This window comes from Silene latifolia, chromosome 6 (assembly GCF_048544455.1).
Source record: "Silene latifolia isolate original U9 population chromosome 6, ASM4854445v1, whole genome shotgun sequence".
NCBI classification, from domain to species: Eukaryota; Viridiplantae; Streptophyta; class Magnoliopsida; order Caryophyllales; family Caryophyllaceae; genus Silene; species Silene latifolia.
In genome coordinates, this window is record NC_133531.1 from 66,488,868 (window position 1) to 66,560,525 (window position 71,658).

Consider the following 71,658-nt stretch of genomic DNA (forward strand, 5'->3'; position numbering starts at 1 on the left):
GAACCATCGCTGAAAGCCTCAAGAAATTCAGGAACATGTGAAAGCGGGAAAGTTCGAGTTTAAGATGAAGCAGCCCCCAAATCCAATCCTCTCGTACAACGGCTCGTTGGGCAATGTTAAGCTTACCAATAAGCTTGTGAAGCCGGTTGGGGCGACACTTAACGGAAATGATGAGGGGTAACTTGTGGTTGTTCTTCACTTCCGTGTACTTCTCCATCGATACCATCGAATCAGGAACAAAAAGTACATAAGAAATGCACAATATCAGTCAACCTATAACAGTCTACACATTTACATTTACACTTACTCTATCCTCACATTTACACTTCCAGTATCTTCACATTTACACTTCCAATTTAGTCAGATTTACCCTTTATTTGTTCACATTTACACTTACTCTATCCTCACATTTACACTTCCAGTATCTTCACATTTACACTTCCAATTTAGTCAGATTTACCCTTTATTTGTTCACATTTACACTTCTCCTACACTCACATTTACACTTTCATTATCTTCACATTTACACTTCCAATTTAGTCAGATTTACCCTTTATTTGTTCACATTTACACTTCTCCTACACTCACATTTACACTTCCAGTATCTTCACATTTACACTTCCACTTTAGTCAGATTTACACTTTATTTGTTCACATTTACACTTCTCCTATCCTCACATTTACACATCCAGTATCTTCACATTTACACTTCCAATTTAGTCAGATTTACCCTTTATTTGTTCACATTTACAATTCTCCTACCCTCACATTTACACTTCCATTATCTTCACATTTGCACTAACAGTTTAGACAGATTTACACTTTATTTGATCACATTTACACTTCTCCTATTCTCACATTTACACTTTCATTATCTTCACATTTACCCTTTATTTGTTCACATTTACACTTCTCCTAAACTCACATTTACACTTCCATTATCTTCACATCTACAGTTCCATTTTAGTCAGATTTAGAGTTTTAGTGTTCACGTTTACACTTACTCTATCCTCACATTTACACTTTGAATATCTTCACATTTAGAGTTCCAATTGAGTCAGATTTACACTTTATTTGATAACATTTACACTTCTCCTATCCTCACATTTACACTTTCTATTTGATCACATTTACACTTCTTTTAGTTCACATTTACACTTAGGATGTCCTCACATTCACAGTCCCAATTACATCACATTTACAATCCCCAAAAACAGGCTCGATTAAAACCCTAACAAATACATTGACACTACCCATCAATTCAGATTTACACTATGAATTTAATTAAAAATTCAAACACACAATAAAATCACATAAATTGAAACACGCAATATAACAATTACGACTCAAGCATAATTTGCAAAATTAAAAAATTTAAACAAAGAAAAGAATAAAGGATGATCAATGAATTACCTTCAAAGTGAGGTAAAGAAACAAAGATAGGAACTACAAGGGTTTGAATGCGATAAAATATAGAAAAGAAATGGAATTGTTGTATTTGGTAAGCAAGAGAAATGGAACAGTAAGGAATTGAAAAGAAATGAAGAAATGTGAGATGAAAGACAGGAATAAGGAAGGACGGTTTTTTGAAATTATGAGGAGGTTGTATGAGATAGTGGAGGGAAGTTGAATAACGTGCAAGTGACTGATGAGGAACATACATGCAGAATGAACAGTAAATCTAATAGCCTAATAAGAGAGGTAATTAGTCTACATATTATTATAATGTTATAAGTTGCTTTTTGGTGTAATCTTAGCCATTCATCCTCACAATCTAAAGGCTCTAAATGGGACTTATGGACTTAATGACTTAAGGTGGACTCACTTGATCCTTCTTCTCTCTCTCTCTCTCTCTCTCTATATATATATATATGTATATATATATATATATATATATATGTATATATATATATATATATATATAGAGGCAAGATCCGGTGAGTCCACCTATATATTTGAGTCCATGAGTCCATAAAACAATATCACGCACTATACAAAACAATATCACGAATTTTTTTTTTCAAAATTTTTTTTTCCGAAAAAGTTTCTTTTTTTTTTCTTTTTTTTTTTTTCTAAAAAAAATTTTTTTTCGAAAATTTTTTCTTCAAATTTTTTTTTCCGATTTTTTTTTTTTCCGAAAAAGTTTTTTTTTTTTTTTTTTTTTTTTTTTTTTTTTTTTTTTTTTTTTTAAGCTGTGATATTGTTTAGTATAACGTGTGATATTGTATTACAAAATAATATCACGATTTTTTTTTCAAATTTTTCTTTTCGAAAAAGATTTTTTTTTTTTTTTTTTTTTTTAAAAAAAAAATTTAATGTATGCTGTGATATTGTTTAGTATAACGTGTGATATTGTATTACAAAACAATATCACGATTTTTTTTTCGAATTTTTTTTTCTAAAACTTTTTTTTTCTGTTGTGATATTGTTTAGTATAACGTGAGAAACTGTGATTTGTGATATTGTGTAGTATAACGTGTGATATTGTATCATGGACTCACGGACTCAAAAAGATAGGGTGGACTCATGTGATCCTAATTTATATATATATATATATATATATATATATATATATATATATATATATATATATATATATATATATATATAGAAGAGATCAACTAAGGCCAACATATGTATTTGAGTCCATAAGTCCTTCTAAGGGCCATTGGATCAAGGCAATGGAAGGCTAGGATTTGATGTCAATATGTGGCTACAAATTAATCCCTCCACCTTTTCTCTAATTAACTCATCAATTCAATAAAACAACCTCACTAATCATTCTTCATCTCATTATCACAACTCCTCCTCCTCTCTCTACATCTCACTTTTCTCTCCTCTCTAAAAAAACCCAAAAATCCCAATAAACCAAAACCCAAATAAATCACCCACTCCTCTCATCTTCATTCACCACCACCCACCACCACCCCACCCGACACCAACTCACCACCCACCACCCCCGCCGCCGCAACCTCGGTTTTTTTTTTTCTTTTCCGTTTGGTGTTAATTTTTATGTTTTGAGTTGTTTTTTCCATTCATTTTTTTTGTTGTCTTTTATTTTATTTTTATTGTTGTTAGTTCTCATTTTTTTTATTCATTTTCTCAAATCTCTTCTTGTTATACGTTTATTTTCTTTTAAGATTTCGGGTTTTAAATCTCGTTTTTTTTTGTGAGATACTTTTTTTTCCATCTAAGATCTACTAAAATATTTTTCATAAAATTTGTTGTTTTAATCTTAGCTATATAAAAATTCTTATAATTTGTTGATTTTAATCTTATATTTGACATTTTTATATAAAAATGATATAAAATGACTAAAGTTACACTGTTATGGGCAAAAGTTATACTGTTATAGACTAAAGTTATACAAAAATTGACTAAAGTTTTACAAAAATTGACTAAAGTTTTACAAAAATGGACTAAAGTTATACAGAAAAGGACTAAAGTTATACAAAACTTGACTAAAATTATGCAAACATGGACTAAAGTTATACAAATAAGGACTAAAGTTATACAAATAAGGACTAAAGTTATACCAAAATGGACTAAAGTTATACAAATATGGACTAAAGTTATACGAAAATAGACTAAAGTTATACAAATATGGACTAAAATTATACAAATATGGACTAAAGTTATACAAAAATAGACTAAAGTTATACAAATATGGACTAAAGTTATACAAAAATAGACTAAAGTTATACAAATATGGACTAAAGTTATACAAAAATTGGACTAAAGTTATACAAATAATTGACTAAAGTTATACAAAAACTTTAGTCTTTATTTGTATAATTTTAGTCAGTTTTTTTATGACTTTAGTCCTTATTTGTATAACTTTAGTCCTTATTTGTATAACTTTAGTCAGTTTTTGTATATATTTAGTCCTTGTTTGTATAACTTTAATCCTTATTTGTATAACTTCAGTCATTTTTTGTATAACTTTAGTCCAAATTTGTGTAATTTTAGTCCAAAATTGTATAACTTTATTACATAAGAGTATAACTTCAATCATTTTTTGTATAATTGTAGTCCAAATTTGTATAATTTTAGTCCAAAATTGTATAACTTTAGTCCTTATTTGTATAACTTTAGTCCTTATTTGTATAACTTCAGTCCAAATTTGTGTAATTTTAGTCCAAAATTGTATAACTTTATTCCATAAGAGTATAACTTCAGTCGTTTTTTGTATAACTTTAGTCCTTATTTGTATAACTTCAGTCCTTATTTGTATAACTTCAGTCCAAATTTGTGTAATTTTAGTGCAAAATTGTATAACTTTATTCCATAAGAGTATAACTTCAGTCGTTTTTTGTATAACTTTAGTCCAAATTTGTATAACTTTAGTTCAAAATTGTATAACTTTAGAACTATAAATTCAGATTTGAAACAACACATAAGAAGATGATATTAAAAAAAACCAATAAGTCAAAAAAGTACAATAAAAAAACTTCAATAACAATAATAAAAAATTAACCAATAAGTAAAAAAAAAACAAATAACAACAAAAAAATAACAACAAAAAAACCAAAACCAAACCAAACAAAAAAACCAACAAAACAAACTTGTATGGTTGTATAACTTCAATTTATACAATGTATAACTTTAGATGTTAATAGTGTAACTTTAATGTAAAAAGTGTATAACTTTAGTCGTAAATAGTATAACTTTAATGTTTTAAGGGTATAACTTTAGTCGTAAATAGTATAACTTTAATGTTTTAAGTGTATAACTTTAGTCGTAAATAGTATAACTTTTATAAAAACCAAATAAATATGAAAAATCGTAATTAATCAACAAATATTAAATCTGAAAAAAAACTAAATAATAACAAAAACCGAAAAAACCAATAATAACAAAAACAAAAAACCAAATAACAATAATAAAACCAAATAACCAAATAACAATAACAATAACAATAACAATAACAAAAAACCAAATAACAATAATAAAACCAAATACCAAATAACAATAATTAAAAACAATAAACAAAACAAAAACAATAAAAAATCAAAAAAACAAACACTGATTGAAGGAAAGGAACGAAAAAAAAAGGACGAAAAAAAAGTGACGAAAAAAAAGAATGAAAAAAAGGAAAAAGGGAGAGCAGGGAGGGAGAAAGGAAAACGGAGAAAGGGAGAAAGGGAGAAAGGAAGAGCAGGGAGGGAACGCAGCCCAGATCTGGGAAGAAAAAAGAAAAAAAAATGAAAGGAGGAGAAGGAGGTGTCGGCGGCGAAGGGAGACGGCGGCAAGGCTGGTGTTGTTGTTGCGGTTGCAGTGGTGTTGTGGTGGGGCGAGAAAGAGAGGAGAGAGGGTGACGGCGTGAGGAGGTCGCAGGTGGTGGTTGGCGTGGGATGCGTGGTGGTGGAGTCGGGATTGGTTGTTGGTGGTCCCGGTGGTGTGGCCTGAAAATGTGGGTATTTTTTGTTTTGGTTGGAGGACAGCCGGTGGCGGAAGACGGGGGTGGTTGTCGCACGGTATGGTGGTGGTGAATGGTGGTGGTGAATGGTGGTGGAGTAAAGGAGGGAGGACGGTATGGTGGTGGTGAATGGTGGTGGAAAGGTGGTTTGTTATGGTGGTGTTGTCGATGAAGTTGTTATTGTTTATTTTTTTTTGGGTTTTTTTTTGTTGGTTTTTTTTTTGTTGATTTGGTTTTTTTTTTGAGAGAATGAGTGTATGAGAGAAGTGTGAAAGAATGAAGAATGAGGAAGTGGGTAGGGAGATTAGAATGGTGGAAGAGTTGTACAAAATTAGGAGGAGTTATACACAATTAGGGAAGGAGATTAGGGAGGTTCATTTGTGACCCTTGAATGAGATGTAATCTCATCCCTCCATTCCTTCCATCCTAAGGTCCTTATAAGGACTTAGGGACTCATAAGATGTAAGGGCCTTATGAGAACCCTTCTCTCTCTCTCTCTCTCTCTCTCTCTCTCTATATATATATATATATATATATATATATATATATATATATATATATATATATATATATATATATATATATATGAGAAAGGATCATGTAAGTCCACCTTTTTTGGTTGAGTCCATAAGTCCTAATCTAGACCATTAAATGTAGTAGATAAGTGGTGTAGATTAAATTAAAGTGGATGGCCAAGATTAAAACAAACCAAACCCTAATTCTCTCACATTTCCCTCACTTCTCATTCTCTCACATCTCATTCTCTCACATCTCACTCACTTCTCTCTCTCTCACATTTCTCCCATAAATCCGCCGCCCCCGAACCAGGCCACCACCAGTCAACCAGCGCCGCCCTCGCCACCACCAAGTTGACACCACTATCACGCCATCTTCCCTTTCTCCCTCTTCTCCTGCCGCCGCCAGCCTCCTCGGCCGCCTACGCACCAGGCCATCACCGTTCTTCCCTTCTCCTTTTTTTTTCAGATCCGTATTTTCAGGTTTGTTGGGTGTTTTTTGAGGGTGTCGGGCGGTGGTGGTGGAGTGTTTATGTCGTGGGTCAGGTTGGGGTTTGGGTGGTGATGTCGTAGGGTGGTAGTGGGATAAGGTTTTTTTTTTCAGTTTTTTTTTTCAGTTTTTTTTTTCTACTGCCGTGTGGGTGGGTGGGTGGGTTGGGATGGGAAACATGTTTGTGGTGGTGTAGTGCGTGATGGGTCTGTCGTCTTTTTTTTTTTTTCGTTTTTTTTTTTTCAGATTTAAAATAATAAGTTGTTGGTGATGGTGTTGGTTTTTACGATTTGGAGGTGGTGATGCCGTGGTTGTGGGGTAGGATGGTGGTGGTGGTATAAAGTTACACTTTTGAGTACTAAAGTTACAAATTCAATGACTGAAGTTACCGTTGTAAGACAATAAAATTACAATTCTATTGACTAAACTTACACCTCTGCACTAAAGTTACATTTTTGAAGGACAAAAGTTACACATAAAAGGACTAAAGTTACAATAGCAATGAATATTAATTCAAATTTTTACATACAACCCACTATACGACTAAAGTTACGATTCCAACGACTAAAGTTACACTTGAAAGGGGTAAAGTTACACTCGTAAAAGTATATAAATTCAAATTTATGCATAGAAACCACCATACGACTAAAGTTACACTTAAAACGACTAAAGTTACACCTAAAACGACTAAAGTTATACTTGTAAAACAAAAAAGTTACATATATTTTTGTTAAAATTACATAAATTCAAATTTATAAACTCAAAATTTCATATACACAATGACCTTAAAAGCTAAAAATTCCACTCATAAATCAATAAATGACTAAAGTTACGCTCATAAAGAAGAAAAGTTACACTCAGAAAATGATTGGCTAAGAATAGGACTTAGGGACTCAACTGAACCTATCTATCTATCTATCTATCTATCTATATATATATTAACTTGGTGTTTAAGTGAACGAGTTTAAAAACTTTATAGTAAAACTCATAATCTTTAAAACAAAACTCGAAAACTTTATTATAAAACTCAGAAATTACACAAGTTGTATTACCTCTAATGTAGAATCTATGAACTTTGCACAATAGTGGTCTTTAGATTTGTTGAAGGTCTATGAGTTTACGTCTAGAAGGTTACAAGGCTACAACTTTTAACTTATTCTAATATTGTTGTGTGGAGTAATTTAAAAGGCGAAATTATGGAGATTATAAGAGCAACTCCAATGTTAAGTTAGGATTCTACTAACTTGGAGTTCAGATTTACAAACTACTGTTTTCTTCATTCTTTTTTATCTTCCCATTTTTGTGTTATTTAGTAATTTCACTAGTTATATCTTTAGTTACACAAAAATTCTACCGTACTCCTGGAGAACGGTACTCCTCACACACAAACACAATCCACCCAAATGAAATATTATAATGGCTTGTGTGTGAGGAGTACCATCCTCCGGGAGGACGATAGAATTACTCTTAGTTACATGTGAGCATTAATATATGATTTTTTCAGAGATACTTTAACTCATTATCTCCAATATGCATATCTATATCTAATGATGAGGATGAAGAGATACAAGAGAATTAAGAAAATAATGACTTCGGTATGTATATATTCTTAACTTACTCTAATGTTATATTGTAATGAGTATCACTAAATACTAATTCTTATATTTTTTTTAATAAAGGTTTATTGGCTTTATACTATATTCGACAATGTAGGACGACTTTAAAATCGAAACTTCGAAAGCCCTTATTTTCTTATTTTATTACTGTTTTTTCATTGATAATGTGACTATATTGTTGGATTCATTTGACTGGAATATTGTTGTTGTATTTAGTAGGCAGTTTTGTTTAAAATTGCATTATAAAGACATTGTTGTTTGATTAAGATGTTATTAGTGATTTTATTTAACGTAATTATATTGTATTTTACTACATTGTTGTTCTCTAAAAACATGATCACATGATCACCAATTTTTGTTATTATTCATTATTTTTTGTAGGAGATCCGTACCTTTTCTCTAAAAAATTCTCTACCGTCTCTCTAAATAAGAGAAAAAACACCCCAAATTAATTTATTTTGTTACCACCATCTCCTCCCTTCCTGCCAACCTTCCTCTTCTCCGCCTGCTCGTTCACCGATGATATGCCCTGTTTGTGGCCTATCTTCGGCGATCCTTACTATGACTCGGATTTTTTCAAATTTGACCCGGTTTTCTACCCAGTATTTCTGAAATTGGGTTGAAATTCTGGAACCATAATCCTCCCCCATTTCCTTTTATAGATCTTGTGTGATTGTTTGTTTAGCTTTTGTCAAGCTCTGTGTGTTGTTAATACGTCTTGCATGTTTCTTCCGTCCCCTATTTTAGTCAAATTGGTTCCTCATTGTTTCGTCGGTGTCTGTTCCAGCCATTTTTGGCTTTGCATGTACCCAGAGGGGGTGTTCCCCCCACCCCTCGCCCTCTCCCCCACTTGCCTGGGTATGACCTTATCTCTCCGGTTTCGAGTTGGGTTGTATTTTGGCATCGATGATGGGTCTTGTCCTTGTCATTGGTCATGTATGGCGATGTTTGAGTTCTCCTGGTGTTCCTCTCCCCCTCGCCCCTCTCCCTACCTTTTGGGCTTAGTATGCTTGTATTTGGTTGATGTCTCTTTAGAATCTCTTTGTTGCGTTAGTTGCATGCTTGGCTTAGTTTGGTTGGTTTCGGCCTTATGTTTTTCTATTGTTGGGGACGATAGGAGCCCTTTTTATTGTGAGCTTGTCAATGCTGTTATGGGTTTCTTTGGATATGTCGGTTTCTTGGGCGGCGTCTTATGGTTTCAGAATGGTCTTTGGTTTGTACTGGGTTGATTTTGATCTTAATCTGTAGTTGAGTGTCTGGGCAGGTTCGAGTTAGGTGGGATGGTGGCTTTGGTTGGGTTGGATGTGGTGGTTTTCCATCTATCTTTTCATGATGCTTCTTTTATTTCTTTTAATATCTTTTCTTTTCCTCCAAATAATCTCCTGCTGTGGGAGACTCACCTCTAGCGGTGGGTGGTTAAGGGTGTCATGTCCCTCTATCACTTGGATTATGCTTCCTTTTGGATTCCGTTTGGAGCTCTTTGTTCTAGTATTTAAGTTACAAGTCAAGTAAATAAGGACTTCTACGAGCATGGGTGTCCTGTCCCCGTGAGTTCGTGTTTGTGTTGGACGTTGCATGTCAAATTTCTTGGTTTGTTGGTCCTACGATTAAAGGGTTCGATCTCTAAGGTGTAGGAGATTTATCTCCGTCGATGACAGACTTCGTCGTCTTGCTTATCATCTTGTCTTTCTACGCTCTTTTCGCAAGAGCGTAAGTACACCTTGCTATTCTCACTTTGCGGTTCGTATGCATCGACGGTGCTTGGAGGTCTTCCGTGTGTATGAAGCTCGTACTAATGCCCTCGATGCTTTAGTTTGTCTTGATGTAGTTTTAATTTTAATAATGGTTATGTAATCTTTAGGCTTGGCTTTGTAGCACTAGATTTGGTAGTCAAGTATCTGGTACTACTTAGTCGAATAACTTACTCTGTAACACTTGGTATATTGTAAGTTATTCATTGCTTGTTGTCAAAAAAAAAAAGGTGCATAAATTATGGAAGCAATTAGATGGCTAGAGTACATAAAAGATATATGTATATACGAAAAAAAAGTATTACAATTGGATCGGATTCGAATATGAAATGGGTATGGCTCGAGTTTGAAATGGGTATGGGTTGGGTTTGAAACAAGCATGGATCAAGTTCTGGGTCGGGTTTTGGGTTGGACTTTGGAGATGGATAAATATACAAAGTGATGGGGGGTAAATATAGATCATCAAATTTTGGTTAGATAGTGAAACAATTTTATTAATGATTTGAAATAAACTACAAATGACTACTCAAACACCTATTCCAATAAATTAGCACCACTTACTGAAAATAGTTTGGTTAATTTATATTCTATAAGATTGGATTGTACTAATAATTAGTTTCGTGTACCCAAAAAAAGTCTTCCTAGGGTTCTATGGAAGGTGTGTCCTAGGTCATCTATGCTGTCTCCTTCTTGCTCAAGGATTCTATCTACATCGTGTATGTAGGTTGTTCTCCGTCTTTCTTTGTCTTTGATACGTTTTTTTGCTGCGTTTTCCCTGTGTTTTCTAATTAAGGAAAGTTTAGGGTTTTACTGCTTTGGCGCATTTTCTTGGTGATCTGCTCGAAATTTTGTGCTGTTTTTTGGCTGTTTCTTTCGCACTACAGTTGGGAAAGTTTTCCTATGGAGCGTGGGAGGAGTAGCAAGGGGAAAGGGGTGATGGGGGAGAGCTCAGAAGGTGGGAGAAAGACTTTAGTTTGGGATGCTAACGAAGATGAGGGCCACGATGAACAAGCGGAGAAGATCCTCGTTGGGAAAATTTGGGCTACGAAGACGATAAACAGTAAAGCAGACATCGATACGATGCTAAGGCTATGGAATCCAACGGGGAAGGTGATGGGTAATGTACTCGATGCCAGGGAGAGAACTTTCATATTCCGGTTTGAGGATGACCGGGATAAGGCTAAGGTGATTGAGGGCCAACCATGGCACTTCGACAAGTTTGTATGGTGTTTCAATGAGCCTAGTGGGGAGGGGAAGTTTTCTGACACGCCTCCTGATCGGTTACCAGTTTGGGCTCGTATATATGATCTCCCGATTAAAGGACGAACTAACGGGGTAAATTTGAGGAGGCTGGGGGAGCAACTGGGTACATACGTAGTGCGAGACGACACTCCTTACCCGGAGATGGAAAGGGCGGTTCGAATTCGAATACTGCATAATATCCGTAAGTCGCTTCAACCGTCGGTTGAAATAAGGCTGTCTGATGGGAAGGTTACTTTCGATGTCAAGTACGAGAGGTTGCCTTTGTATTGTTATGGGTGTGGCGTATTGGGTCATGGTCTAAAAGATTGTGAGGGTGACCCGTATGATGAAGATAATCTGCAATATGGGGAGAAGTTGCGTGCTTCGCCATGGAAAGGTGGTAAGGCGGGTGTGGCTGAGGGGCGTAAGACTAGCAGGGATTTGAGACCGGAGTTTGAAGAGGAGTACCGCCGTAGTGAAGAAGAGATGATTGAGAAACTGAAACAAATAGCCCTATCTAGCAAGTTAAAAGTTCAGAAGGTTACAAAACGCGTGGAGCTGCGGAGTGCGATGGAGGAGAGTGAGCAGGGAGTGATGGAGAATGGTGGGTTAGGTGGTATGGGGTCTTTGAGGTGGGATGTTGATAGAAGTAAGGTAGGGTAGCCCGTGCTAGATAAGGCTGCTGGTGATAGGGGTGGTAGTATGGGGGGAACTGAGAAGGGAAGTTCATTGGTAGTAGGGCACCCGTGTGGGTCTTCGTCGGAGGTGATTAATGTAGAGGCAGGAATGGTGGAGGGGGCCGTGCTGGGGAGAGATAGTGTGAGAAAATGGCAGCGGGGTGAGCGTGTGGGACGAGGGGAAGACTCGATTTCTACTGAGCTAGCTGATAGCATGGTTATTAACGCGAATAAAAAACGGATGAGGACTGATGATGAGGGGGAGGATGTTATTGTTTCGAAGAAGATTTCTTGCCACAGGGATGTGTATATATCTGAGGCGGAGGTTGACCCGAGTCAACCCCGCCGGGCCCAATGAATCTTTTGAGCCTTAACTGCAGGGGGCTAGGCAACCCCGATGCAGTAGGCGGGCTCCGGAATCTTATCCGGAGGGAGGCCCCAGCTTTGGTCTTTTTGTGTGAGGAGATGAGGTCGGTTATGTTACGTTTTGAAGATTATTATAGTATGGCGGTGGACAGTGTAGGGCGGTCTGGGGGTCTTGCTTTCTTGTGGACAAAGGATATTCATGTTGTGTTTCGCTCTGCTTCTATTCATTTTATGGATTTCGATATTCGGATAGATGAGCTTGGATGGAGGTGTACAGGGTTCTATGGGTGGCCGGCAGTGCAAGATTGTCACTTGTCTTGGGAGCTACTCCGGTCTCTTGCAGCTGAGTCACGGGCTCCATGGTTGTGTGTGGGGGATTTCAATGAGATACTTTTTGCAAATGAGATGAAGGGGGGGAGTCGGGCATAGTGGAAAATGAACAATTTTCGAGATGTTGTTGATATGTGTGAGCTGAGTGACTTAGGTTTTGAAGGGTATGAGTTTACTTTCGATAACGGACAGGCTGGAGTGGACAATAGATAGTGTAGGTTGGACCGCGCGATGAATAATGAAGGCTGGCGGGAACTTTTCCCTTATGCGAAAGTGATTAATATGAGTCGAGAGTGGTCGGACCATTCGCCCATTAAGGTTGTTTTGGATGGTCGTGAGAGGCTTGATGGGCCCAGAAAGAGAAGCTTCCGTTTTGAACAGATATGGGTCGGTGAAGCCGGGTGTGAAGAGACCATAAAGAAGACATGGGAGGAAGAGGACTGGAATGTTGTGGATACGATTGCTAGGTGTGCACGGGAATTGCCAAATTGGAAGGGGGTGAGTATTGGAAAGATAATGAGAGATTTGAATCGTAAGAGGAAGCGGTTGGAGTGGTTGAATACGAATGAGAGGACAGCGAGAAGTGTGCGGGAGAAAAAGGAAGTTATGAAAGGCATTAATAGTTTACTTAGACAGGAAGAAGTATTTTGGAGGCAGAGATCGAGGGCCTTATGGTTAAAGGAAGGTGATAGTAATACCAAATATTTTCATAGAAAGGCGGGTCAGCGGAAGAAGAAGAATCGAATTGGGAAGATTGTAGTTAATGGTGGGAGGATTATGACCGGGGATGAGGAGATCAAGGGCGCATCAGTAAACTTTTTTAGCTCTTTATTTACATCTTCGCAGTCGAGTGGATTTGACGAGCTGCTGAGTGGCGTAAAGGATAGAGTGACAATGGCGATGAATGAGAGTTTTAAAGCTGAATGTAAGGGTGACGAGGTCTTTGAAGCGTTATAACAAATGCACCCCCTGAAGGCGCCTGGACCAGATGGTATAAATGCTCTGTTTTATCAAACTTATTGGCATATCGTGGGTCCCTCTGTTACGCGTCTGGTACTTCGTATCTTGAATGGTAGTGAGAACCCAGCTGTTATAAATAGCAATCATATTGTTTTAATCCCTAAGAAGAAGGCACCAAATAAATTTACTGACTATCGGCCGATAAGCTTATGCAATGTCTTGTACAAACTAGTGGCTAAAGTGCTCGCAAATCGACTGAAACAATTTCTGGGAAGTTTGGTCTCGAAGAACCAAAGTGCTTTTACTCCTGGAAGGTTGATTTCTGATAATATCTTGATTGCCTTTGAGATGTTTCATTACATGAAGAATGCTCGTAGTAGGGGAGGTCATATGGCGCTGAAGCTGGATATGGCAAAGGCGTGCGATAGAATAGAGTGGGTGTTTTTGGAGAAGGTGATTCTAGCCATGGGATTTGATGGGAACTGGGTGGGTAATGTGATGATGGCCTTTGTACCGAGTAGAGGATTGCGACAAGATGATCCGTTATCTCCATATTTATTTATTGTTTGTGCAGAGGTACTGTCAAGTATGATTAGGCGTAAAGTGGAAGAGGGAGTGCTACATGGTATCCGGGTGGCGCCAGTGTCACCGGTTGTTTCTCATCTTTTCTTCGCTGATGACAGCATAATATTTGTTAAAGCTAATGAGGCCCAGGCTCGTGTTGTCATGGAGTTATTGAGTCAGTATGAAAGTGCATCTGGGCAGCTGGTTAGTAAGGAGAAGACCACGGTGTCATTTAGCAAGGGTACAGTTGCTTGGCGGAGGGATAAGGTGTCATCAGTCTTAGGCGTACAGGTTGTGCAGAAGCAAGGAAAATACTTAGGCTTACCGACAGTTATAGGTCACTCCAAGCAGGTTGTCACTAAGATTGTCCGGGACAAATTGAATAATAAAATGCAAGGTTGGCGAGGTAAATTATTTAGCAGAGCAGGTAGGAAAACTTTGATAAAGGCAGTTGCCCAATCTATACCTACATATGCAATGAGTGTTTTTAAGTTACCAGCTAATTTTTGTGATGAACTCCGTTCTATTGTCTCAAGATTTTGGTGGGGATCAGAAAATGGTAAAAGGAAAATTTCATGGGTAGCATGGGAGGTTTTGTGATGGTCGAAGGCTAGATGGGGGGTGGGTTTTCGAAATTTTGGAAAGTTTAATTTAGCCCTATTAGCGAAGCAAGCATGGCGATTAATATGCGACGAGGGAAGCTTGATGGTCCGAGTGTTGAAGGTTAAGTATTTTCCGAACTGTTCTTTTATGGATGCTGTGGTTGGGAATAACTCGAGTTATACTTGGAGGAGTATTTGTGATGTCAAGCAAGTAATGGGGTTGGGGGTGCGGAAAAGGGTGGGTGACGGGAAGGAGACAAAGGTTTGGTTGGACCCATGGATTCCGGGGACTGCATCATGGTGTGTGATTTCGCCGCGAGGAGGGTTCGACTTGGAGATGAAGGTCGAAGAGTTAATGGTGGCGGGGGAGTCTAGGTGGGATAGAGAGAAGGTTGAGGCTATGTTCCTACCTTTTAAAGCGGAGAGGATCATGAACATACGATTGAGTGAATTAGTACGGGAGGATAGTTGGTGCTGGGATGGTGCGCGTGATGGGGAGTACTCGTTTAGGGAGGGATACCGGCTGCTAGCAGCGGAGGAGTGTGAGGAGGGGGAGCAGTCCGACACTTCTATGGTCAGCTGGCTTTGGAAAATGATTTGGAGCATATCGGTGTTACCACGTATTAAGGTGTTCATGTGGCAGCTGTGTAGAGATGCGCTTCCGGTTAAAGACAACATAGCAACTCGCTTTCGGGATTTTGATGGGTCTTGCCCTCGGTGTCACGTTGTTGCGGAGTCATGTATCCATGTTGTTCGAGATTGCGGTTGGAATGAGGAGATATGGGAGATGGTCGGGTTGGAGGTCTTTAGGAATCATAACAGTATGTGTATACGGGAATGGGTGGAGGCTGAGTTCCGTGTTATGGGGGACGAGGAACGGGTTCTTTTTATGACTTCGTGCTGGGTGATTTGGGAGCAGAGGAACAAGTTATTATTCGACAATGGGAAGTGGACAAGTGAGGAAGTTGCAAGGAGAGTCACAGACGTAGTTTGGGAGATGGCGAGTATAAAGATGGATAAGGCTGATGAGGAAAGGGGGAGGGGAGAGTCAACATGCGCTGGTAGATGGGGTAGGCCGAGTGATGGTACGTGGAAGATAAATGTCGATGCGGGTGTTAAGGAGGGGCTGGGTGTTGGGTTGTGATGAGTCATTTTTGTATACACTTTTATGCCTCCCCTTTATATTATTTGAGACGTTTTGCGTGCTATTTTATGCCATTTACATGCTTATTAAGTCAGAATCTAGTTACTACCGCATTTTGGTATTTAAATGCAGGAATCATGCATTTGTGAAGCAAACGAGCACACCGGAGCACCGCGGAGCTGGCATATAGGACACACGCTGCATGGCACGAATTTATAGGAGATAAAGACAAGATTTGACATGGATTTGTTCGAAGAACCGAAGACCATAAGCCAAACTCGACTGAGTTTCACCAAACTCGATCTAGTTTCGGCCTGAATCGGCTGACGTGTCTTTTATTTCCGGATATTCTATTTTACCTAATTTCTATAATATGTACTCGGACGAATGAATTTGGGTTACGCTTTTCATACCTAGAGAAGGCTTAGAAGAACTTTTTAGCAGTAAGAAAACTTTCTTAGCATTCAGATCTAGAATTCTTTGCATCCGAATTTACGGTACTTTGTTTATCTTTATTTACTATTAATCAATTTAGTTTCTGTTCAATTATTAGTATCTCTTATTTTCTTTTATGCTTTCAATCATGTCTTCTATAATTATTATTGTTATTATTTTAATTAGTATGCGTGGCTAAATCGTTCATCTAAGGAGAAGGGGGATCTAGGTCGATTAAAAGGGGATTAATGAACTAATTATTAGTAAGACCGCTTAAGTTATCGTTTGATTATTGTTTTCTTCTAATTATTTGATTTAGGCCTGAATCTCTAATTAGTATAGCGAATTGATATTTCACCGACCGGGTTATATTCAATATAGACTACGGTAATCAGATAGGTAAATGTTAATTATAGCGATCGCATGTTAATCTGAATCTAAAGGGCATAATTGAATCGATAGATCTTGTGACCTTAGATAACTTGGTTGACCTTCTAATCACTAAATTGCATCTTCGGATAATCAACTTAGCGAACCCGATTCCCTAGACTTTTAATCTTTATTGTTTACAAACTTTATTTATTTGCTTAATTAGTCGCTTAGATACCCTTTTTTGTTTTTTGACAACTGTAAAGAAAGTTATCCTACCTATTCATAGCCTTTTTTGCAAGGCTATGAGCATACATATTACATGACCTCGGAATATAACTAAATGATAGACAATGAAAAGAAGCGGAAAGAGAATGGATATCATCCAGGATTCCCGAAGCCAGATGGTGTGCTCGTTCAATCTCTGTAAAGTGACAAATAAGAGGAAGACAGACCGAAGAAATCTCCAAATGCCAATATCCAGAACTCATCGCCCATAGTAGCACGTCTTTAACAGCAATGGCCTCAGCTTGTGTTGCAGATTCAGCCACAATTGCCTTACCATACTCATAGAATCTATTTCCCGTACCCGTTAGTGCCACCCACCCTATGCCCGCTATACAAGTAGATTTCCATCCCGCATCAACCATAACTCGAATCTGCTCACAAGAGTGTGCCACTCCAATGAAATGAACAGGATTACTATTTCTGATCCTCACAAAATCATTCTCAAAAGGATCCTGCTCATTCAAAGGCTCTACATCCTTAATTTTGAGTGCCTTTTCAATTGATATGTCAGCCGTCTTCACCACTTGACTCCACCAATTGAAAAACATATTAGGATGAAAAGGCTCCCCCTTGAAAAGCATCCTATTTCTAATACCCCCACAGACGCCACAACGTAGCCAAAACCCGGACCATACGAAACTCAGCATCATTCATCTTTTCGAGATAGGCCATCCAATTTATAATCCAATTTGCTAGACTAATAGAGGTGCAACCGATCTTCTTGATTCCCAGATCCGAGCACATCCATAATCTCTTAGCCATCTCGCAATCCCTGAAAAGATGCTCCATCGTTTCCATGACCCCACCATCATTACTACAGAGCTTGCAGCAATGATCAAGATCTATATTTCGTCTTGCAAAGTTAACACCTATTGAAAGCGTGTTCGTTAAAATTCGCCACACAAGAATTTTCCATACCGCCGGTCCTGGTAAACGCCATAGTCTAGTCCTGCAAAAGACTCGACTCTCTTGACTTAAGCGAGTCATGTCTTTAGGGCTCCCTTTTCGCTCCATATACCTTATATGTAAGATACCATATCCACTTTTAACACTATACTCAACCTTACTAGTATATGTCCATGCGATTTCATCAACAGTCCTCGAATTTCAAATAGGCATTGCAATAATTCTATTTGCACAATCCTCCAAGAAAATCTGTCTAACCAACTCTTCATTCCAACAGGGCACACCCTCAGTGCCGTCAAAGTGCCTGAGATCTCGAATCTCAGTGTTATGTAGGCCTACAGAATCTAATGACAACAGATTATCCTTAGGTTCCGGATACTCTCCATCAACCCATCTTGTTGTCCAGACATTCTTGGTAGAGTTAAGGCCAGGTTTCTAAGCCATATGTTGTTGAATAAATTCCAAACCATAAAGAATACTCCTAGCTCCCCAAGACAGATTACTAGCATTCTGTGCTCCCAACTTCAAAGACCAATCTTCCATATTAATAGATTTTTGTTGGAAAACATGACAAATCAAGGAGTCATTCCCATCAACAATTTTCCAAGCATGTTTAGCTAGCATAGCTTGATTTAGACATTCAATATTACGTAAACCAAGACCCCCTCACTCTTTGGAATACTTAAGAACCTGTTACTACACCAGTGTATAGCTTTCCCTTCTTTACATCCCGCACACCAAAAATGTGATAAGATAGCATTAAGCTTCCTAGTCACACTTACCGGTATTTTAAATACCGATAGAAAATAGTTGGAGAGGTTTGATAGAACGGATGCAATAAGGTTCAATCTTCCAGCCGGAGATAGAAAAATTCCATTCCAAGAGAAGATACGCTTCATGACCAGATCAATAAGTCCTTTAAAAAGGTCCCTTTTCGATCCTTGTACCTACGTTGGTAGTCCACGATATTTTCCCAAACCTTTATTTCCTTTAATTTTAAGACTCTTAAGACAGTTACGAGCTCTAGACAACCTCATGTTTGGACTGAACAGAATCCCTGATTTTTCCTCATTAATGACTTGTCCGGAAGCTCGACAGTAGCGATCAAGAATAACCCTCAAATGACCCACCGTGTCTTTATAGTCTTGGATGAAGAAAACCGCATCATCCGCAAAGAACAAGTGGGATATATTAACCCCTCCCTGCCTCAGACTAATACCCTTCACCATACCCAAATTATGAGATCACGCCATAGCACAAGACAAAACCTCCATACATAGAACAAATAAGAAGGGAGAGAGAGGGTCTCCCTGTCTAAGGCCACACTGTGGTCGAAAAAGGGTCTGAGGCACCCCATTGAATAGGACTTGGTAGGAAACACTAGTAACGCAATTCATAATCAATGTTACCAATTTATCAGGGAATCCCACTTTATGCAACACAGCTCGAAGAAAGTCCCACTTCACACGGTCATACGCCTTGCTCATATCAGCCTTAAAAGCAAATCGACCCACCTTACCTTTCTTGTGAGAGTTGATTCTATGAATAGCCTCATTGGCAAGCAGAATATTATCAGAAACATGCCTTCCCGGAATGAAGGCATTCTGGTACTCACCCACTAACTAACCCATTACCTTTGATAAGCGATTCGAGATACACTTCGAGACAATCCGCATAAAGACATTACAGAGACTAATAGGCCGGTAGTCTCCGACCTTCTCCGGATTATCCGACTTAGGAAGCAACGTAATAAAAGTTCGATTTAATTCTGACAAGACCATACCCGAGTTAAGAACAGAGAGGACAGCTTTGGTAACATCCTTTTTGATAAAGTACCAACATTTTTGAAAAAATACACCTGGCACGCCATCCGGTCCCGGAGATTTAAGTGCTCCCATCTGGAAAACGGCTTTTCGGACCTCTTTAACAGTAAAAGCACGGTTCAAGCCATCGACATCGTCATTTTTAACTTTAGTTGTCATATGTTGCAATAAATCCTCCATGCCCCGCGAGTCCTCTATATTCGACCCATTCGCACTCTCCGAGAACAACGCAACAAAAGTATCATGAAATATCCGACTGACTCTTTCTGGTTCATAAATCAACCTTCCATCACTATTTTTGATACTAAGAATAATGTTCCTACCCGCCCGGCCTTTAACCCAGTTGAAGAAATACTTAGTACAAGTATCCCCATCAACCATCCATTTTAATTTCGCAAACAATCAAAATCTTCAAGAAACTGTTACTTTTCAAACGGACTTAATTAGTAAGCAAACTAGACTTTATAGCCTCCCTGTGGATTCGATACCTTTCTTGCCACTAGCTATTGTTAGTAGTATCATAGGTTTTACTTTGATTTAGGGAAGACGACTTTGCCCTTATCAAATTTGGCGTCGTTGCCGGGGAGACAACAATTTCCTGTTTGTTTTATTATTTAGTTTGTCTTTTGTCTCAGGGAACTTCAGTTCCTTGAGACCGTTTCTCACACTTTTCTTGTTAGTTTCGTTTATGCCCAGGTCTTACAGGTCTGAACTTGTTTCTCCAGATCCAGAACCTGAGAGGACTTTTCGCTACAGATGGAAATTTAATCAAGAAGTGGGTCAAGTAGAAGACTTGAGTATACTTGACGTCGAGACGGCGAGCTCAGCACAGTCAGCCGATCAGTCCTACAAAGAGGACGACATTCCTATTCCCGAAATCTCAGTCGAAACCCCTATTCCCAAGACTACCATCATGCCTACTCTAGCCAGTCACTCCGAGCCGACCTTAGCTTCTATACCTCAAGGATTTAAGCTGCCCACTACTGCCAATGGAACTTTTGAGATTCGGCCATCTTACATCAATTTAGTGGAACGAAATTTGTTTGGAGGGGCAGCTGCTGAGGATCCTGCGACACATATGGAGAAATTTGTCACCTACTGCTGTTCTATTCCTTTAACAGCTGGAGTGACACAAGACCAGGTAAAGGAGGTGCCCTTTCCTTTCTCTCTGAAAGATGGAGCTGCTGAGTGGTTAAGAGATCTGGATATGGAGAATGAAGGAATTACAGACTGGAATTCCTTAGCCCTTGCTTTCTACAAGAGGTACTTCCCACCTCAAAAGACTAATGCTCTACGAAATAAAATTACCAGTTTCAAGCAAGGAGCTACTGAAGATTTGAATGAAGCTTGGATTCGCTTCAAACGTTTGGTCCGATCAGTTCCACATCATGGTTTCCCTAAGTGGTTTCTTTGCAACCAGTTTTATAACGGGTTGTACGACGATCATCGTGCCCTTTTGGATTCTTCTGTTAATGGGAGGTTTCAGGACAACACCAATGATGATAACGCGTAGAAGTTAATTGATCAGATTGCCACCCATACTGCTAGGTATGGAAATCCTAGGGGAAGCACGCGAGGAATTGGTGTTGATAGTACAGTTGCTGTAAAGTTAGACGCTATAACTACTGCAATTGCTGAGTTACAGATGACCCAATCTTTGGGAAACAAGAAGGCGGTTAATGCTATGGCTCAGCAAGAGGAATCTTGTGCTCGTTGTGGTTTTGATGGTCATATTGCTGCTGAATGTTTAAGCACAATTAAGCAATTTAATGCCTTCCAATCTTATAAGCAAGGTAATATTTTCTCTAATTTCTATAATGAAAGGACTAGAGAGCATCCGAACCTCCAATGGTCAAGCCAGAATATGCAGAACCCGCAACCACAACAACAAAATTCAACATATACTATTCCTCAAAACCATGGGAATCCAAGGCCGAATCAAGGGGGAAATCAGTTCAATCAAAGGGGTAATCAATTCAATAATCAACGTCAACAACAATTTCAGCCGTTGCAACCTCCTCCCCTAGCTCCTAATAATGATATGGCCGAGTTGAAAGCTATGTTGTAACAAAGTTTACAGAATTAGCAGAAGCAAGCATCTCAAATTAACGAGCTCATAGCACACAACAAGATTCTAGATACCCAAGTTGCTCAGATGGCTGCCTAAAATCACTCTAAACAGCCCGGTACCCTTCCTCCACAAGGGAAGCAAGCTCATGAGCATACAAATGTAATTCATTTGAGGAGTGGCACTACCTATGAAGGTCCGAAAATGCCCGTTGAGGAAGAAGAGCATCCATTTATGCATTCTAAAGGATTGGGGAATTTGGAATTGAGCGACGATGAGAAAGATGCCAGTAATGATACAGTACTTCCTAGGAAAAAGAAGAACGAGGCAGAAGCTATTTTAGCTAAAACTCGACAGAGTTCCAAAAAACTCGATCGAGTTTCGTCTCAAATTGTTGCTGATGCTACTGGAAGTAACGTGGGTCATGATACTGGAGTTTCAGATGAAACTCGACCGAGTTTCCAAAAACGCGATCGAGTTTTGTCTCATGTAGCTCCTGATGTGCCTGCTTCGTCGAGTTCTGCAAAGGAAGTCGTGCCAATTACTATTCCACTACCTTTTCCGCATCGACAACAGAAGTCAAAACTTGATACGCAACTTAAGCGATTCATGGAAGTAGTGAAGAACTTGCAAGTGAGTGTTCCATTTACTGATTTGATCACTCAAGTGCCGGCTTATGCGAAGTTTTTGAAAGACATATTAACAAGGAAGAGATCCTTTGATGAAGTAGAGACGGTTGCATTCACTCAGAAGTGCACAGCTACGATGCACGCTACCATTCCACCAAAGCTAAAGGATCCAGGGAGTTTTTCTATCCCTTGTCATATAGTTCATTTAGCTATTAGTAAAGCTCTTTGTGATTCTGGAGCTAGTGTCAATGTTATGCCGTATTCAATATGTAAAAAGCTTAATATGGGTCAACTTAATATCACTAATATGACTCTACATATGGCTGACCGTTCTCTACAACACCCTCTAGGTGTTTTAGAAGACGTGCCAGTTAGAATAGGGAAATATTTCATTCCAGTTGACTTCGTTATTCTTGATATGGCTGAAGATGTCCACATCCCCATCATTCTAGGCAGACAATTCCTTCATACCGCAGGGGCCATTATAGATTTGGGGAGAGGCCGACTAACATTAGTTTTAGGAGATGATAGGATCACTTTTGATTTAGAAAAAGCATTAAAGCAACCTATGATTGAGGAAACTTTTAATAGAATTGATATTATTGATTTGACTGTTGATGACTCTCTTTTTTTGAACTTAAATAGGAATCCTCTGGAGATTGCCCTACTGACTGATCCAGCTATTGAGACGAGCTCATGGAGTCTAGAATTTTTCGCGGTAGAGAAGTTGTTGACTGGAGAGGAATGCAAAGAAAATAAGGTTTTGAGCTTAGGTAGCCCCTCAAAGGGTGCCAAGGTACAGAAACCGGAACTTAAACCCCTTCCCTCTCATCTTAAGTATATATTTCTGGACACATATGAGATGAATCCTGTAATTGTCAATGCTAGCCTAACAGAAAACCAACTCTTTGCTTTGTTGGTTGTTTTGAGAACTCATAAGAAAGCTATTGGGTATAACATTGACGATTTACAGGGTATTAATCCTGATTTTTGTATGCACCGTATTTATTTAGAAGAAGGTCAAAGGCCTAGTGCGCAAGGTCAGAGACGGCTAAATCCTCCTACGCAAGAGGTGGTAAGGAAAGAGGTACAGAAATTACTTGATGCTGGTATTATATATTCTATATCTGATTCAAAATGGGTTAGTCCAGTCCAGGTTGTACCTAAGAAGGGAGGTACTACGGTAGTTGCTAATGATAAAAATGAATTAATTGCTACTAGACTTGTGACGAGATGGAGGATGTGTATAGATTACATGAAGCTGAATTCAGCTACTAGAAAAGACCATTTTCCCTTACCTTATATTGATCAGATGTTAGAAAGACTTGCGTCTCATAGTTATTTCTGTTATCTAGATGGCTACTCCGGTTTCTTTCAGATACCCATACACCCTGATGATCAGGAAAAGACCACATTCACATGTCCATATGGTGTATTTGCTTATAGGAGGATGCCTTTTGGCTTATGTAATGCCCCAGCCTACTTTTCAGCGTTGTATGATGGCCATATTTTCGATTACATAGAGTCTATTATGGAAGTCTTTATGGATGATTTCAGTGTTTATGGTACTGATTTTGATGTTTGCTTGAGAAACTTGTCTAAGGTTTTGCAGCGCTGTGATAAGGCTCATCTTGTACTGAACTGGGAGAAGTGCCACTTTATGGTGACTGAAGGAGTGGTGCTTGGTCACTTGGTGTCTAGACGTGGTATTGAGGTAGATAAGGCTAAGGTTGAGGTAATAGAAAAACTTCCGTACCCGGTTAATGTTAAAAGTGTGCGTAGTTTTCTTGGTCATGCAGGATTTTATCGCCGCTTTATTAAAGATTTTTCTAAAATTGCTCAACCTTTAGCGAGGCTCCTTCATAAGGATGCCCCGTTTGTGTTTACTGATGAGTGTGTTAAGTCTTTTGATAGGATTAAACAAGCTCTTATTTCAGCTCCCATTATCCAGTCTCCTGATTGGGATCTACCGTTTGAAGTTATGTGCGATGCCAGTGATTATGCCCTTGGAGCTGTTTTGGGGCAGCGGAAAGAGAAAGTTCTTAATGCTATTTACTATGCTAGCAAGACACTTGATGATACACAGATTAATTATGCTACTACAGAGAAGGAGTTGCTTATAGTTGTCTATGCTTTAGACAAATTCAGAGCTTATCTTGTGGGTTCTAAGGTGACTGTGTATACTGATCATTCCGCTTTGAATCATTTGTTAGCCAAGAAGGAGGCTAAACCGAGGCTTATTCATTGGATTCTATTGCTGCAAGAATTCGACCTGACAATTAGGGATAAGTCTGGTGCTGAGAATGTTGTTGCTGAACATTTATCTCGGTTGAGATTTGACGGAGGGGATGTGATTGATGATTCTTTTCCAGATGACCATCTATTGGCCATTACCGCAAATACTCCATGGTTTGCTGATTTTGCCAACTACTTAGTAGGAGGTATTCTTCCTCCTGACTTGCCATATCAACAGAAGAAGAAATTTATGCATGATGTGAAGCGGTATTTTTGGGATGACCCGTATCTGTTTCGTGAATGTGCTGATGGTATTTATAGACGGTGTATCCCGGAGAGCGAGGTATATGCTATTTTATCTTATTGTCATTCTTCTTCTTACAGTGGTCATCATGGTCCGTCTAGGACCTTTGCTAAAGTAATGCAGTCTAGTTTCTTTTGGCCAACTATTCTGAAGGATGCTACTACTTTCGTCCGTTCTTGTGATGCATGTCAAAGGACGGGTAATATTACACATAGGCATGAAATGCCTCAAACTGGGATCTTGGAAGTTGATATTTTTGATGTTTGGGGTATAGACTATCAAGGGTCGTTCCCGTCATCTCATGGGAATCAGTATATCTTGGTAGCTGTGGATTATGTATCCAAAAGGGTGGAAGTTGTTGTCACCCCTACTTGTGATGCTAAAGCAGTTGTAAAATTGTTTCAGAAGATTATATTCCCTCGGTTTGTAGTCCCTCGTGCTGTGATTAGTGATGGAGGGAAGCATTTTAATGAACGTCATCTGAATTCTTTGTTGAAGAAATATGGCGTTATACACCGTAGAGGATTGGGTTATCATCCCCAAACAAGTGGGCAAGTGGAGGTTTCTAGTCGAGAGCTGAAATCTATTTTGGAGAAAGTAGTTAGCAAGAATAGAAAGGATTGGAGTCGTAAGCTTGGTGATACTCTGTGGGCTTACCGAACTGCATTTAAAACTCCAATTGGTACATCTCCTTACCGTCTGGTTTACGAGAAGTCGTGTCATCTTCCAGTAGAACTTGAGTATCGGGCTATGTGGGCCATTAAAGAGCTGAATATGGATCCCTCACTGGCGGGTGAGAAAAGATTGATGCAGTTGAATGAGCTAGATGAGTTTCGACTGCATGCTTATGATAGTGCTCGAGTTTACAAAGAACGAACCAAGAAGTGGCATGACAAGCACATTTTGCAGCGGTAATTCCATGTTGGAGACAAGGTATTGTTATTTAACTCTCGTTTGCGATTTTTTCCAGGTAAGCTCCGTTCTAGGTGGTCAGGACCGTTTACTGTTGCTGAAGTAAACAAATTTGGGCCGGTTACGCTGAAAACCGACAAAGGAGAGACTTTTAAAGTGAATGGGCAAAGATTGAAGATCTATTATGATGGTGCATTTGTTGGAGTGATAGAGGTCGTTGACCTCTTCACTATTGATTCCTCTTGCTGATGAGGTAATCCGGTCGTGCGGGACCGCTTAAACCAGTGCTACCGGGAGGCAGCCCGGATTTTATTGTATAAATTTTGTAATTTAGGATTTTAGTTGTATTTTAGTTAAGTATTTAATTGATTTAGAGTGAAGTGAGGGAGAGAATTTCATTTTTTTAATAAGTGCTTTTGCAGATTAGTTGAGAAATTTGACGTAAAGAGACGTTGGGCACTTGGAAGACGTCTTATTCCAAACTTCGATCTAGTTTTAGTCGAACCCGATCGAATTTCAAATGGGAAATTAAAAAGACTTTACGCCGTAGCAAAGAAGTTGGACAAAGTCAAACTCGACCGAGTTTCGGTCTGAACCGGGTTCCATGTTTCCGTTCAGCCCTTATAACGTGAGAGCATCTTCTTCTTCTACTTGCTATTTCGTCTTCCCTAAACTCCTTCACTCTCTAAATCTCTCTACTCCTTCACTCTAATTGCTTCAATTCATCATCTATCTTGTGTTTAATTGTTCCAAAGTTGATTGCTTGCTAATTTATTCACTCCTTTGTCTTCAACTTTGCTAATACTCTTGCATCTTGAGGTACGTGGTCGTGGTCGTAGCCGTTGTGGTTATGGAGGTGCTGGACCTTCCTATTCTAGAGGTGATGGTGATGATGAAGCCGCTCAATAGTGACAGTTGGTCACTACTTCTCCCTTTTCTGCAGCTGGTTTGGGGAAGCTCTTATACATACAGCTGGTACTATCTTTCCTTGTACTTTCTTCTATTGTACTTAGTTAGTTGCTTTTCTCTTTTCTTTATTTGTTAGTAGTGTCTTTTAGGTTGTTGTTGTTGTTGTTGGATTTATGTGATTGCTCTGCTGTTAGCGTCACACTGAGGACACTGTGACATTTATGTTTGGGGAAGGGTCTTTATTTACGTTGTGTGCCTTACAAAACAAAAACAAAAATTAGAAAATTTCAAAAACTCAAAAAAATGTTTTTTCCCTTTTGTTATTTCTTTGTGTGTTTTAGGTAGATTTTTGGTAAATTGGATCACTATGATGATACTTTGCATTACTTCTGCATTTGAATCCCAACTAAGCTTTCCATGTACTTTGTTTTGACCCGTTAGTTTAAGAAAATAAAGCTCATTGAACAAGTTTGACCGTATTTGTCATGCCTCTTACTTAGTAGATTTGACAAAATTAGTTGGTAAACCACTTAATTTCTGAGGTCTTTAGAGCTTCCTAGGCCAGGAACGTTAATAAACTGGTCTCCTTGTTATATAAGCTTGAGTGTGGTTCTCCTTGTGGAATATGTAATATCAAACTGCATAATGTGAAACTAGTTTCTTGATGCTTTTACTATTTCATTGACTAAGTACATGTGATAGGTAATTCTACCCGTTCATATAAGCCTTACATTACCTTATGTTTAGCCTTTTTGAACCCTTGTAGCCTGTTTTTATGCCTTATCTTTAGCTACAATCCTAGAATTTGCCTACCCTTCGGGACAGTCGCAGTTGTTTTTATCATGCCTATGTTAGCTATTATGGTTGGGTTGGGATATGATGTCATTGTGGGTATAGCTACTATTTTTGTTGCAATTGTGTTAGTCTCTTATGTCGATAAAGAAAGGTTATGAAGCAAAGGAAAAAAATGAAAAAAAAAAGAAAAAAAAAGGAAAAAAAAAAGCAAAAAGAAAAACGAGAAAAAAAAAGAGAAGAGAAAAAATTGAAAGAATTGCTTCATCATATTTGTTAAGAGACTATATGGGTTTTACTAGAGTCTAATGCATATTTGGGGAGTGGCTCATTGCCTCCCATATGTTGTCAAAGTTGAGATTATTTCTCTAGTTGGGATTGTTTATGTTTCTATATGTATTGTTAGAATTGGTTTTGGTTATTGTAGCTGTGACTACCGTCTTAGCCTCACATGTCCATAACGTGCTTCGGCACAAGCCTTTTCTACCTAGCCCATTTACCGCCCTTGTTGTCCTAGATACATGTACTTTTGTCTATATATGAATGCGTATTAGTTGGGGAAATTTTTATCACATTTGATTGCATGCATGTTTCATAAGTTGAGTGAGTGTACTATTTCTTTCTATCTCACATAAACTCACCTTTACATATACTTATGAGTGCATGAGTTAATCCGCGAGAATCCGACTATATTTTTGTCTAGCAAGATTGAACGGTATTTGGATTTTGTCTACAATACACTGTCATGTAAATCTTGTGACTTGAGCTGCATTTTCTATTTTCCCGTGCTTTTGAATTTGTTTCATTGGTACACTTTGATCATTACTTCGGATATGGATAGCTTGAGATTTGTATGTGCTTTAGCATTAGCTCTGAGTTATTCCTTTTTACCATTTGTATGTTTGCAATTTGTAATTTGTGATAATTTGCTTGAGCACAAGCAAAAAGATGGTTTGGGGAAGTTTGATGAGTCATTTTTGTATACACTTTTATGCCTCCCCTTTATATTATTTGAGACGATTTCCGTGCTATTTTATGCCATTTAAATGCTTATTAAGTCAGAATCTAGTTACTACCGCATTTTGGTGTTTAAATGCAGGAATCATGCATTTGTGGAGAAAACGAGCACACCGGAGCACCGCGGAGCTGGCATATAGGACACACGCTGCATGGCACGGATTTCTAGGAGATAAAGACAAGATTTGACATGGATTTGTTCGAAGAACCGAAGACCAGAAGCCAAACTCGACCGAGTTTCACCAAACTCGATATAGTTTCGGCCTGAACCGGCTGACGTGTCTTTTATTTCCGGATATTCTATTTTACCTAATTTCTATAATATGTACTCGGACGAATGAATTTGGGTTACGCTTTTCTTACCTAGAGAAGGCTTAGAAGAACTTTTTAGCAGTAAGAAAACTTTCTTAGCATTCAGATCTAGAATTCCTTGCATCCGAATTTACGGTATTTTGTTTATCTTTATTTACTATTAATCAATTTAGTTTCTGTTCAATTATTAGTATCTCTTATTTTCTTTTATGCTTTCAATCATGTCTTCTATAATTATTATTGTTGTTATTTTAATTAGTATGCGTGGCTAAATCCTTCATCTAGGGAGAAGGGGGATCTAGATCGATTAAAAGGGGATTAATGAACTAATTATTAGTACGACCGCTTAAGTTATCGTTTGATTATTGTTTTCTTCTAATTATTTGATTTAGGCCTGAATCTCTAATTAGTATAGCGAATTGATATTTCACCGACCGGGTTATATTCAATATAGGCTACGGTAATCAAATAGGTAAAGGTTAATTATAGCGATCACATGTTAATCTGAATCTAAAGGGCATAATTGAATCGATAGATCTTGTGACCTTAGATAACTTGGTTGACCTTCTAATCACTAAATTGCATCCCCGGATAATCAACTTAGCGAACCCGATTCCCTAGACTTTTAATCTCTATTGTTTACAAACTTTATTTATTTGCTTAATTAGTCACTTAGATACAAACAATCAAAATCTTCAAGAAACTGTTACTTTTCAGACGGACTTAATTAGTAAGCAAACTAGACTTTACAGCCTCCCTGTGGATTCGATACCTTTCTTGCCACTAGCTATTGTTAGTAGTATCATAGGTTTTACTTTGATTTAGGGAAGACGACTTTGCCCTTATCAGGTTGGGTGCAGTATGCCGTGACGGTGATGGGCGGGTGGCATGGGCGGTGTCTGTTCAAGCCTCGGGTAATCAATGTGTGAAAATGGCTGAGGCGGAAGCTATTCTTCTTGGCTTGAAAGAGGCTAAGCGAGTTGGGATGCGTAGTATCATCATCGAAAGCGATTGTCTTAATGTGGTTGCTGACTTGAAGAAGAGTAAAAAGGGTCGGAGCGATATCTTTCTTATTTACGACTAGATTTTTAGTTTAGTTCTGTTTTTTTATTCTGTTCTATTTACATATACTCGTAGGGATTGTAATAAGCTGGCACACTTAGTAGCTCATGCTACGCCGTGGACCATAGGTAAGAGATTTTGGATGGACGATTTGCCTCTGTCATTTGTGAATGCTGCAGGTCAGGATTTAATTAATATATGATAAACCGCATTGGTTTATTTCAAAAAAAAAAAAATTAATGAAATTCTAAATCTAATTTTCCTCAAAAAATATTACAGTATTTTTTTTTTTGTTTAAAAGGTTACAGTATTTTTTTTGTTGGTGACTTCCTCACAAAATTCTCCCTATAACAACACAAATAGGATTATAGTCCATGAATTGCTATAACAAGCGCCAGTCGCTCATTCAAGAAGTCATATTTCTTCTATTCTCCCGCCGATAAGACCGTTCTTGGTGGTTGTTGATCATCCTCCTCCTCCTCCTTTTTCCTTCGCGCCAATTTTCTCTCACCTCAAAACGACGTGTAAGCATGAATGTAATGAGTGCTGACACCTTGAGAGAGTTGAGACCATCTCTTCCCGCGTTTTTAGAACTAACTCTTCTTCTTCTTCTTACTTTGTCAAACTTACATCACTACTTTCACTCTCACCATTCAACTATTAGTGCTACTCCTCTTCCTTTCTCTCTCTTCAATTTTTTCAACAAAATATTTGTGTCTTTTTGTTTGGATTAATTGGGTTTCTTTATTTTTTGATTTAATTTTCTGGGTTGTTAACCGTTTTCACTCTCATCACTCACAACCCAGAATTTTATTACTGGTATACTTCTCTGTCTCTCTCTCTCTCTATAATTTACTCTGCAATTTTGCGTATTTTTTGTTTGATTTAATTGGGTATGTGTATTTTTCGATTTAATTATCTGGGTTGTTGATTGTTTTGTTTATGTTTGCTTTGATTGATCATGGGTAGTTTTTGATTTTGTGGAGTTTTTTTAGAGAGAGATGGATAGGTATCAGAGAGTGGAGAAGGCCAAAACGGAGACGACAGCGATAAATGAGAATGAAATCAGGATTACTGCTCAAGGTCGTATGCGCAATTACATCACCTATGCCTCTAATCTTCTTCAGGTATACTCCTTGAGCTCCCCTCCCCTCCTTTTCAATTCAATTCAATTCATTCCATGCTTTCTTTTGCATTTTTAATTTTTAATTTAATCCATATCTTTGTCTTCAATTAAGATTGTTTACATTATTTAAGGCATGCAATTTTACGAGTATTTTTTAAGTTAGAAGGTTAATGTGTGCTCTTCTTTGTTATTTCTTTTCATACTGCGATCATCTTACTAATAAAGATCTGAAATTTGTTTATTATATGTTTTATTGTTTGTTCTGGATTGAATTAATTTTTTTGATAAAATTGTGTAGTAATGTCAAGGTTTAATGATGTGTCTTATTGGGACTTGTGATTAATAGGAGAAAGGTTCAGATGAAGTTGTTCTCAAGGCAATGGGTAGAGCAATCAATAAAACTGTCATGATTGCCGAGTTAATCAAGGTAGATCAATGTTCTTGTTTTTGAGTCGCGTTCATATTTGTTAGGGTTTCCATTTTCAATGGAGACAAAGACTCGTCACATGGTGGACTAAAGTACAATAGATGTGTAGCGTTAGCAGTCAGACAATGTGATTCTCGACACAATTTTCATTATGCGCTTTCAAGACATGAACCACTTTCGAGACATAGGCAAACATGTTGTTGCTTGATCTATTTATTTATAACTCTTTGGTTGCCATTTGATATCAGAGGAGGATTATTGGTCTCCACCAGGATACATCTATTGGATCAACTGACATAACCGACACATGGGAGCCTCTAGAAGAAGGCCTTCTTCCGTATGACACAGTAAACCTTTTATTGTCCTGAATTCTAGCTCAGTAGCGCCTTCTCTATTGTGATTATTGTGACGGGAATTTTTTCTTTTCTTTGTTGCAGCCTTGAAACTACACGCCACGTCTCTATGATCACAATTACTTTGTCAAAGAAAGAGCTCAACACATCCTCTACAGGGTAAAATTGTCATTCTTGTTCTCTATGGGATGGTCTTTTTCCCCTTTGTTATTTGTATTGCACTGCCATTAAGGTTGGCGGCTCTATTGGCTGAGTCGCGGACTATCAGTGGCACTGAGCCACTGACTGCCCTCACTTACCTTATAAATAGCTGATTTTTTTTTTTATATAGCTGCTATCTTGTTCTGTGAAAATACAAGCATTATAGCAAATGCACCGCGATGGGCTATATCCATTCTGATAAATATTTTCATTAACTGATCAGAATGGGCTATATAATACGTCGAACTGATGAAAATTTGGCAGATGAGTTGTGGTTGTCTAAGCGTTTTTTGTGTTTGAAGGCATGGTATTTTTTGGAGTTGACTCGTAAATTGGTTGTAAGATACTCTGATTAATGAACAGATTCTTTGATTTCATATCAATTTGTTTTAGCATAACTGCTGCCGTGTTATTAAGATGATATGGTGACGGTGGTAAATGTATGTGATACAAATTTGGAGACCTGGGTTAATTTTATTAACTATGGATCTACTGGTACCATATCTTTGGTCCCTCCCCAGTACGGCAGTACCTTCCCCTCTTGTGGATCATGATTTGAGTAGAGAGAAGTTCAAGCAATGCCCTGGCTATAATTGAAATGGTTGCACTAAACGGAGATTCAACGTATCTTTAAGATATGAGTAGAGTAAATGGTGAAAGATGGTGTGAATCTTTAAATCTCCAAACAGTCTTATCCTGATTGACACTAATTATGCGTGTCTTTCCTGTTTTCCCGAAAATCTATGCCAAAGCTCTTAGCTGAACTCCACTTGTTGGCTACTGTGACCCAAAACAGTGCTTGTTTGCATTCTTGGATGAGATCTGTAGTTGAAAACCTTTGCTAAAGGACCTTTCATTTTACTTTATTTTGTAGGTATCAACCTCCTATCCCGGAAGATCAAGTCAGGCCATTGATTGATTTCGAGGACGAAGGAGGTAAATTATATTGTTCCATAGGCCTTTCGGATGTGTTTTGGGGAGTTTTGAGCGAGTTAGATTTCCACCTAAAAAAAATATGGGATTATACATTGCGCTTCATTTTACTTTGCATTTGTTTCTCCTATTTCTCTTATAATAACTTGATTAAACAAAAATTTGATGGGATTATTGTTTCTTCTCATGCAGAAGGCTCACCCAACACAAGGGGCAGAGGGCGTGGTGGTCGAGGTAGGGGCAGAGGCATAGGCATAGGCATAGGTATTACAACCTCCATTATATTGCAAATTTGTTTTTTTTTTTTTTTTTTTTTTTGGGGGAGGGGACAGTCTACGAGTCGCTGATGTTAGTCTCATTTTAGACATTTTTATCAATTCTTGGGCAAAATGCATTCAGTTCCGAATCTATTTCACTTCCCTATTCTTTACATAAACTTCCTGGTGTCATTGCATAGGGTTTTACCATTTGTAATTTTATGACTTTTAAAATGGGAAATTGCTGCTGTGCACAGGAAATTATGATGGACCAGCAGATTATAATGGAGGTGGTTTCCAAGGTGGCCGCGGTGGATATGGTGGCAGAGGCCGAGGTCGTGGTAGAGGTGGGAACTTTAGGGGGAGAGGAAGAGGTTATGGTGGTCAGGGGTCCGGTGGTTATTATGACTATGGTGGAGAAGTAGAAGTGCCAATGGCCCAGGGACGTGGTAAGCTCAAAGTGAAATTTAGTAGTCTGTGTTCTGACATGTTTACAAATTTAGACACTTGGCTGACAAAATTAGTGCTTCAGCCTTCAGGAATGTAGTTTCATTGCTCAGGCTATTATAACTCAAGAATGTAGGTTCAATGCTTAGCCTGACTGAATCTACCTTTTATCCTCTTCTTTTCTATAATTTGCAACGTTCGGTTTATTTACATTCGAGGCAGGTCGAACCATAAGGGTAATAAAGCACTTCCAACTGAGTTGTAACTGAAGAGTTTCAAAGGCTTTTAGAGCAACAACTTAATGTTCAAACAGAATCCTGTCGATCTATTAAATCTTGTGTGTGTCGCATTCACAAGCTGAATGTCCATTCTACCTGCATAGATAATAGCGCTCATTTCTTAATCGATTTTCATATGATTTAACGTTTCTTGTAGGTCGTGGACGTGGTAGGGGAAGGGGCCGTGGTTTTGGTGGTGGTGGTGGTGGTGGTCGTGGTCGTGGCTTCAGGGCTGACGGGGTGTCTCAAGGTGCTGCTACTTAACGCGTGCTGAGGTACAACATTCAGACTGCAGTCGAAAAAAAGATCATGTTGGATGCTTGCTTTGTTGTGTTTTGTTGGTTGATTCTGATGGCCATTTTATTCATCTCTGGAGAATGAAAAAAATGCAAGAGTTGCCACCAAGAGTGGCATGATTCTGTGTTTTTTGTAGGTCACACAGATAGAGAATTTCATAATTTGCTTACCATTTTTTATTTCCAAATCCAATGGATTGTAACATTTGACTTTTCTTTATTTTTTCTCTTATATTTAATAGATCAGTACATTATTTTTTTCGCAAAATATTTTTTTCTCCGACAACCTTTTACTCCATATATGTTGACTGGTTTTTTTTAGAGTTATTATGATGGAAATTTATATGTTCAACATTTCTTTTGAGGGAAAGAGTTACGCGGAGTGAATCGATGGTACTTGCGTAAGGCCGTGAGTACCGTCATTCAACGTGGACTTGTGCTTGACGTTGGAGGAGGAGGTACTCATAGAAGAGAAGACCATAGTCCATAGGTGATCTATAATCAAATATGATGGTTATTCGATGCTTATTAATAACTGATTGGAGATTCCTACATCCTATTGGGTAACGTTTAGTTGGGGAATGTGTGCGAAAATTCAAAAGGTTTTAATTCAAAATGACAAAAAAGACGGGATTGAAGAATATATGAACCTTGGATGATAGCCCTATTATTATAGGCTATAGACTTCGGTAAAGAGAATCAAACTGCTAAATAATCTGCAACAAGATTTGATCGAAACTAGCTTTAAAAAAAATTATACAAACCAATTGTAGTTACAACCAGATTTTAAAAAGTTACTAGTACAGTAGTACCTTTGTAATTTTATTGAGCTAGTTGTATAGCCGAGCTCGGTTAACTCAGTAACTTTGTAAAGGAGATTGGAAACTTTACATAAGAGCGGAATAAAAATAGTCTTGTTGTAATTACAACGAGTAAAGGATAAGATAAAGACCTGAACTTTGAAACATTTTTCAGTTAAGGACCCGAACATTCATATTTTCCAGTTAAGGACTTTAAACCATTTTTCCGTTAAAATTCTGCTAGTTTTCATGAAATTCTATTATGTATGACTTAAAAATCCAAATAAAAAAAGCTGTACTCGGAATTATTTTCTTGTGTTTTAGTGTACTGTTCAACTATCACACCACCAGTCACTTTGAATTATTTTCTTGTTATTTCAACTATAACACTACCAATCACGCACACACTTGCTCAAATTGTCAAGGTTTCAAGGATCACCATGTTGGAGTTAGTGTCCTCCACAATAGTGCGTTAACATAATAAATCTCATTAATAGAATATCATCAGATATTTAATTATTTGATCCTCGTTAGTTGATTAACGTAAATCGATAACGGTTGGTAGACTAGAGTTTGACGTTATTATCGTGAGCGGTGATCAATCGACCTTTCGGTCACACCTAAAGGAACGAACCCCAATTGATAACTAATTAATTGTATGAGATACAATTCATTTAGTCCCTTGATTTATAGACTAAGAGGTTAGTCGATTATTATTAGAGAGATTTCGAGTTGCGAACTCGAGGAGCGGCAGTTATTATTTAATTATGCGATAATTAAATAATAAGTTTTGGGAAACGGGTTTTAGTTAATTAATCGTAATTTACTAAAATTGTACTAATTGATTAATGTGATTAATATTAGTACGTAAATAATATGTGTAGTGGTACACGTATATTTACGGAGTGAATTGGCCAATTTATTATGGAAGCATTTAAACATGATACGATGTTTAAAATGAAAATTACACGGATTTGTGCGACAAATATAAAAACCAACATGGACCCGTATATGGTCATGTGGACCGTGTAAAATAAGTGTAATGGATGATTACTCACATAATCACTTTACCTTATTTTGTATACTACCATAATATATGTCTTATACTACATTTTGCATGTGATGTAAGATAAAATTATAAAACAAATAATTGTCCACTAGAGCCAACTCCACCCGCCACTTCCTTTCCCATTTCTACACTCTATATATTTGTTCATTTGTTCACTCCATCTTTCTTACACAATTCATTCATTTTGCATGTGAACAAAACCTCTTCCATCTCTCTACATCATTTCTCTAGTATACAATTATTACTAAGAATAGTTAGTAATATTACTAGTATTATTATCAAGGGCACATATTAATAAGTTACTAGTTCATACTTATTAATATTGTTGGGTAGTTCTTGGGTGCTACTTGGAGGAGACTTTCTATTTGAAGGTTTTTCAAGGAGGATCATCCACATCATTTTAGCTCAAGAACAAATTAGTAAGGAGAACTAATTTGTGCCCATTTTACCTCATATTCAATGTAAGGAAATTGTTTTTCCTTATACTTTGTTTTTATGCTTTCATATTAGCATGCATGTTACATAGATCACATAAACAACAATTTATGAGATAAATTTATTTTATTAGAGAGTCTAATATGGATCTATGATCTTTCAAGTGGTATCAGAGCTTAGGCTTGTAATTTGCATGTTGATTTTAAGCATTTTTATGAATTATGAGATAATTAGTAAAAACTCAAAAATTGTGTTAGAAGAGGTTTTGGCACGAAATTTTTGGGACATGCATACCTACTGATCTCAAAAGGTTTGTGGAATTTTTTGGTGATTTGTCAAGTAATTTTGCTAATTTTAATGATTTTTGGTAGAAAACCGAGTCAAAATGTCGCATTTTGGTGAAAAATTGACTAAAATTAGTTAAATGTTTATTCGGTGCATGGCTTTTTTATGGTAGTTCATGCATGTTTTCTAATGATTGTATGCAAAAGTTTGAAGGTTGGTTCGAATTTTTGCATGTTTATTGATTTTTTTGAGTAAAAAGTCGATAAAAGTCCAATTAATTAATCATAATTTCGAATTTTTGGATTCTGCCCATGATAAATTTATGTACATTTAAGAATATTATTTAAATGTCAAAAGTAATTTTGCATGTGTGTTTTCACTTTGTTTTGATGTTTATTGGTTTTAGTGCTTAAAAACCGATAAATATCGATCTTTTTCTTCACAAAATTTATCCGAAATTTTTGGGCAATTTTTATGACTTTTTGGTGTTCTTGGGAGTGTTCCAGAATACTAAAATTTTTTTTTTCAATTGTTTGGGTAATTTTTCAATTATTTTGGATTTTTACTTAAATATTATGATTTTTCCGATTTAATTAGCAAATTATCACCAAACCAAACTAATAATTTGTCATAAAATTAGTGAGGACTAATTTTGAGGTTCAAAACAGTTTGGACTATTAGTTTGGACTTAAATGAGATTTAAGAGTTAATTATTGATTTTTACATGTTAAAAATCGATTAAATCCACAAAACCGAGATGGATACTAATGAATGATAGGTAGGGCGATTTTGGCATCATATTTACAGCATTTTAAGCATATTTATTTAAGTTGAATGAATGATTGTCATTTATTTAAAGTATTTATCTTTTGTACCTAGTATGGCCTAGTTAATTTTTAATCGTTATTACCCGAAATGAATGGGAATATCGATTTGTTTGTAATTAAATACGATCTCGTATCGTCGGTTTGTAATTAATTAATAGTTTCATTCATTTTATTAATTAATGTATAATAGGAATAGCTATGTAATTCATTTGTAATAGTTATTTCTGGGCGTTTCCAAAAGACGGATTACAACGAGACGGAGTCTATTTTTGGAAGGTGTTCCAAATCCCACAAGGAAGAGCCACTTAAGGAATGAAGAGGCAAGGGACCAAGGAGTTGGTTTCCGAAATGTAATAGACTAGTTGTTTATTAACTAGGAGGCCATACTAGGATTTATTCATATGCTTACATGTTTGCTTGTTTTATTTTCGCGCATGCCAAAATCGCCATTCACATGCATTTTATTTTTCGCGGTTGTCAATTCACGTCATTTACATTCACTGAATTAATTCACTTATAAGGAATTTATGACTAAATTGACAAGATCTCTCACATAACTAAAATTGAGATTAGCCTTACCAATTAGTAACACCTATGAATCTCTTGTTCATTAGAGCCACGCTCGCCCAAGCGGGGTGTTCTCTTTTTACCTTGGGTAAGTAGGGTGGTAAGCGGTTATCACACGCCAAAATTGGTTGGACTCAACGGGATATAAGACGGTCTTGTGTTCCGGGGCTAGTAGATGAATTTGAGGAAATTTGTCGACCAAGAGTTATAGAGGTAGAATTAGTCAACGTGACTTACCGAATTTACGCAATTATGGGATGTTTCGCCCAAGCGATGCTCATTTTTGTTTAAACTTTGGGTCTTGGAATCATTTATATAATTTAGTGGGAGGTCATTATATAAATGCTAAAACTTGCTAAACATGTTTTTACAAGTAATTTTTTAAAAAACAATGAATGTTAATTTTTCCTTTTTGTTGTAGCATTTTAATTCGCAATGGCAACTTCATCCACTCCATCGACTACTTCACTAGGCAAAGATTCATGGCTAAGGTCCGTAATGGACAAATGTATTTTAAAAGATGACGGTAGTAACTTTCTTGAATGGGAATCCAACATCAAAAGTGCCGCGTTGTCCGACAATGTGCTCACTTACTTGACCGATGCTCCTCCTATCGAGCCCGGTGCAAGAGCTTCATCGGCGGTGCGGACCGCCTATGATGACTATGTGAGGATGTTGAATGATATCAAGAATGTGTTGATATGGTCAATATCGCCAAAGCTCAAGCTATCATGCATTTCTTTAAATGCTTACGAGATATTCACTCGTATGATCACTATGTTTTCACAAACACCTAAAGTCCGTCAATACGATGCGGCGGCACACTTCTTTGAAGCTAAGCTTGAGAGGGGCCAAAAGGTTGGTCCCCATGTCCTTAAAATGGTCGAATATGTTGACATCCTAGAGCGTCTAGGGTGTAAGATTCTTAAGACTCTTGTGGTGGATCGTATCCTTCACTCACTCCCCACCAAGTTTGCCCACTTTAGGGTAAACTACAATATGAATGACATGGATAAGAGTTACCATGAAATTCATGCACTCCTCACCCAAGCGGAGAGGGATATGGAGGCTAGTGGGAGTGAAAAGGGAGATGTTTTAACCATGAAGTTAAAGAACATGTCTCTTGGAGTCAAGAAAGGAAAGGGAAAAGAAAAGTCCCAATTCAAGAAATCGTCAAAGAAAATTGACAAGGGAAAGGGGAAGGCCGTTGTGAATGGCAATCCCAAGGCAAAAAGTGTCAAGCTCTCCGAGGCCGAATGTTTCCATTGTAATGGGAAGGGGCATTATAGGAGGAGTTGTCCCAAATACTTGGAGGATCTCAAGGAAGGGCGTGTGACGCCTATTGGTATGATTTCCTCTCTCTATGTGATAGACGTTAATTATGCTTGTACTTCCACTTGGGTACTTGATACCGGATGTGGCTCTCACCTTTGTAACCATTTGCAGGTTATAAGGGACGTGCAAGCACTAGCAAAAGGTGATATGGATCTCCGCATGGGCAATGGAGCTAGAGTAGCCGCCGTTGCCGTAGGGACCTATGTGCTCACTTTAGCTAGTGGTTTAGAGTTGTATTTAAATAATTGTTATTTTGTACCAACTTTAACTAAGAACATCATCTCCATTTCCGCGTTAGACGCGGAAGGCTTTTGTTTTATGATTAAGGACAAGTGTTGTACTTTTTCTTTAAATGATGTGGTTTATGGCAAGGCCATTTCAATTGGAGGCATTTATGTTTTAAATGATGTTAATGACGTTTATCATATGGAAACTAAAAAGCTCAAGAAGGGTGATCCAAATGAATCCTACCTTTGGCATTGTCGTTTAGGCCACATAAACGAAAGACGCATTAAGAGACTTGCTTCATCAAAAGTGCTCAAACCATTTGGTTTCGAATCTTATGGTACATGCGAGTCTTGCCTTTTAGGCAAGATGACTCGTGCACCTTTTGCGGGAAAAGGGACACGAGCTAGTGAGGTTTTGGCTCTCATACACACGGATGTGTGTGGACCATTAACCATCACCGCTAGAGGAAGTTTTCTCTACTTCATTACTTTTACTGATGACTTAAGTAGATATGGGTATGTCTACTTAATGAAGAACAAAAGTGAAGCCTTTGACAAGTTCAAAGAGTTTCAAAAGGAAGTAGAGAACCAATTGGATAAAAAGATAAAGACTCTACGGTCCGACCGTGGTGGTGAGTATCTAAATATTGAATTTGATTCACACCTAAAAGATTGTGGTATAGTATCACAATGGACTCCTCCTGGCACACCACAACTAAATGGTGTGGCCGAAAGGAGAAACCGAACTTTACTTGATATGGTTCGGTCAATGATGAGTCTAACTGAGCTTCCTAGTTCATTTTGGGGTTTTGCCCTCTTGTCTGCAGTATTTTCACTAAATCGAAGCCCGACTAAAGCGGCCGATAAGACTCCATATGAGATATGGAGAGGGAAAGTCCCTCATTTGTCATTCATGCGTATTTGGGGTTGCGAAGCATACGTTAAGATCAAGTTTGACAATAAGCTTGCACCTGTGTCGACAAATGTCTTTTTGTAGGATATCCAAGGGAAACACGTGGCTATTACTTCTACAATAAACACGAGAACAAAGTGTTTGTGGCTCGTGATCTTTGTCTTCCTAGAAAAGGAATTTATTTCTAGGAGACAGAGTTGGAGAAAATTTGAACTTGAAGAAGTTCGAGAGCCACAAACCGAGAATGAGGTAGAGGAGAATGTGGAGGATAGCATTCCCTCTTCCTCTGAAACGGTAATTATTCCTAGAAAGTCAAGTAGGATTTCTAATCCACCTGATCGCTACCTTGGTAACATCGAAGAGGATGGTGTTTTGTTACTTCTTGAAAGTAATGAACCCACTACCTACAAATCGGCCATGTCTAGTCCCGACTCCTCGCTTTGGCTAGAAGCCATGCGGTCCGAAATGGATTCCATGTACGAGAACCAAGTATGGGACTTGGTGGATTTACCTGAGGGAGTGCGACCTCTTCAGTGTAAATGGATATACAAAATTAAACTCGGCGTGGATAAACATGTGGATGTTTACAAAGCTAGATTGGTGGCAAAAGGTTTCACCCAAGTTCATGGTTTACACTATGACGAAACCTTCGCTCAAGTCGCTATGCTTAGGTCCATTAGGATAATCTTAGCGGTTGCCGCATTTCATGATTATGAGATTTGGCAAATGGATGTCAAAACCGCCTTTTTGAATGGGATTCTAGAAGAAGAGGTGTACATGATACAACCCGAAGGTTTTGTGGATACATCTAACCCTAAGAAGGTGTGTAAGCTCAAGAAGTCCATTTATGGTCTTAAGCAAGCATCTAGGAGTTGGAATCATCGCTTTGATCATGTCATTAAACAATACGGATTCACTAGAAGTGTGGAAGAACCGTGTTTATACATGAAGTTTAGTGGGAGTAAGGTTGTATTCCTTGTCCTATATGTGGATGACATATTGCTCATTGGGAATGACATTCCATTGCTCACTTCCGTTAAGGAGTGGCTAGGGAAACACTTCCAAATAAAGGACTTGGGAGAGGCACAACGAATCTTAGGTATCCGGATCTATAGGGATAGGTCCAAGAGGATACTAGCATTGAGTCAAGAAGCTTATATTGACAAAGTTCTTGACCGGTTCAATATGAAAGACTCCAAGAGAGGATTTCTACCTATGGGCCAAGGGATTACTTTGAGCAAGTCACAGTCTCCCTCTACCCCTAAGGAAATTGAACACATGAAGACCGTCCCTTATGCTTCAGTTGTTGGGTCTATCATGTATGCTATGATTTGCACTCGTCCCGACGTTGCGTATGCCTTGAGCATGACAAGTCGGTATCAAGCCAAGCCTGGTGAGAGTCCTTGGATAGCCGTAAAGAACATCCTTAAGTACTTGAGAAGGACTAAGGATTCGTTCTTAGTGTTTGGAGGAGAAAGCGAGTTGTGTGTAAGAGGTTACACGGACGCAAGTTTCCAAACTGATCGGGATGACATGAAATCCCAATCCGGCTACGTGTTTATGCTAAATGGAGGAGCTGTTTGCTGAAAGAGCTTCAAGCAAAGTGTTACTGCGGATTCTACAACAGAGGGTTGAATACCTGAATACCTTGCGGCGTACGAGGTGCGAAGGAAGCTATTTGGATTAGGCAATTCATGGAGGGGCTAGGAGTAGTCCATTCCGCCAAAGATCCTATCACTCTATATTGTGATAACAGTGGAGCTATTTTTCAAGCCAAAGAGCCTAAGTCTAGTAACAAATCTAGACACATTGAAAGGAAATACCATGTAATTAGAGATTATGTGGAAAGGAAGGAAATTGACATTTGTAAGGTTGGGACAGGATGACAACATTCTTGATCCTTTAACCAAGCCTTTATCAAAGGCTAAGCATGATGGTCATGTCGTCTCTATGGGATTGAGACAAGTACCAGATTTTCTTTAGATTATGGATATGTAATAATTGGATAGTGTATCTTTTATTATATATATGATAATCATATTCATTGTTTTCGTATTCATTCTTTTATGAATTTTTATTTAGTGTGACTAAATTTTAATACCTTGTTTATCTGAATAAGTTGTGGAGACAATGTTGAACACTATTCAAGTGAATAAGATGAACATTGTATTTTGTCCCTAGTCACTTAATGAGGTGATGTCTCGGAGTGACTAGATTGTAAGTCGATTGATGGTTGTTCAACACCATAAGGTCATATGTGATGACTGGTCGATTACATAGGCAGAGTGTATGACACTTTGCTTAGGAAGTGACCATTTAGAGAGTCCCTAAGTTCTATTATAGACGCCTGGTCGTGGCGGGGATCTCTAAGATGTTCTAATGAGTCGATTCTTTTGACTGGAGACTATTATCTGAGCAGGTGCAGTTTCCGAGTGACTTTGGTTTTTGTCCTAGGTCGTGCCGTGAAAGGAGGCCAAAAGGGCATTTACTAGGTTATGGTGAGCTGTATTGTGCAATAGGATAGATAGGGCATACATGAATTGTCCACCCACGTTGGGTAACTATATCTCAAGGCCACTCGAGGAGTTAATGACTACAAATGCGTGGCCACGCTCGGAAGTAATCTGTGAGAGATTTTTCCGGTCAGGTAGTCACACTCCCGATCGAGAAAACCACTCGCGATGTGTTCATGTGCAAGTGCGACCTGAAAGACACCTTGCATTAAGTGGGAGATTAAAACGGACAAGAGAATTGGTAGCGCACACCTTGTGTCGGACAAGTGGGAGATTGTTGGAGTTAGTGTCCTCTGATACGTGCATTTTATGTAGTCTTTTTAGCCTATTTTATGCACGTATTTCTATGCTTTTATCGTGGTTTTACGCTACGAAATGCCCCGAATATGCTACTTTGGGTTATTTTGTCTTATTTGCAGGAATGAACCAGAAAGTAGCGGAAATCAAGCCAATTACCGTCCGTTTAGCATGCATTTGGAGAAAGAGTAGATTTGGAGCGGGAATTATAGCTGTCTTGGGATGCGTGAAGGTGTTTCGGGAGCTAAAAGGACAAGTCAAAGTCAAACTAACGAGAATTGTAGCTGCTGAAGTCAAGACCCACCTGATCGAGTGATTTATTACTCGATCGAGTGGTTTTAGGTGCAATAAATAGTCGATCGAGTTGCTTCCTTAGTCGATCGACCAGTCCCCTTATGTAATCAGTCGATCGAGCACTATACATGGTCGATCGAGCTATTTTCAAGTTGAGTTTGCTCGATCGAGTGATTTCTCTACTCGATCGAGTGGATTATCTTTCTTGGCTGGGCTTTTTAAGCTTTAATTCGTTAATTAGGTTTAATCCTACTCCTAATTTCTTATAAATAGGAGTTAGGGATGTCATTTGGAATCATCCAATAATCAGGGGATCAACATACGTTACTTTCCCTGTCACTTTCCCTGTTGCTTTTTGTTCTTTCATTTAGGATCATTTAGATTAGTAATTTCTTTCCTCTTTTCTCTCTTTTTATTTAATGTTTATTATTCCCCCTCCTCCTTTATTTATTGTTCTTGTTTATTTTATGAGTAGCTAATTCCCCCTAGTATGTTAGGATTAGGGAAGCCGTGGTAGCGATGCTTTAACTGTATTAAATAGATTAGCTCGGCGATAGGAATTGTATTAGGCAATTTAATTGTTATCCAGTCGAATGTATGCATGCAGGAGACCAATAATTCTAGTTAACCCCGACCTAGATCGAAAGATTGGAAGGGAAGGCTTGCTTAATTACAATAGGGTATTGCAGTGAGGGCGAAAGTTAAGCTGTTTACACTCTAGGGCGGTTTAAGGACCGAAAGGTGACGACCATAGCTCTTCTTATCAATAGTCTGATCGCCTTAGTATTCTCGATAATATAAGATCTGATAGCTGCCACGGTGGACCGACTCTTAGCATACTACCCTTCTTCTTCTGTTAATTTCTCTTTTTTTATTTCTCTTGCTTTAATCTTTAGTTTAGTCAACACAATCAATTCAAAACCCCCATTAGTGACATTAGACAGATAAACAGACAAATAGATAGTACACCGCCTCCCCGTGGAGATCGACCCTACTTGCCGCCGACACGGTTAGCAGTAATCTAGGTATTTTATTTTTGGTGTAGAAACGACCGCAACAAATTTTGGCGCCGTTGCCGGGGAGGCAATCTATTTATTTATTTGTTTAATTTTATATTTTTTTTAGCCTCGGGGATTTTTCCCTTGAGGCCGTTCGATCTTTTTCCTTGAGTGTCTTTGTTTTGATAGGCCTTACAGTACTACCTAAACAGTTCTAGGTGAAAGACATCAAAGGAAGGCTTGAGTACCTTTGACCCATCACCGATGTCCCATTATATGGAACAACTAGGTGATCCGCTACGAGGGAGATGTGGTTCACGAGCACAATGCGGCTGTAGTTGTGCCGCCACATCCACCCTATCAATGGCCACCGCAACAAGATCCTCCCGATATACAAGAAGAAGAAATTGCGGAGCTGAAATCCTTACTGCAGACACTTGCATCTCAATTGCAAGATCGTGACCGAGAGAGGCAAGATCATGATAGACGCACTTCTTCGCGACTTGAAAAGCTCGAAACTGACATTGCTCAGTTAGCAGCTGAGATACAAGAAGAAGAGGTTGCAGAACTGAGGTCTTTAATGGAGATACTTGCATCTCAAATACAGAATTATGATCGAGTGAGGCAAGAGAGTGATAGACGTGCGGATGCTCAAATCATTGAGTTGGAGTCTAAAATTGCTCGATTAACAAGTGAGTCGGATAATTGGCAACCGAAGAGGTATACCTTCGAGAACGGTTTTCCCATGAAAAACCGTGTTGCCCAATCCGAGGATGACTTTTATGACTCGGACGACGAGTTTCTATCACATTTCATTGCCCCACACGAGGATTTCAGCGCTGTACAGGAGGAATCACTCGATCGAGTGACTTATACTAGTCGATCGAGTGATTTTCCAGGAGAAACAGCTCGATCGAGTGAAATTGCTGCTCGATCGAGTGGAATTCAGGAGGAAGTTGGTCGATCGAGTGATTATTCGCTCGATCGATCGAGTTGGCCATTGGGAGCTTTGGTTCGTCATTCTGGTTTGATTTGGATGACGAGTCTGACGATGATGAAGGTTACGGTGAACCTCCCTATTCACGGTAAGTCGGATACACTTGAAGTCTGCGATCTACGGGATGGATTCCACCGAGGAGGTTGATGAAGAAGCGGTGAGTCGAATTTGCTCCTAGCACGAGATGAGGTATTACATTCCTTTGTCGGTGATTCCTTCGTTGAGAGCAACCAACCGAGGTAGTAAACGGTAATTTTATTATTGTTTGTATATTACCTCGTCTGATTCATGCATGTCCTTTTAATGCTTTACCCCCTTCCATGTGGACATATAATTTAACTGATTTTCACCGTACATGTCATCTCAAAATTGCTAATTTGAATTTAAACCATAATGTATTGACGATCGCTCCCGCGCTCCTTTATTTTGTGGATAAGTTTAGGAGCGCCCATAGGAAATTTGTCAGACTTAAACGGTTGTTTAATTTTATTTCCTATTTCTGTATTCCACTTTTGTGCTACTTATGCTTTTGTGTAGCACATGCGCAGCTATTTGTGGTTTTTGCGCTTTGAGCTGTTTTGATTGTGACTAATTAGAGAGGCTCGAAGAAAAAGAAGGTCGAGTGGGACTGTTGAAGCTAGCGCTACCCGGGAGGCAACCCGGCGATTTATTTCTGCATTTATATTTCCCTTAAGTTGTAATAAATGGTTTTATACCATAGACTATCTCAGTATGCTTGTCTTGTTAGTTTGCGGGCTGTTCTTATTGCGTTTTGCAGGAAATACGATGAGAAGTACTCGATCGAGTGCTTTCTGTACTCGATCGAGCACTTGTGCTGCCAAATCCTCTCGATCGAGCTAGTATCTACTCGATCGAGCACCTGCAGAATGAGAAACCACTCGATCGACCCAGATTCCAGTCGATCGAGCAGTTTAGATGGCCATGTTACTCGATCGACCACTGTTGGACGGACATCGAGTGTTATTAACTTGGATTAGCTTCCTGAGACGGTTTTCCGGGCCCTTAGCAACCTCCCATTTCATGGTCGGTTTGGGGAGGTCCCCTTATTCGCGCATTTGGTGAGTTTTCCGCTTTTTACTCTTTTCCCCCTTTAGTTTGCATTTCCTTTCCATGTTTTGGTACAATGGGGGCATTGTACGGTTTGGTTTGGGGAGGTTATGCATCCATATCTGTGTCTGCATTTCGTTTTCATTGCATTTCAGTAATCACGTTTAATTTCCTGTTTGCATTATTATTTATTTCAGAAAAAAAAAAAATTCAAAAAAATTCAATAAAAATCAGAAAATTGTCAAAAATTCAAAAAAAAAAAAAATTTTTCACGTTTAATTTAGCATATAGGTTGAGTCGGAACAGTAGATTTCCATGATGATATTGCACTACATTTGTCTTTCTGCTTAAGCCTTGCAATAAACTGTTATTCTTTTAGCTTTGTCTTTTGCATAATCTACGAGTTAATGTTTAATTTAGCTGAACATATAGACTTGACCTGAAATTTTGGCAACCTACTTATAATTTCTAAGATTTAGAGCCGTATAAACTGGTGTCATTTATGACCAGTTTCATGTAGGATTGTGAGTAGTTACTCCTTGCATATCATGTATCATTAATTTGCACGTATATGAAATTCAATTGCTTTTTGTCGTCATACATTCGGGATAGTGGTTGGTGTCACATGCAGGGAGGTGCTTACATTTTCCCTTTTCTTTCATTTTTACCCATAAACTCCACATTAGCCAAATTTGCCTGTTGACCCTTAGCTACATCCAAATTTAGCCTGCCTTGTCAAGCTAGTTTAGATTGTTTTGCGGTATATTTTCTATTGTATCAAATATTGGCGCATATTCTATTGAATCGGAGTTGGTAATCTATGAAGAAAGGGAGGATGTTGAAAAAAGAATTCAAAAAAAAAAAAAAAAAAATGAAAAAAGAAGAAGAAAAAGAAACCAAAAAAAATAGAAATAGAAAAAAAATTTGAAAAAGAGAAGTTGTTAGTTGACGGTTTCTACTCCTATGTTCTATCTTACATTATTTGAGGAGTATGTTTGGTTTGGTTTGGTGAGTTTTATGCCAAATGAAGGGCATTGTGCTTATTTCATAATTGAGTTGGAAATGGATATGTTTCATATGGTTTTGTTTAGGTACTAGCTTGATCACCTATACCTCCACATTCCCATAATTGTTTTGCCTTTTCTTACCCCACTACTACAGATACAGGCTATAACAACGGTCAAAAACCGTTGTTATATAAAAAAGCGGACGTTGTTAAAGCGTCCGTTGTAGAAGGTTTTAACAACGGTTAGTTTTCTTACGGAAACCGTTGTTAAAACTATTAACAACGGTTTTAAATATAAAAACCCGTTGTGGAAAGTGTGACTCAATTTTGGGGGGAAAGTTATAACAACGGGTTTTAATATACAAAACCGTTGTTATAACTAAAGACAACGGGTTGTTTGTAAATAACCGTTGTTGTTTGTTCTTAAAAAAAAAAAAAAATTAAATTAAATATTACTAGCTATAAATATTAAAGCATCCTTTACCAACATATTAAAGCATCCTTTACTAAAATTCATTAATTGAAACAACATGGCAATGAACCCTAATTTTATCAACAACGAAGAATGGCTTACACAAACGATTGAAGATGATGGGAAGGTTCTCGCCGGGCTTCCCGCCGATCAACACCCATTAATCAAAGCATCCCTTGAACATCAACGGAATTATTGGATTAAGAGGCGTGAAGCAGTCCGGCTTGTCAACAAAGCCTCATCATCATCATCATCTTCATACCCTAGTCGGCCTGTTACTCGCAACTTGGCTGCAGCCAGAGATATGTTGAGTTGTACTCTTCCAACCTTATCTCCACATGCAAGTCGTGTCCTTGCATATATTCAATCTGTTATTGCAAAATATGAAGCCAATGACCCGGAAGTTAGCGGTATACCAGAGTGGCGTGATTGGTGGCAGGTTGAGAAGCGTTTTTACGCTTAACAGGGGGTTGTTCCGGCTTATTATACATCTTTTGATTTCTGATAATTGCTGTAATGTATTTGGTTTAAAATTAAATGAAATGATCATTTTGAAAGTGTTGAGTTATGCTTGTTTGATTTGCTTCCATTTTTTCAACTCCATAGATCTATCAGTCATCATCAAGATCTGATTATGGCACAACTTCCTAACATATATGGCACAACTTCCTAACATATATATTAATTAAAAAACAACTCAACCCACACATTAGTATAAATACATTGCATTATCTCAACTAACATGCATTTCCATTATCTCAATATATTCTCCAAACCCTAACTGCTAAAACATGCTCGATCCCAGATCTTGAAGGACGCCAAAGAAGATGGAAATGAAATAATTAGCAGATGCTTAACGGAACCTAATGGTCGATAAAAACACATACATGGAAATGAAATAATTAGCAGATGCTTAACGGAACCTAATGGTCGATAAAAACACATACATTGAAATGAAATAATTAGAACAATAAAATAATGACGATGAAACAAACCTGATAATTACAGAACGTACGTAAAGAGACGATGAAATCAACAGTGACGGCGAGAAGATAAAGCGACGATGAGAAAGAGAGAAAGAGACGATGAGAAAGTGTGTGTTTTGTGTTTGTGTTTGTGTTTGGTCGTCTTTCTTTGGGTTTGTGTTTGTGTATTAAGGTTTGTGTTTTATGGTCCGTGAGACTTGTGTTTGTGTGGTTTATAGTATGGAAGGTATTGACAACGGTTATTAAACAACAACCGTTGTGAAATATGTTTTAACAACGGTTGTAGAAAACACCCGTTGTTAAATAAGTTTTAACAACGGGTTTCAAAAATAACCGTTGTGATTACTTTTCACTAACTTTGCGCCAATTTTGCGCCAAATTATTAACAACGGTTGTTCATGTGTGACCCGTTGTTAAAACGAATAACAACGGTTTTTATAACCATACCCGTTGTAATTGATTTTAGTAAAATTCGCGCCATACATTCTACAACGTCTATTGTGATTTTCGTGAATATTCGTTGTTAAAGGGGCGTTGTAGTTGCCTGGATTTGTAGTAGTGCCCATTGCCTCACTTTGCCATATTTTTGTAAGCCCTCGGCTGTGACAGGACCTTGTTTGGTTGGAATGTGTGTACGGTAGTTAGAATTGTCTATCATATTAGCTGCATGCATGTTTATGTGGGTCGTAGTTTAGGTGAGCGACTATTTTTCTTTCTCTCTTACATATATATGCTTACCCTTTGCTTCATGAGAGAAGAGTGACCCGTGAGAGTCCACTGTTAAAGGTCTTGCAAGGTCGACGGTTCAGCTTTATTTATAAACATCTTACAACTCGTTTGCATTTGACTGTCTTGCTATAAGTGTTAGTTTGCTTGCATTAAATTGGCTTAAGTGGGCATTTGTAGCTAGCTCTGAGTTATTTTTCCGTTCCATTAGCATATAGTTTTTAGTTTACTCGGGGACGAGTAAAGGTTTGGTTTGGGGAGATTTGATACGTGCATTTTATGTAGTCTTTTTAGCCTATTTTATGCACGTATTTCTATGCTTTTATCGTGGTTTTACGCTACGAAATGCCCCGAATATGCTACTTTGGGTTATTTTGTCTTATTTGCAGGAATGAACCAGAAAGTAGCGGAAATCAAGCCAATTACCGTCTGTTTAGCATGCATTTGGAGAAAGAGTAGATTTGGAGCGGGAATTATAGCTGTCTTGGGATGCGTGAAGGTGTTTCGGGAGCTAAAAGGACAAGTCAAAGTCAAACTAACGAGAATTGTAGCTGCTGAAGTCAAGACCCACCTGATCGAGTGATTTATTACTCGATCGAGTGGTTTTAGGTGCAATAAATAGTCGATCGAGTTGCTTCCTTAGTCGATCGACCAGTCCCTTATGTGTAATCAGTCGATCGAGCACTATACATGGTCGATCGAGCTGTTTTCATTTGAGTTTGCTCGATCGAGTGATTTCTCTACTCGATCGAGTGGATTATGCTGCGGGCTGGGCTTTTTAAGCTTTAATTCGTTAATTAGGTTTAATCCTACTCCTAATTTCTTATAAATAGGAGTTAGGGATGTCATTTGGAATCATCCAATAATCCGGGGGATCAACATACGTTACTTTCCCCTGTCACTTTCCCTGTTGCTTTTTGTTCTTTCATTTCCGGATCATTTAGATTAGTAATTTCTTTCCTCTTTTCTCTCTTTTTATTTAATGTTTATTATTCCCCCTCCTCCTTTATTTATTGTTCTTGTTTATTTTATGAGTAGCTAATTCCCCCTAGTATGTTAGGATTAGGGAAGCCGTGGTAGCGATGCTTTAACTGTATTAAATAGATTAGCTCGGCGATAGGAATTGTATTAGGCAATTTAATTGTTATCCAGTCGAATGTATGCATGCAGGAGACCAATAATTCTAGTTAACCCCGACCTAGATCGAAAGATTGGAAGGGAAGGCTTGCTTAATTACAATAGGGTATTGCAGTGAGGGCGAAAGTTAAGCTGTTTACACTCTAGGGCGGTTTAAGGACCGAAAGGTGACGACCATAGCTCTTCTTATCAATAGTCTGATCGCCTTAGTATTCTCGATAATATAAGATCTGATAGCTGCCACGGTGGACCGACTCTTAGCATACTACCCTTCTTCTTCTGTTAATTTCTCTTTTTTTATTTCTCTTGCTTTAATCTTTAGTTTAGTCAACACAATCAATTCAAAACCCCCATTAGTGACATTAGACAGATAAACAGACAAATAGATAGTACACCGCCTCCCTGTGGAGATCGACCCTACTTGCCGCTGACTTCTGTTAGCAGTAATCTAGGTATTTTATTTTTGGTGTAGAAACGACCGCATCATCCTCCACAATAGTGCGTTAACATAATAAATCTCATTAATAGAATATCATCAGATATTTAATTATTTGATCCTCGTCAGTTGATTAACGTAAATCGATAACGGTTGGCTGACTAGAGTTTGACGTTATTATCGTGAGACGGCGGTGATCAACTGACCCCTTTCGGTCACACCTAAAGGAACGAACCCCAATTGATAACTAATTAATTGTATGAGATACAATTCATTTAGTCCCTTGATTTATAGACTAAGAGGTTAGTCGATTATTATTAGAGAGATTTCGAGTTGCGAACTCGAGGAGCGGCAGTTATTATTTAATTATGCGATAATTAAATAATAAGTTTTGGGAAACGGGTTTTAGTTAATTAATCGTAATTTACTAAAATTGTACTAATTGATTAATGTGATTAATATTAGTACGTAAATAATATGTGTAGTGGTACACGTATATTTACGGAGTGAATTGGACGAATTTATTATGGAAGCATTTAAACATGATACGATGTTTAAAATGAAAATTACACGGATTTGTGCGACAAATATAAAAACCAACATGGACCCGTATATGGTCATGTGGACCGTGTAAAATAAGTGTAATGGATGATTACTCACATAATCACTTTACCTTATTTTGTATACTACCATAATATATGTCTTATACTACATTTTGCAAGTGATGTAAGATAAAATTATAAAACAAATAATTGTCCACTAGAGCCAACTCCACCCGCCACTTCCTTTCCCATTTCTACACTCTATATATTTGTTCATTTGTTCACTCCATCTTTCTTACACAATTCATTCATTTTGCATGTGAACAAAACCTCTTCCATCTCTCTACATCATTTCTCTAGTATACAATTATTACTAAGAATAGTTAGTAATATTACTAGTATTATTATCAAGGGCACATATTAATAAGTTACTAGTTCATACTTATTAATATTGTTGGGTAGTTCTTGGGTGCTACTTGGAGGAGACTTTCTATTTGAAGGTTTTTCAAGGAGGATCATCCACATCATTTTAGCTCAAGAACAAATTAGTAAGGAGAACTAATTTGTGCCCATTTTACCTCATATTCAATGTAAGGAAATTGTTTTTCCTTATACTTTGTTTTTATGCTTTCATATTAGCATGCATGTTACATAGATCACATAAACAACAATTTATGAGATAAATTTATTTTATTAGAGAGTCTAATATGGATCTATGATCTTTCACACCATCAGTCCATTATCATCGCTAAAGTTCGATTTATGTGACCGAGGTTACAGGGGAGGGAGATTGAGTTTAGTTATAAGGTACTTTGGTAATGCCGTCTCTGAAATATTGAAAATGGGAGCAAGTTTCGAGTTTTTTAATTGTAATTTTGTAAAGCGAAACGGTATTGAGGCGGCTCATTATATGGCTCATTACGTTCCGTTAGATTTGTTGCCCCGGGTCTGGGTTGCGTGCGTACCACGACATACTGGCGGATGTAGTTTCCTTGACTTTATGCCGAACTTCACATAATTCATAAACCATCTTTTCGTAAAAAAAAATGTCCCGCTATTATTTGATCAGCCTACCCCAGTTCCATCATTTTTTTTATAATCCACCCAGTTTACCTACAATTTTATGGGTGTATATGCAAACAATTTCCGGCCAATGTGTCAGTCCACCTCTGTACTATTTACCTTCAATCCTACTGCTTTGGTAAATTTCTACCAATTTAGGGTTAAAGCGGTCTTAGCGTTAGGTCCGTATTATGATTTGATTGTTTGTTGTATGTTAATTTGAATGCGCGACGTAAATAAAGAACACAAGCAATTTTGGTGACGCGGAAAACCCAATTTGGGAAACAACCGCGGGGGGAGACGGAATCCCACCAAGATTTTCACTATAATTCGGGAGGAAGTACAGTTCTTGCGTTTTGCTATGAATGCTAGGGTATATCTCTTGTATTTTCCCATGATCTTCCTTCTTTGCATTGAGGCCCCTTATATAGGGTAGCTCGTTCAGCTAGGGTTCCTTGCTTTTCCTCCAAGTTATTCCTAATTTAACATAGAATAAGACTTCCCTTTATTGGACTACGGTAGGTGATAGAGTTCTCGTATGCTTCTTCTACGCGGATCAAAGCCCATGTCTTGCACTATGCGCTGATGCTGCCACCCTAGCTCCCTGACATCCTGCGTCCCAAACTGCTTCCAGACCTGCTGTCCCAGTCCGGCCCATATCCAGATTTTGGGCCTAACAGTTTGCCCCCAATTTTCCGCGAAAGCGCAACCCAATTATTTGAGCGGGAAATTGTAGTGTATCGTTGAGTGACTTCTCGCATACTCCATTCACATTTTCAAAACCCCAACTACCCTCTCCTATTTAATCTCATCCGTCCCCTTCTTTCTCTTTCATCGTCATTCCATTTCCTCAAAATCTTCAAATTTTCCGTCTCCACAAACCCTTCTTCTCAACGTCCTTTCACTGTCAGCGCCGCCTCCTCCCGTCGTTCACTACAAAAAAAATTAAAATAGGCGACCGATTTTGGCGACTGAAATCAGTCGCTAAAATCAATTTGGCGACTGAAATCAGTCGCCAAACGTCAGTCGCGGACCTTAGTCGCCTTTTCTAACTTTGGCGACTAAAGTCGGTCGCCAAATTTGGCGTGAAAAATCGATCGCCAAATGACAAAAATGGCGATCGAAAAAATAGTCGCCAAATTATGATTTTAGGTAGTCGCCAATTTGGCGACTGAATTTCAGTCGCTAAATTTGGTATTAGTCGCCAAATTTGGGTGACGTAGCCAGTTTCACTGAGAAACTTTGGCGACTGAATAAGAGCTTTGGCGACTGAAATTCAGTCGCCATTTTGGCGACTACATTAAATCAGTCGCCAATTTGGCGATTGAATTTCAGTCGCTAAAGCCCTTTTCAGTCGCCAAAGTTGCTGTATGTTTTTGTGGTTTTTTTCGTTTTCAATGCTAGCCAACCTGCATACAACGCCATACATCAACCCAAATTTCATCGCCATACACCCCAAATTTCAACACACAACACCATACATTTCAACCCAACACCACCCATTTTCTCAAACTTCATTTCATATATTGAAAATGAAAGTTTTACAAGCTAAGCTATTCTAAAGTTCAAGTTTTACAAGCTTACATGCTAAAATCATCTTACTTGGAAGCCAACACCGGCTCCACTCCTCCCTTGTGGACCATGCGGATCATTTGGATCGTAGTTGGGTCTAGGTCCGGGGTTACAACCTTGCCACCAATTCTCAAACATTTCCATTCTTTCCTTCATTTGGCGGAATTCTTCATCACGTTTGGCATCACGTTCATCACGCTCTGTTACTTGAGCTTGAAGTTGACTAATAATTCCCGGTTGATACGTGTTGCTGGGAATTGTTGAAGTCGATCTCCTACGCGTTTTCTCATAGAAAGCCGGTGTTGAACTTCCGGTACCACGTGCCCTTTCTTGAAGCCATTCACCAACTCATACCATATGTCATTATCTCAGTCGCCAAGTTTGATTCCCTTTTTAAAAAAGACAGTCGCCAATTTGAAAACCAGTCGCCAATTTGGCGACTAAATATATCAGTCGCCAAATTTCGGTCGCCTGTTTTAGTTTTTCTTGTAGTGTTTTCAAGTACTCTTGCTTCTCTCTTCTTACTTGTCATGGCCAAAACCCGTTTCACATCATCCTCTTCCACCACCATCGACCTCGTCGAAGACGACGACTTCCCTTCACAGGGAGTCCTAAAAAAACCACACTCCGGTGACTCCCACCTAACCCCAGAGGACATCCCCAGGATTAAAGCCTTGCTTGGATTAGGTGACGATGTGGTGATCCACATCCCCAAACCTGGTCAGAAGGCAGATGCTTTTCGTGAGGGATGGATCTGCTTGTACACCTACCCCTTCGTCCTTGGCTGTAGATTCCCTTTCCCTCTGATGATTCAAGAGTTCATTCGCTTGAACTCCCTTCCCATGATCCAAATTGCCCCATACGCATGGAGAATCCTCTTGTCCACTGTTGCTTTGAACAATAGTTGGGACGCCGGAATTGGGTTGTCAGATCTGGCCCATAAGTTTGAATTTCGGTCGTTAGGGAACGGCCAATACACTTTCAGGGCTGTGGAGAAGACTGAAAATTTTCTTCAGTCGGCTGCTAAGGGCAAGGATGACGGGTGGTATGAAGACTTTTTCTATGTCAAGCTTGACTCACTCCCCATCCATGCTGACTATCTGTTCGAGCACTGGATTTTTGCCAAGAGTAAGTATAATTGTACGCCTATTTTTGATTGCTCTTGTTACTCACTGTTCTTACTCTTTGATCTGATGCAGAACTCAAGAACCCTGAGAAATCCGAGGACGAGAAAGCTTCTGTTGCCAAGCTCTTTTCCATCCCTGAAGACCGCAGACTGTTCCCCATCCTGCTTTCTGGTTTAGACGACTCCATCGCTGAAGAAACCATGTCCTCCGGTAAATATCCTCTTTTGACTTCCATTAGCTCCCATGTCTATTTACCCTTTATTCTGACTTCTTGTATCCTGGCTCCTCCATAGGAAACGCTAGACCCTCTGCCTCCGAGATCCTGATGCGCCAAGCCAGGAAAAGAACTGCTGACTCCTTCACCTCTCATGCCTCCTCAAGAAAGAGATCCTCCTCAAGACCTGCTCCAGAACCTATTGAAGTGACCCCAATATCGCGTGCCCCTGGGTCCCATGTCCATGCTGACGAACTGCTGCTACGTCTCCCTGCTAACTTCGGGAATGCGGAACCTGCCAACTACTGGCCTGCACTGGAGAGGCTCCTGACTCCGGCTTGCTCCAGGGCATTTAATGAGACTGCCCCCCAGGAGATGACCGACCTGGCTGCTGAACACTGCTTCTTTGTGAGTCTTCTTTTTACCGGCCCCTTTCTTTCTTTGCCCCTGTGCTTCCCTGACTGATGGTTTTCTTCATTGCAGGCTCTTCAATCATCCCTCTACCTCCGCAAGATGCTGTAGAGGGCCAAAGTTGAGTGCCTGGCTTCTGTGGAGAAGAACAAGGAGCTCACAACTACATGTGACAAACTGAGGGAGCAGCTCCATGCGGCCAAAAAGGAGAAGGAGGCAGCTAAAGACCAGCTGGCGAGGACGCAGGAAGCTAACTGCGTTCTGACTTCCGGGCTGACAAAGGCAGAGGCCCGCTGAAGAGATGGCTGAGGTAGCCAAAAACATGGGAGCCTACACTGCTTTTGAGGGGCGGATTGACTGCATCCGTGCTTACACTGAGGGGAGGCACACATCCTGGAACCTGGAGGAGGAGCTGGCCGAGTTTGCCCGTGCATTTCCCAATGGTATGGATCGAGCGCCTGTTCTCCTCGGCCGAGGCTGCTAATCCGGAGCTTGATTTCACCGCCATGGATATCTCTGGGGCTATCTCTGGGACTGTAGAGGAGATCCCGGCGGAGGAGACTGGTGATGGTGCTGCTGCAATCCTGAGGCTGTTCAGTGTACTGCAATGAGAAGCGAGATGGAGCACGGGAGCGAGCACCGGTCGGGATGCGATTGTTGAGAGGATTGACCTCTCTTAAATTTTAAGTTGTCTGGGGACTTGGCCCTGTGTGGTGCAAGTTTGTAAACAACTCTTTTTCGTTTTTTTTATTTTGGCTTGTTTTGTGCCTGCTGGTATGCAGGCTTTAAACTCTGATGGTGCCTGCAACAGGTAACAGGTGCCTTCACTTAAAGTAGTTCTGGGCCCAAGTTTTAGGCCCTCCTTTTGTTATACTTGCGTTTTTTGCCATTGATTTCTGGAGTTGTGATTCCACATAGGTATACCCAGGAGGCTGACCTGGCTCCAGGTGCACATCCCTTGCTCCCGGTGACAGGTTTCTGATAACATATTTTACCCATGACGTAAAATATCTTATCACTAGGATTAGCTGACTAGAGCATACCTTCATTGACTGTTTCTGACTAACAAGGAATGTTGCGTTCCTTGTGGTTCCAGACGTTTGAAATTCCGTCCGTGCACCTTTTGCTCTACGTCATAGCTATGGAATTACTGAGATTAACGTTAAGGTATGGGTGGTCTTATTATGCCGTACCCTGCGCGCTACCTCGGCGTATGCTCCCCATGTGGCTTGACTTAAGATAAACATCTTCGCAACCTCACATGGCAGGGGCTGGACCCTCAAAGTGTTCCTTATTTGACAAGTAACCAAAATTAGTACCAAAGCCTTTCTTCGTATAAGCATGATAAATTCCAAAGTAGTGCAAATTACCTGGTGCTATCTCATGGTGTTCCAGGGCAACACTTGGATCCAGGAAGCCACAGCCTGGACTACTTGGTTTAAAAACGACTCTATTTGGTTTAAAAAACAATGAAAAACTAGGGAAAAGAAAAAAAGTTTTCTGAAACACACCAATACCTAAAGCATATACTAACCCCCACCCTTTTTTTTGCTTCACGGACTTTTGAAAGGTCCTTTGTACACTAAATTTTTGGCACTTTGTCAGACAAAGTACCATTTCAAGTGACGAATGTTCCAGGGTTTATCCATGATTTGACCGTGCATGGTCATCAACCAATATGCCCCATTCTTGACAATGCTTTTGACCTGATATGGCCCTTCCCATTTGTAAGCAAACTTTCCTGCCTTGTGGTTCTTGGTATTTTCGAATACCCTTCTGAGTACGAGGTCCCCTATTTCAAGGGTTCTGATCTTGACATTCTTGTTATACGTCGTTGCTACAGATTGTTTATACGACGCCATACGTATGTAGGCGCTTTCTCGCAGCTCATCAACTGTATCCAGGCTCCTAGCCATTTCGACCTTGTTACGCTCTGCCCGTCGGCCGTAGTATGCATGTACGTGGGCACCAGAACTTCTAAGGGTATCACTACCTCTGCTCCGTATACGAGGCTACATGGATTTTGGCCTGTTGCCATTTTCGATGTTGTTCTGTCTGACCAGAGTACTAATGGTAGTTCATTTGCCCATTTTCCCCCCAACTCTTCCAGCCGTTTTCTGAGGTTCTCCACAATGACTTTGTTGCTGGACTCGGCTTGGCCGTTGGTTTGTGGATATCTGGGGGCTGACTTTCTCAGTGTTATATTCCAGCGTGAACAGAAGCCCTCGGTGTTATCCGATATGAACTGGGATCCATTGTCACATATGATCTCAGATGGTATCCCAAATCTGCTTATGATGTTGCGCTTGATAAAAGAGATCACCTGCCGTTCTTTTACCTCTGTCATTGCCTCTGCCTCAATCCACTTTGAAAAGTAATCAGTCATAACTAGCATATACACTCTGTTTCCTGGAGTCCTAGGCAGCTTACCTACTATGTCCATGCCCCACATCATGAATGGCCATGGAGAGATAATCGGATGCATTGGTTCTGCTGGCTGGTGAATTGCTGGAGCCGCCTTTTGACATGACTCACATCGTTTGGCATGATTTACGGCATCTGCGCGCATGATGGGCCAAAAATACCCCTGTCTCAATATTTTGTTAGACAGACTTCGTCCTCCAGCATGGTTCCCGCATTCTCCGCCGTGTACATCCTGCAGCACCGTTTCTGCTTCCTCTTTGCTCAAGCACCTGATGCATGGTCCCGCCAATGACTTTCTAAAGAGAATGTTATCAATCATGATATACCTGGAGGCTTTTATCCTAAAACTTTGTGCTTCCTTTCTATCCTCAGGGAGTGTCCCATCCCTTAGCCAATTTATGTACGGTACTCTCCAATCTGCATCCTGCTGTCCTACTATGGAAACCAGAGTCCTGGCTCCCTGCGTACACTGCATGTGTATATCCTCTTTTACCGGATTCTGATCTGGCTCCTTCTAGATGGCTGGGGTCAATACATGGGTGATAGGTATATTTGACAGTTCTTTGGGCTTGAAGATGGCCCCTAACGTTGCCAGGGCATCCGCCTCCACGTTCTGATCTCGCAGCACCTGAGTTATCTTGAACGTTCTAAACTTCGACTTTTGCTCTGTGGCTATCTTCAAGTAGGCTATCATCTTTGAATCACGTGCCACATATTTGTTGTTTACATGATTCACCACAAGTAAGGAGTCACTATACACCCTCAGGTTCCTCACCTTAAGCCCCGACGCCATCTGCATCCCAAGTATAAGGGCTTCATACTCGGCTTCATTGTTGGTTGCTTTGAACTCACACCTAACAGCTTATACTATCATATCACCTTTAGGTGATCGAAGGACCAAACCTACACCAGTTCCCCTTGCATTTGAGGCTCCATCAATGTATAGGGTCCATATCTCGCTATCCTGACTCCCCGTTATTGTCAAGCATTTCTCTCTCGCTTCCCCACAGTAGGGGGCGTAAGTCGAGATCGACGAAATCGCTAGGGCTTGGGATTTTATCGCTGTTCGGGTTGGTGTAAGTCATACCCGCTAAGATGCACTGACCATTTAGTCATTCTGCCCGAAAGTTCAGGCTTCCTCATAATAGTCTTTGGCGAGTAGTTGGTTATTACGTGGATGGTGTGAGATTCAAAGTACGGTCCCAGTTTATAGGAAGCTGTAACCAAAGCCAACGCTAGTTTTTCAAAGGAAGTGTACCTGGTCTCTGCAGGAAGCAGAGATTTGCTAATGTAATACAAAGGATGCTGCACTCTTTCTTGTTCTTTGACCAAGACCGCACTTACGGCTGCTTCCATAACTGACAGGTACAGGAATAGTGGCTCCCCTTGCTCCGGTTTTGCGAGTAACGGTGGCGTGCTTAGATAGCTTTTGAGTTCCGCGAATGCCTTTTCATGTTCCTCGGTCCATTCGAATTTCTGAATTTTCCTCAATATATCATAGAACATCTTGCACCTATCTGAAGCCCTCGATATGAACCTGTTTAGGGCCGCCACCTTCCCTGCCAGCCTTTGCACATCTTTTGGCTTCTGCGGTGATTCCAGCTGGAGTATTGCTTTTATCTGCTCCATGCTTGCTTCAATTCCTCTCTGGTCACCATATATCCTAAGAATTTTCCCGAGGATACTCCAAACGAGCACTTGGACGGATTAAGCTTGATTTTAAACTCCCTTAATGTCTGGAAGGTGTCCGCTAAGTGTTCCATATGCATTCCTGCTTTTTTGGACTTCACTACCATGTCGTCTATGTATACTTCCATGGTCTTTCCTATTTGCTGCTTGAACATTTTATTTACCAGTCGCTGGTAAGTGGACCCGGTGTTCTTTAGGCCAAAGGGCATGACATTGTAACAATATATGCCTCTTTCTGACATGAATGTTATTTCTCTTGATCTTGTGGATACATCTTGATCTGTTTGTAACCGCTCCAGGCGTCGAGGAAAGTAAGTACCTCGTGTCCTGCAGTGGCGTCCACCATTGCATCGATATGTGGTAGTGGAAAGGGGTCCTTGGGACAAGCTTTGTTTAAATCGGTGAAGTCTACGCATACCCTCCACTTCCCATTTTTCTTAGGCACTACTACTACATTAGAAAGCCATTCAGGATAGCTAACTTCTCTGATTTTACCTGCTGCCAAGAGACTGTCTACCTCTTTGTTAATGACCTCGTTCCATTCTGCCGCGAATTTTCTTCTCTTCTGCTGTACTGGGGTGCAGCCTGGGTTCACACTTAGCTTATGTGAAATAACGGATGGGTCTATACCTACCATATCGTTGTGGGACCAGGCGAAACAGTCCATGTTGGTTTTCAGAAATTGAGTCAGCTGGCTGCGTAGCTCTTCACTGCAAGTTGCTCCAATTAATACTGTCCTATCCGGGTTCTCCTCGTCCAGGTGGACCTGGTCTAGTTCCTCTGAGGGAGGCTCCTTGTATTATTTCGAGGTGCCCCGATCCTGTAATTGCTATGAGGGGAGCCTGGTTGTAGCTTTGAGGGCTTGAGCGTAGCAGTTCCTGGATTCCTCTCGATCCCCTTTTACTGTGACCGTACCCCCATGGTGTTGGGAACTTGAGACACTGATGATATTTTGAGGGCACCGCCTTCATCTGATGCAGCCATGGTCTTCCTAGTATCACGTTGTAAGTGGTCGGACCCTCAATGACTAAGTACCTTACCAGTTTATTAACTCCTTCGATGTACGTTGGGATGGTTATTTCACCCACCGAATGCGCAGTCTCACCACTGAATCCCACCAGGGGTACAGATTTCTTTATCAGGTTCTCTTTATCAAAACCCATGGTTTTGAGGGTTTCAAGCATGATGAGGTTCACAGAACTCCCTGTATCCACTAATGCTTTTCGTACGGTGCAATTGCCAATGGATAACGTTATAGTTAGGGCATCGTCGTGTTGCTCCGCACCGCTTTCTATGTCGGTTTCATCGAAAGTTACCGGGGTAAATTGCTCTGGCTTACTCTGTATGAAGTTTCTGGATGATCCTTTTTACTTCCGGTGGCTTTCCTCTTAGCGGCGGAATATGTCAAACCTGATAGCTCGGATCCCCCTGTTATCACGTTAATAATTTTCGTGCATATGGGTGGGGCAGAAGGAAGCACCTGGTTTGCTGCTTCTCTCATGTCCTGCTTGCCCCCACGTGATAACAGGTGGTCCAAGTTTCCCCTGCGTACCTGAAACTTTACTTCCTTTCGCAACCTATAGCAGTCTTACGTTCGTTTCGTGACCTATGTCCCGATGCCATTCGCATCTCTTCTTGCTTTGTCTCTGTCGTCGTTGGGTCGATCCCGAGTGGGAGGCTTTGGCCACCTAACCCGATCATCTAGGCCTCTTAGCGCTTTCAAAGAACCCTTCCATTCCCGTGTTGAATCCATACTCGGATAGCTTAGAAGGGTCTTTGAGAGTCGTCAACTTCTTTGGGTTTTTTCGCTATTCTCGCGATATTGGGTCCATTTGTATAGCTTAGCTCGTTCGTCTTTCTTTTCTGTTGTGATTTTCCTGCTAGGTTTGTCGAAGTTTGCTATTCCTTTTCTAGCTTGTATATCTTCTTCCAATCTTAATCTTTCTTTGTAGCTCTCTTGGACTTCTTGAATCTCTCACAAGGGTACATCGTTAATTCTTTGTAGAGGTTTGATTCCTTATCAAGCCCCGCTGAAGGCGTTGATGGCGTGGATGTATCGCAGCCTCGTATTGAGACTTTCTCTGCATTGAACCTGGTGACGTAATCTTTGATTGATTTACCTATTTCCTGAACGATCCTATACAGATCACTTGGCTGCTTTGGTGTTCTCCGGCCGCTGGAGATCTGATGATTGAATGCGTTGACTAAATCGGCGAATGAAGATATGGTCCCGTTAGGCAAGCCGACGAACCATTGTAATGCTGCTCCGGTCAGGGTCGAACCAAATCCTTTACACATGCATGCCTCCTTCGAGGCTCTTGTGGCAGTGGTAACCATCATTTTTTGCTTAAATTGGCTAATGTGATCGCAGGGGTCTGTGGTTCCATCGAAGAGGGTCATTGTTGGGACGTTAAATCCTTTCGGTAAGGCCACTGTAGCTATATCGTCAGTAAACGGCGAGTCAGCGTAGCTTTCTGGTGCGGCCATCTCCATAGGCAGCGGCATTCCTGGGACCCTTCGGAGGAGGCTTCGTAGTTCCCGGTATTGCTGTTCTATGTATGTCTCTCTCCCGGCAGGTCGCAGGTGCTCTTGTAACTGATGTTCGGCTCCTCGTACGAAGTTCTGTTGTCCCAAGACTGCTGGTTGGCGCATCTGCGATGCTGCTGCAGCCGGGCCGCTTTCCCAGGTATACTCAGCTTGATTCGTAATCGGGGCCCTGATCATCGGGACCGCAGCTGCTGCTCTGCTCTGCTGGCGTCCTTCTGCATCTGACGTGGGTGTTGGCTCTTGGTGGGCTGGCTCCTCATTTGGTGTCAATGCCCCCAATCCTGTTGGGACCAGGCCTTCTCTTGCCTGTGGTGTTGCGTCCATGTCCAGCCTAAGTGCCACTTCGTGTGGCAACACCCGCGTCTGCCTCCGGTCCCCACTTTCTCCTGGTGGCCTCCCGAATCTGTCTTCCTGCATCCAAGGGGCCGAATTAGCGGCATGGCTCCTTAACTCGTTGATCTATGCTCGGAGGAGATTGTTGTCCTCTTCCATCTGGGATCTCATGCTTCTATTCTCGTTCTGCATTGTCCGGATTGTTCTTGCTAATGTGTCCAATCCGCTTATCATGATGCTGGTGGGACTCGGAGGAGCCTGAGCCTGTTGCCTAGATTGTATTCCTCTTTCAGGCTGTGTGACTCCTTGTCATCCCTGGACGACTCCTGAATCTCTAGTCTGGACTCTCTCCGAATATGGGCTTGTTGCTACCTGGGAACTTTAGCTTTGCTTAACTGCTGGTATCTGGGCAGTAGTGGTGGTCTGAATCGAGGTAGCGCGTGCTGCTGTTGCCGAGGGAAATGGTATCTGTGTTGCTGCCGAGGGGGGCGGTACCCGTGTTGCTGGGGCACTGCTGGTGCTACCTGGGTTGGTTTCTTGGTGTCCGGACATGTTATGCTTGCTGTGTAGACTAGCTAACGAAGACGACCACTATGCCCCACGGCGGGCGCCAAACTGTTTTGGTAAATTTCTACCAATTTAGGGTTAAAGCGGTCTTAGCGTTAGGTCCGTATTATAATTTGATTGTTTGTTGTATGTTAATTTGAATGCACGACGTAAATAAAGAACACAAGCAATTTTGGTGATGCGGAAAATCCAATTTGGGAAACAACCGCGGGGGAGAGACGGAATCCCAACAAGATTTTCACTATAATTCGGGAGGAAGTACAATTCGTGGGTTTTGCTATGAATGCTAGGGTATATCTCTTGTATTTTCCCATGATCTTCCTTCTTTGCATTGAGGCCCCTTATATAGGGTAGCTCGTTCAGCTAGGGTTCCTTGCTTTTCCTCCAAGTTATTCCTAATTTAACATAGAATAGGACTTCCCTTTATTGGACTACGGTAGGTGATAGAGTTCTCGTATGCTTCTTCTACGCGGATCAAAGCCCATGTCTTGCACTATGCGCTGATGCTGCCACCGTAGCTCCCTGACATCCTGCGTCCCAAACTGCTTCCAGACCTGCTGCCCCAGTCCAGCCCATATCCATATTTTGGGCCTAACACCTACATAATTCATCCTCCTTTTCCTATCCTACAAGACTAAGGTCCTGTTCTTTTGGACTTAAAGTCACTTAATTTAAGTTCACTTCAGATCCTATAAGTTCAGTTCAGTTCAGATCAGATTCTATAAGTTCAGTTAAGTTCAGATCCTATAAGTTCAGTTTAGTTCAAATCCTATAAGTTCAGTTCAGATCTTATAAGTTCAGTTCAGTTCAGATTCTATAAGTTCAGTTCAGTTCACTTCAGATCCTATAAATTCAGTTTAGAAAAGTTATATACAAAGTATTATTTTTAAAACCGACGCAAAAACATTTGACATTATTAATTATTCGATACAAATATACGTTATTATTTTTAAAGCAAAATTATCACTCTTCCCATTATTTTTTATCGAAATGTAATTGTAGTATAATGTATGAACAAATCAATGTATATAAAGCGGAAAAATATTATTATCTTACTGTTTTGGTAAAAATTTACCGATTATGAATTAATTATGTGAGTGATAGTGATTAATCTACAGCCGAGTAATATTCGCTTTGTGACAATGACAACGAACGAAATAAAAACGAATAGAAGAATGACATGGAGGATTTTTGGTGACGCGGAAAACCCGGTGTGGGAACAACCGCGGGGGGAGTCGGAATCCCACCAACTTTGCACTATAATCGAGATTAAATACTCAAGTAAGGAAATACAATTATTTTGCTAGAGAATTATCGCCAAGTGTGGACGGGATTTTGAGGAGTGATGTGTTGCTTGAGATAATTTCGTATGCCCCTTGAATGTTACTCCCTTCTCATTTATATAATATCCAGAATCAGACTTAGGGTTTTCCGGAGCTGCCTCTGCTTCTGTTGCTAAATACCAGGTCAACTCCCTAAAGAATAGGGGTTGGTTGTTACTCAATTCCTCTTCCCTTTTTGCACGTGTGTTTTCTCCTTGGCCCATTTGTGTTTGTTGCTTTTTGATCTCACGGCTCTCTTTGTGCCACGTAATCGGTCCATCTCCATTGTTTTCCTCCAATCGATGGCCGCCACGTCATGAGTGATAAAAGTGTAAATTCTATCCCTAACAATTGCCCCCAAATTTCCATCTCAAAAACATTTTTAGGCGGGAATTTCTGTTTGCGATGCGGAGAACTGACGAAGTATTTGCAGTTGCTTCGATTTTGGTAGCTCTCCACTTTATATCTTCTCAACCGCCACATTTACTCTCCCACTCTCCCACAAACTCTCTCTCTTTCCCATATATTATCCCCTCGGTTTCCCAACTCCATCATTATTCCTTTTCTTATAACTTCTTCATCACTAATCTTTAATTTTTCGGCCGTCGTTCAGGTACACTGCCTTCCTCTTTCCCTTCTTTGTTTTTCTTTTCTATGTCTCAAAATACCGCCTCCTCGACCGCTGCCGCGGATCCCTTGACGTCGCCCCATCTTTTCTCCTCCGGCGGCGTCCTCTCTTCTAAGCATTCCTGCGATTCTGAATTCACTGCGGAGGACCTCGCCTATATCAAGGAGACCTTCGGGTTTTCTGATCAGATAGTATTCCATATTCCCGCGCCTGGTCAGAAAGCTGATTCTGTGCGAGAGGGGTGGATTTGTCTGTATGAATATGCGTTTCGTCTGGGCTTGAGGCTCCCGTTTCCTCCTCTGATCCAGGAGTTCCTGAATCTGAATCATTTGGCCATTTGCCAAGTTGCTCCGTATACCTTGCGGACCTTGCTCGCGATTCATGCTATGAATAGCCGCTTCGGCTATGAAATTGGTCTCTCAGACATTGCCCACCTGTTTTCGGTCAGATCCCTTAGACGGGGCCAAGTGACCATCCGGGTTCGAGACGGGGAGAAGAACTGCATTATCTTCCCCGTGAAGCCGGATGACAGCAAGTGGTTTACCCGCTTTATTTTCGTGAAAGTAGACACTTTGCCTCCTCCCACTGATTACGTTGTCAGCGCCTGGCGATCAACTCATGGTATTTGCATGCCTTGAATTTTTTTTGAAGTTTTCCTTTTGATGCTTATATTTCCTTACTTGGTTCTTTGTGCAGATCTGTGCCATTTGCCTCCATCATCTGACGAGGTTGCGTCTCTCTTCAAACTTTTTGGTCCACCTCCTGAACACAGGACCTTTCCAAACCTGGTTCAGGACTCTGTTTCTACTTCGAAGGAGAAGGAGATAGTGTTGGGGCTGGTGTCCTTAACAGTTAGTGCAAGGACTTATAAATCTCTAAAAGGATCAAAGGGCATACTTTTGGTATTATTATCAGTTGATCCACGTTTATCAATAACGGTTGGCTTGCTAGATAAGTTTGACGTTATTGTCATACAGATGGCGGTGATCAACTGGTCCCTAAAAGTCACACCTATAGGATACGTTTGAGAGACGTGACAGTATGAAAATACAGTCATGTTGATGCTAATTTTGACTAACCAGTTAGTCCGAGTTATTTGACTAGTAATTAGTCAAAATGTGATGTTGAGATATTATATTTAATACGGATTAAATAAAATGGGCTAAGGCGAATTAAACAGTTAATTCGTAAATTAAATATAAACGATTATATTTAATTAATGTATATTGAATAAATTATACAATATCGTCTTTGTCGGACATGTATTAATACTTCAACTAACCCGTGTTATTAGTTGATATTTTAATAGCCGATAACCGATGACGATTTATAATAAAAACCGCGTCATATACATTTTAGCGAGACGAGACGGATCACGAGTTAAATGAGGAGAAAGTGGAAAGCCCACTCCCTCCTCTAGTGACCCGCGGACCGAGGCAACAAAAGGAGAGCCTTCTCTCCTTTTGAAACCTAATTCATTTTTGACAAAATTAGGGTTTTGGAGATCATTTTCTCTCTGAAACCTAGATCTCACATCTCGAAAAACTCACATCAAGTTCTCTCAATATTGCAAGGCAATTAGAGAACACATTTCTAGCACAAGGGCATATTCTCAGACGATCTTGGGTGCAACAATTAGGAGGAGGTCTACTTTGATCTCTCATTGCCAAATTGCACTAGGACCGAAGGTTAATTCTTGTGCTTAATCGTTTTTCATTATATTTCGTTTATGACCATATTTCACATGTTAAATTTACGTTATAGTCCTAAATTTAAAGGGTCTTATACGGATATTACCCCACAAGTGGTATCAGAGCGAGGCCACGTAAATTTTCATTGTGATTTTTCATAAAAACGATCTTGAAACGATTTTTATTGTCTTGAAATTCGTGCGGCAACAGCAATTTTCACTTTTACATTGCGGTTTTTGAAACCGTGACAGGTTTTACGGTTGATTCATCATTTTTCGTTTTGTTCTTTTGCATATTGTTATTTTATACGGAGATTATAACAATATGTCAAGTTTTGTCAGATTGTAAAATTGTTTTGATGCGGTTTTGATCAAAATTGCGTTTGTTTTGTTTCGGCAAAACTGTTTTCACGAGGGTTTTGTTTTTCCAGAAACTTTTGTTCTCGATCGAGCTTGTTTTTAATCGATCGAGAGGTTTTTCTGTCTTGTTTTTACTCGATCGAGTCCTTCGCACTCGATCGACCACTTTCAAAACCCCACCGCTTTCGATCGAGAAGTCCTCGTACTCGATCGAGCAGATTCTTGATAAAGCCCTCGATCGACCTCCGATCTTGTCGATCGAGTACTTTCGATTAGCATACCTCTCGATCGACTAGCGATTCGATCGATCGAGCCCTTTTGTTCCTCGATCGAGCACTTTTGTCCCTGGATCGAGGATTTTTGTTCGCGACTTTGAAAATTTATCCTTTTTGTTTTAAATTTTCTTTTGGCCGTAATATGTACTTTATACGGATATTGTACACTCGCTATTATTGTGAAACGGTTCACACACGTACCATTAAGTTATTTTAAAGCGTATTTAAAGTAACGGATTGTAATAGATTAAAATTCAACTGATAGAAGCAGTTTTATCACATAAATTTTAATCATTAAAAGGTGGTTTGGATAAATTTAACATAATTACGGAATTATGTCACGAATAAATTTGTTTTAGTTGATGCATTTTATTTATCGTTAATTTTGAATGCTTTTGAATGCTTTTATTACGTATTTATTTATTTTACAAACGGTTGTAACTTAGTGTGGCCTTAGTAGAACGTGTTACCGTAATGATGGAACACGGTCTTGGTTGTATTTTGAGATCTCGTATCTCCGTTTTGGGATTTTTCATTTGTAATTACAGTTTTTATTTAGAATGTAAATAGGTTTATATTTTGTAAATTTTAATTGTAATTTTGAGAAGACCAAAGATGGAGATCGGATGCTCACTCCATTTGCAAGGTCAAAGATGGAACATCAAGACAAGCTTTTCGGGTCCAACGGTGGATTCCAAAGTTGTATTATGTTCTTTTTACTAGGATAGGCCACACTAGGAATTTTATTTACGTATTGCATTCTTTTTATTTTTTTTCGTAACGATAATTTGCATCATATTCCGCCTAAAACCAAACCACCTAATTATTGCATGAAAACTGACACATATAGAGGTCACGAGTTAGTTTTCTTTGACATTCTCATGTCACACGATCAATGCTAAGCCATCACCTAAATTAATTCATTCACGCAGACGCTAGTTATTCGTTCACTTAAAATGAATTAAAATTAAGCTGATGGGATCTTCCTCGTATAAACAAAAATTGAGAACGGTCTTTATAGGTCAAACTCCAATGAGTCCCTTCTTCGTCGGTAGGCATAATATGACCCCTTCTACGTCGGGTAAGTTGGAACCGATTGACCTATTTTATCTCAACACTATGGTCACTCGTACGATCCTGTGATCATGGTGGACTATAGATAGGATTTACGTAAATCTATCGACCAAGAGTTCTTACGGAAGAACTAGCTAAACAGTTGGCTTATCAATTTACGGAAATTGAGTCTTGGAATCACTTGTATCATTCTTGAGGAAGATCAATTATGCAAGTGCTTGAGTCTACACGTTAAAATACATTTTAAATAGACTTAAATCACCTCGATGAGTTGCTTATTTCGTTTTGTTTTTCTTTCTTTTTCAAAGTGTAGAACACGATTTTTAAACCGCTATAACGAAATGGCTGGTCCCACTAACGACCCAATGCCAAGTGCCACATTGGACCGTGAGTCCTGGCTTCGGATCTTCATGAATCGGATGAATCGGTCTACTCGGATCGAAGAATGATGGATCAAACTTCGCGGACCGGGAGGCGGCATTACGGAATCTTTGCCGCCGCCGACGGAAGCTCAAATATCTAATAGAGCCCATCCCGCCAAACCCAGGTCCCACGGCTAGAGCTAATGAAATCGCCAAGTTTAACGATTTATGTATGGAAGCGGGTGCGATTAAAAACGTACTCATTTTTGCAATGGAACCCAATTTGTAGAAACGCTTCATAGCCCATGGTGCAAACAAGATTTTCACCACGCTCACTAAGGAATTCTCGAAAGCACCGAGAATCGTGACCTATGAGCATACCACTCGCTTCTTTGATGCGAGACTCGAAAGGGCCAACTGTTAGCCCACACATTCTCAGCATGATTGAGAATGTCGAGAAGCTGGAGACGCTTGATTGTAAGATCGGCGAGAACATTGTTATTGACCGCATGCTTCATTCACTCCACGATGGTTTTGCGCTCTTTAGAGCGAATTACTATATGAATGATTTGAAGAAAAGTCCCCATGAATTGCACTCCCTTCTCGCATGCAGGCCGAGAAGGACATGAAGTTCGGTGGGAGCATGAAACAGGATGTTCTCGTTGTGTCAAACAAGGGCAAGGGTAAGGGCAAAGCTAAAGCGAGACCTAGCGGTGAGGTAAGGCGAAGTTCAAGAAGTCGGGTTCAGGTAAGAGTGGTCCTGGTGAGTCGAGCAACTCATCAGACGCGACAAAGAGCAAGGATGGTAACATGGAGTGTCACCATTGCCACAAGACTGGGCATTGGAGGCGTACATGTCCCGTATACCATGAGGACATAAAGGCAGGTCGCATTAAACCTGTTGGTATGTTTTCTTCCTCTTCTACTTTTATTCATATGATTGAGATTAACCACGCAAGTTACGGAACTTGGGTACTAGATCTTGGTTTTGGTTCTCATCTGTGTAATCATGTGCGGGGCTCAAACATCGAACCCCTCGTAAAGGGTGAGGTGGACTGCGTGTCGGGAATGGAGCACGAGTGGATGCCGTCTCGAGGGGAACATATGTGATCCAGCTTCCTAGCGGATTTGAGTTATTTTTATATAACTGCTACTATGTACCCAGTCTTTCGAAAAACATTATTTCAGTTTCTGCACTTGACAAACTTGGATTTTCATTTCTAATAGAGAATAATTCTTGCATTTTCTCATTACACAATATGATTTATGGCAAGGCAGTCTCCATGAATGGAATTTATGTTTTAGATCGACCACCATAGAAATATTACACGTAATGAATAAAAAGTTAAAGGTTGGTGACAAAGATCAAACGTATCTATGGCACTGCCGTATGGGACACATTAATGAGAAACGCGTAAAACAGCTCATAAAGAATGGAGCTATCTTGGCCTTTAATTTTCAATCATTTGGCACATGTGAATCATGTCTCATCGGCAAGATGACTCGGATTTCCTTCAAAGGTGTTGGAATGCGCGCTGCTGACCTATTAGGACTCATACACACGGATGTATGTGGACCTATATCAATCACCGCACGAGAAGGCTATAGGTATTTCATCACTTTCACGGACGATTTAAGTAGATATGGCTATGTCTACTTAATGAAGCACAAAAGTGAATCCTTTGAGAAATTCAAAGAATACCGACAGTACAGTAACCTCTGGGTAGAAAGATTAAAACACTGCGTTCAGATCGTGGTGGCGAGTATCTTTCTCACGAGTTTGATCAACACCTCAAGGACTGTGGGATTGCCTTACAGTTAACTCCACCTGGAACACCTCAGTTGAATGGTGTGTCCGAATGGAGAAATCGAACACTTCTTGATATGGTTCGATCCATGATGAGTCACACGGTATTACCTGATTCATTATGGGGTTATGCTCTTTTGTCAGCCGCTCTAATACTTAACCGAAGTCCGTCTAAAGCTGTTGACAAGACTCCATATGAACTATGGAAG

The 71,658-nt window shown here is 39.6% G+C and overlaps 5 protein-coding genes across 8 annotated transcripts; 4 read left to right on the forward strand and 1 right to left on the reverse strand.

Annotated features, from left to right (window-relative positions):
• Positions 1-12,637: 12,637 nt before the first annotated feature.
• Positions 12,638-13,363, forward strand: LOC141588170 (uncharacterized). The gene has a single exon (XM_074409624.1). It carries the CDS (start codon positions 12,638-12,640, stop codon positions 13,361-13,363), a length of 726 nt encoding a protein of 241 aa, XP_074265725.1.
• Positions 13,364-16,755: 3,392 nt separating this feature from the next.
• On the reverse strand, positions 16,756-17,782 carry LOC141588171 (uncharacterized). Its single transcript, XM_074409625.1, has 2 exons — positions 17,404-17,782; positions 16,756-17,291 (listed from the first exon to the last, which is right to left on the reverse strand). Exons 1-2 carry the CDS (start codon positions 17,780-17,782, stop codon positions 16,756-16,758), a joined length of 915 nt encoding a protein of 304 aa, XP_074265726.1.
• A 3,987-nt stretch (positions 17,783-21,769) lies between these two features.
• Positions 21,770-29,759, forward strand: LOC141588172 (uncharacterized). Its single transcript, XM_074409626.1, has 6 exons — positions 21,770-23,335; positions 23,798-23,929; positions 24,146-25,415; positions 25,704-25,858; positions 26,896-26,906; positions 29,501-29,759. Exons 1-6 carry the CDS (start codon positions 21,770-21,772, stop codon positions 29,757-29,759), a joined length of 3,393 nt encoding a protein of 1,130 aa, XP_074265727.1.
• A 323-nt stretch (positions 29,760-30,082) lies between these two features.
• On the forward strand, positions 30,083-34,294 carry LOC141586842 (uncharacterized). 4 transcript variants are annotated; one of them, XM_074408228.1, is made up of 9 exons: positions 30,083-30,556; positions 30,724-30,864; positions 31,210-31,290; positions 31,539-31,627; positions 31,728-31,802; positions 32,719-32,780; positions 32,970-33,041; positions 33,292-33,483; positions 33,917-34,294. In XM_074408228.1, the coding sequence occupies exons 2-9, from the start codon at positions 30,739-30,741 to the stop codon at positions 34,021-34,023; spliced, it is 804 nt and encodes a 267-aa protein (XP_074264329.1). In that variant the 5' UTR covers positions 30,083-30,556; positions 30,724-30,738; the 3' UTR covers positions 34,024-34,294. The 4 variants fall into 4 exon arrangements, with proteins under 4 accessions (XP_074264329.1, XP_074264331.1, XP_074264330.1 ...); XM_074408230.1 differs by having other exon boundaries at positions 30,083-30,261; XM_074408229.1 differs by having other exon boundaries at positions 30,083-30,261; positions 30,733-30,864.
• A 1,787-nt stretch (positions 34,295-36,081) lies between these two features.
• Positions 36,082-40,159, forward strand: LOC141586843 (uncharacterized). The gene is made up of 3 exons (XM_074408231.1): positions 36,082-36,385; positions 38,460-39,383; positions 39,485-40,159. The coding sequence occupies exons 2-3, from the start codon at positions 38,474-38,476 to the stop codon at positions 39,517-39,519; spliced, it is 945 nt and encodes a 314-aa protein (XP_074264332.1). The 5' UTR covers positions 36,082-36,385; positions 38,460-38,473; the 3' UTR covers positions 39,520-40,159.
• The last annotated feature ends 31,499 nt before the right edge of the window (positions 40,160-71,658 follow it).

Bases quoted from the DNA above. Each gene is read 5' to 3' on its own strand.
- LOC141588170 (XM_074409624.1), top strand. From the start codon at position 12,638: ATGAATAATGAAGGCTGGCGGGAACTTTTCCCTTATGCGAAAGTGATT.
- LOC141588171 (XM_074409625.1), bottom strand. From the start codon at position 17,782: ATGGAGCGAAAAGGGAGCCCTAAAGACATGACTCGCTTAAGTCAAGAG. The intron at 17,292-17,403 runs GTATGGTCCGGG...GGTGGAGTCAAG, and splicing joins GATGAATGATGCTGAGTTTC to TGGTGAAGACGGCTGACATA.
- LOC141588172 (XM_074409626.1), top strand. From the start codon at position 21,770: ATGCCCGTTGAGGAAGAAGAGCATCCATTTATGCATTCTAAAGGATTG. The intron at 23,336-23,797 runs GTTAGTCCAGTC...AACTTGTCTAAG, and splicing joins CTATATCTGATTCAAAATGG to GTTTTGCAGCGCTGTGATAA. The intron at 23,930-24,145 runs GTAATAGAAAAA...CCCATTATCCAG, and splicing joins TAGATAAGGCTAAGGTTGAG to TCTCCTGATTGGGATCTACC.
- LOC141586842 (XM_074408228.1), top strand. From the start codon at position 30,739: ATGGATAGGTATCAGAGAGTGGAGAAGGCCAAAACGGAGACGACAGCG. The intron at 31,628-31,727 runs GTATGACACAGT...TCTTTGTTGCAG, and splicing joins CTAGAAGAAGGCCTTCTTCC to CCTTGAAACTACACGCCACG. The intron at 33,042-33,291 runs GTATTACAACCT...TGCTGTGCACAG, and splicing joins AGGCATAGGCATAGGCATAG to GAAATTATGATGGACCAGCA.
- LOC141586843 (XM_074408231.1), top strand. From the start codon at position 38,474: ATGGCAACTTCATCCACTCCATCGACTACTTCACTAGGCAAAGATTCA. The intron at 39,384-39,484 runs GTATGATTTCCT...AACCATTTGCAG, and splicing joins AGGGCGTGTGACGCCTATTG to GTTATAAGGGACGTGCAAGC.